Genomic DNA, 52,029 nt, shown 5'->3' with positions numbered 1-52,029 from the left:
ACTCTGGAGCAGGTTTTCATCAAGGATCTCTCTGTACTTTGCTCCGTTCATCTTTCCTTGGAGCATGACTACTCTCCCAGTCCCTGCCGCTGAAAAACATCCCGACAGCATGATGCTGCCACCACCATGCTTCCCCGTAGGGATGGTATTTGCCAGGTGATGAGCGGTGCCTGGTTTCTTCCAGACGTGACGCTTGGGATTCAGTTCAAAAGGTTAAATCTTGGTTTCATTAGACCAGAGAATCTTGTTTCTCATAGTCTGAGAGTCCTTTAGGAGCCTTTTTGCAAACTCCAAGCGGGCTTTCATGTGCCTTTTACCTTAGGAGTGGCTTCCGTTTGGCCACTCTACCATAAAGGCCTGATTGGTGGAGTGCACCAAAACTGACTACTTTCTGAATGCACTGTACAGTATGTGGCACCAGTTATGAACCCATTAGACATGGAGCTGTAGAAAACACCAATAATCTCCATTTGTGTACCTCCTTCCATCACACTTTGTCTTCTTTTCCTCTCACAGTCTCTCCCTCTCCATTTCTTATTTATTACTCTGGACCACATCCTCCCCCTCTTCTCATTTCTCAAAATGTTCTCTTTCTCACTCTCCCTCACTACCCCTGTCTCTCATTTCTCTCTCTTTCAATCTTTCTCACTCCCTCCTCCCTCTCTTATTTCTCTCTCTCTCTCTCCCTTCCTCCCTCTCTGTAAAAGCTTTATGGGTTGTTCACTCCACTACTGGGAGAATGAGATCCTCCATACTTTGTAATGATGCAGCTGTTGTTGGAACTCAGATGTCCCAGGGCCTGATCAAGACTCTGATGCATCTGCCTAGCACCTACGTACAATTTTCATCTGATCTGCAGGGCACAGCCTTGACGTCGACAAACACACGTTGAGAAGCAGACGTTTTTTGAAGACTGTGACTTTGAATTAATGAATTTTTTTCTCTGGGGACAAGAGCCAAGACCTGTAATCATATCTACAAATCATCCCAACAGTGAGAAGAGGAAAGAAAAAACAGCCCAATCTGTTTCAAAGTTATTGTGGCTTTGTCTGCTTTTGTCAAGAGAATCTGTCTTCCAATTGGATTATACTGAAGCACCTCCAGATGTTGTTTGTGTTGTTCCAAACTAAATTGGCGGATTTTCGATAACAAGGGCTGCAACAACCATGAAAAAATACCCTCTATTTAGAGAACAAACCCATTTGTACCGGCATACTATGAATAGAGATATATATTCAAATGAATCCACTTCTGAGTGATATTTGCAACCCACTTCACGCTTTGAAAGTTGTACGATGAGTGATTTTTCACCAAGTGTCAAGCTGCGCTATACAGATCCCAGTGATATAGCGTGGCAATTTGCTTTCCTGCATGAATAATTCTGTGTGAATAGCAGAAATGTTTCCTCATATCAATGAATCATCTGCTGCTAGACCTCTTTAGTACTTCATGTACAGTAGGAGCAGAAATGTATGTGATGGAACTGATGGATGCTTTTGACCTTTCCCCTGCTCTTTCAGTCCCTGGGTGACGGCAGAGTGGTGACTGAGTGTGAATGATGGCAGCATTGGCCCTGTCCTGGTATCTCTGCCTGGCCGTGGCTCTCCTCTGTGGCTCCCCCTGGCCCCAAGGACACTCAGCTCTGGCCCCTGAGAACGAGGTGTCACTCCGCCCCACCGCCTGGCTGTCTGATGGAAAGGTCACCTCCATACATCTGCCCAAAGGACGCACCCGGAGGTAGAGTATAGAGACCACATCAGGGGAGGTGGATAGTATTGCACACTAAATGTTTATGTTCTGTGTCCTGGACAAAGATTGAAATACTTAAGAGAGGCCCCTGTTTAAAATGCTGTCACTACAGTAGGCTATGTAATACAAGCTCCCTAAATGGTAATTTCAGTGGTAGAGCTCTAACACTGGGAGCTGTAAATTGGAATATGGGCATCACTGTGAGCTGCCCATCTGTCCATCGATGCAGTCGTGCATTACGAAACAGATTGTTTTTTAACTGAGAAAAACATCCGCTAATTATGATTGTAATTAATCAATCAGTTAAACTATGTATTGCCCTTGACAATGTTAGCACGGCACAGCTGTTGAGAAACAGCAGCATATCAGCAGTTGATCCAGAAAATACATGTAAAAGAATGATAATACTTTTCAACGGGCAGAGTAAATATTCAGGAGCCTATGACAACATAGAGGTCAATTGCATCTCAATATTGAATGTCTCACCTTGATGAGTTATGTTGGTGAAAGTACAAAGATGATCAAATAATGATGTCAGAGTCAGTCGGTGATTGATAATGATGTCTTGGTTAATTGGTGAGTTTAAATCTAATTATATTGTGAAGGAGATGAACAATAAGCTTGTAGAAGGAGACCAGAATGTCTAATCACAGAAATGTGGTGTTGGCTTGCCACATGTATAGTCTAACATTGTGTGTCCATAGTCTGCAGTTCTGTGGATTGTCATCCCACACGGTGAGGAGGGATATCTAATGTAGCAATCCAATGACAAATGTTTCCTGGTCCTATAATTGCCCAACATTCCAAAGCAACATTGCTGTCTTTATGCTAAGCACGATTTTAGACGGTTATAGCAAAGAGATATCCATCTGTACAGCGCAGGTCGATGGAAGCTTATCACAGATCGTTAGTTGACCTCTCCTTGTTTGCTTTACGAGCTTATCAGTGTCTGGGAGAAACAAAGGAGTAGACATTTTCTAAAAACGCTTGGAATGCTTTGACGGCTACAGTTTGATTTTACAGTACTTTTCTTAGTTATGTTATTACATTTGTAAGGGGGAAGAAAAATACATTAGAAATTCATAGACAATCCCTTTTTTGTGTGGTACCTATCTTCGTGCAGACTGTACTTCACACTGAAGAAGAAGGTTGTGATGATGTCTGTGACCGTCAGTCCCTGTGACCTCCCCATCGAATGGACCCTCGCAGCCCGAACCCTGAAGGACAAACCACCTAAGAGTCTACACTGTGAGTGGGAAACACTGATAGACAATAAAAGCAACTACACACAACACCCTATCACATGCAATTCCTATTCATATCAATTCAGATTCATTACACCACAATTCAATTCACATTGGAGCAATTTATTTTTGACATAGTGTCCATTAAAAGACTAACCCTGGTCATAAATGTCTACAAGATAGGAGAGACTTAATCAGTCCATTGGTCTTGATCTCTCTTTCCACCTCTCTCTCTCTTTCCTCTCTCCCTCTCTCTTACTCACACACACAGCACTGAGCCCAGGATACTGAATAAAACAGGTCTAGTATATCACTGGACAATCTGTCCAACCATTTTACCTTCAAAGCAAGAAAGACAGTAATATATCTAAATGTCACACTTTTTTCCTGAATGTAAGAGAGATTAGACTGACATTTGTATTAAAGTATGATTATAACTGGCTCACATACAGTATTGCCAATACTTGAGGATAAGAGTTTTTAAATTTTCCATTTAAAATAACATATACAGTGGGGAGAACAAGTATTTGATACACTGCCGATTTTGCAGGATTTCCTACTTACAAAGCATGTAGAGGTCTGTAATTTTTATCATAGGTACACTTCAACTGTGAGAGACAGAATATAAAACCAAAATCCAGAAAATCACATTGTATGATTTTTAAGTAAGTCATTTGCAGTGAGAATTCCGGCTCTCACAGACCTGTTCGTTTTTCTTTAAGAAGCCCTCCTGTTCTCCACTCATTACCTGTATTAACTGCACCTGTTTGAACTCGTTACCTGAATAAAAGACACCTGTCCACACACTCAATCAAACAGACTCCAACCTCTCCACAATGGCCAAGACCAGAGAGCTGTGTAAGGACATCAGGGATAAAATTGTAGACCTGCACAAGGCTGGGATGGGCTACAGGACAATAGGCAAGCAGCTTGGTGAGAGGGCAACAACTGTTGGCACAATTATTAGAAAATGGAAGAAGTTCAAGATGACGGTTAATCACCCTCGGTCTGGGGCTCCATGCAAGATCTCACCTCGTGGGGCATCAATGATCATGAGGAAGGTGAGGGATCAGCCCAGAACTACACGGCAGGACCTGGTCAATGACCTGAAGACCTGAAAATCATTAGTAACACACTACGCCGTCATGGATTAAAATCCTGCAGTGCACGCAAGGTCCCCCTGCTCAAGCCAGCGCATGTCCAGGCCCGTCTGAAGTTTGCCAATGACCATCTGGATGATCCAGAGGAGGAATGGGAGAAGGTCATGTGGTCTGATGAGACAAAAATTGAGCTTTTTGGTCTAAACTCCACTCACCGTGTTTGGAGGAAGAAGAAGGATGAGTACAACCCCAAAAAACCATCCCAACCGTGAAGCATGGAGGTGGAAACATTATTTGGGGATACTTTTCTGCAAAGGGGACAGGACGACTGCATCGTATTGAGGGGAGGATGGATGGGGCCATGTATCGCGAGATCTTGGCCAACAACCTCCTTCCCTCAGTAAGAGCATTGAAGATGGGTCGTGGCTGGGTCTTCCAGCATGACAACGACCCGAAACACACAGCCAGGGCAACTAAGGAGTGGCTCCGTAAGAAGCATCTCAAGGTCCTGGAGTGGCCTAGCCAGTCTCCAGACCTGAACCCAATAGAAAATCTTTGGAGGGAGCTGAAAGTCCGTATTGCCCAGCGACAGCCCCGAAACCTGAAAGATCTGAAGAAGGTCTGTATGGAGGAATGGGCCAAAATCCCTGCTGCAGTGTGTGCAAACCTGGTCAAGACCTACATGAAACGTATGATCTCTGTAATTGCAAACAAAGGTTTCTGTACCAAATATTAAGTTCTGCTTTTCTGATATATCAAATACTTACAGTGGGGAAAAAAAGTATTTAGTCAGCCACCAATTGTGCAAGTTCTCCCACTTAAAAAGATGAGAGAGGCCTGTAATTTTCATCATAGGTACACGTCAACTATGACAGACAAATTGAGATTTTTTTTCTCCAGAAAATCACATTGTAGGATTTTTAATGAATTTATTTGCAAATTATGGTGGAAAATAAGTATTTGGTCACCTACAAACAAGCAAGATTTCTGGCTCTCACAGACCTGTAACTTCTTCTTTAAGAGGCTCCTCTGTCCTCCACTCGTTACCTGTATTAATGGCACCTGTTTGAACTTGTTATCAGTATAAAAGACACCTGTCCACAACCTCAAACAGTCACACTCCAAACTCCACTATGGCCAAGACCAAAGAGCTGTCAAAGGACACCAGAAACAAAATTGTAGACCTGCACCAGGCTGGGAAGACTGAATCTGCAATAGGTAAGCAGCTTGGTTTGAAGACATCAACTGTGGGAGCAATTATTAGGAAATGGAAGACATACAAGACCACTGATAATCTCCCTCGATCTGGGGCTCCACGCAAGATCTCACCCCGTGGGGTCAAAATGATCACAAGAACGGTGAGCAAAAATCCCAGAACCACACGGGGGGACCTAGTGAATGACCTGCAGAGAGCTGGGACCAAAGTAACAAAGCCTACAATCAGTAACACACTACGCCGCCAGGGACTCAAATCCTGCAGTGCCAGACGTGTCCCCCTGCTTAAGCCAGTACATGTCCAGGCCCGTCTGAAGTTTGCTAGAGTGCATTTGGATGATCCAGAAGAGGATTGGGAGAATGTCATATGGTCAGATGAAACCAAAATAGAACTTTTTGGTAAAAACTCAACTCGTCGTGTTTGGAGGACAAAGAATGCTGAGTTGCATCCAAAGAACACCATACCTACTGTGAAGCATGGGGGTGGAAACATCATGCTTTGGGGCTGTTTTTCTGCAAAGGGACCAGGACGACTGATCCGTGTAAAGGAAAGAATGAATGGGGCCATGTATCGTGAGATTTTGAGTGAAAACCTCCTTCCATCAGCAAGGGCATTGAAGATGAAACGTGGCTGGGTCTTTCAGCATGACAATGATCCCAAACAAACCGCCCGGGCAACGAAGGAGTGGCTTCGTAAGAAGCATTTCAAGGTCCTGGAGTGGCCTAGCCAGTCTCCAGATCTCAACCCCATAGAAAATCTTTGGAGGGAGTTGAAAGTCCATGTTGCCCAGCGACAGCCCCAAAACATCACTGCTCTAGAGGAGATCTGCATGGAGGAATTGGCCAAAATACCAGCAACAGTGTGTGAAAACCTTGTGAAGACTTAGAAAACGTTTGACCTGTGTCATTGCCAACAAAGGGTATATAACAAATTATTGACAAAACTTTTGTTATTGACCAAATACTTATTTTCCACCATAATTTGCAAATAAATTCATAAAAAATCCTACAATGTGATTTTCTGGATTTCTTTTTCTCATTTTGTCTGTCATAGTTGACGTGTACCTATGATGAAAATTACAGGCCTCTCTCATCTTTTTAAGTGGGAGAACTTGCACAATTGGTGGCTGACTAAATACTTTTTTCCCCACTGTATGTCATGCAATAAAATGCAAATTAATTACTTAAAAATACAATGTGATTTTCTGGATTTTTATTTTAGATTCCGTCTGTGGTGTCTCGAAATATGTTGCTACTTATGCTGTGATGATAAGAAGTCCGCTTACACTGTACTTTGATTATAAAGGTTTATTGTATCAAAGATCACAGTATCAATTTACAGACATCTGCAGATATCTGGAGAACAACGGCCCAATCTGTTAATATGTTGTTTCTTTCCGTCCTTTGTTCAAAACATGGTATTTATCCTATGTAACATAAGATGGGTGGTTTTTGACAGTTTTCACATATCTCCAAATGTCCTATATTCCAAGAAGCCTATGTAGCAATGCTTTTCCAAATGCTTCAGCAAAGCAGAGTAAAGATCATCTATTACACCATTTGCAAATGTCAGGAAAATCAATAGACCTTCAGACACTACATATTTCCCCCCTTCGAGACTAATTAAGTCTCGAAAACAAAAAGAATAGGATTATGACAAATAACAATTTTTATTCTTGAGTAACTTCAGCAATAAACCATAATTTTTGGAGAGTAAACACATGTTTATATAGACACATTTTTGTATGGGGTGTAAATAAATTGTTATGGAGTGTAAGAGCGAAAAACCTGTCTGGCAGCTTTCATTCCAAATATCCATCAATCAATCAAGACAGGAAATTTCTCTCACGGCCCCTCTGCACCAGGCGACCACCTAAGTACTCCAGATCAATTCATAAATCTTTATCAATGCATTTTAAGCTATGATGCAATTGAATACACATGAAAACCTCAGCAAACAAAATACAATCAAAAATGTCCACATTCAGGCTGGTCGACCCATCGGACCCTCCTGTGGATTCTCTCTATCCCTGCCTAGATCCAATATCCCTAAGCTTCAACGAAATAAACAAAAACATCTGAGGTCCCCACATGTACCCAACAACAGAAAACATCATTCTTCAAAAATAATACAGAAAGAATATGACACAAATTATGTATTACACATGCAAATATGTCTATATATCATTGTAGACACTGGAATGTAGTCCACTACACTTCATCTCCTCAGTAGTGTTGACTTCCAATGAAACGTCGATGATGGAATCTGAACATTTCCACACCTTCCTTGTTCCACTTCCTCCAGTCCATTCATATTGTCCATGTTTGAGTATTTGAATCCCCTCTACACATTCCCCCATATGCTTCTGGAAGAAAAGAAAAGACCAAGCAGTATCTTTTGCAAAACAACACATTCAAATTAAAACGTCAATATCAACTAAAAATGATATATCAAATTATATATAAAATGAATCACATCCCATTTCCCCCTTTGATTCATAAGAAAATACTAAATATCACAATAATATGTAAAGACCTGAAAAATTATCACACAATCAGATATTGAACATTTCCTAGAGTTACTTCAACCCTAGTTTTCATAACATTTTAGTCTGACTTTTCTCCTAACTGGTCTAGGCCTACTTTGTCTAACCGAATCACCAGCTTCTCCTGTAACAGAGTTGCCCTTGGTGATCTCCGCGGTTTCACATTCCACTGAAATATTCCCTGTTGTTTCTGGGACGTATTGAAAATCAATGTCCCCAAATCTCCTTTCCTTTCCATCCATTGCAGAGTCATCTCTGGCATCATCAGAAGTGTACACATTATCATCAACGTTGTCCACAACATGGACAATCTCTCCTTCTGGGTTTTGACTCTGGATATTGTCATGCATCTCTCCTTCCGCCTGTTCTTCCCTATCTTCATCCTGCTCTCTTGAGCCTTCAACATCCTGTCTCTCTGTGCGTGGCACCACTTCTCCAGGCGCTTTAACACAATGTGACAAATGATACCACGTCGGAGACCCTTTAACCTGGACAGCTGTTCCAGTACTATGAACAACTTCAAATGGTCCTTCACGACGTGCGTTATACCACTTCCTTCTAAATACCTTCACGAACACCTTGTCCCCAGGTTGCACTGTACTCCTTTTAATTTTATTCAAGCCAAATACCCGTGTGCCCAGTGTTAATAATTCCTATAGACATTCCCCCCTGTTTGCGTTGTTCCCAACGCAAACAAATTTAGAAATTTAGAACGGACTCTCATCCCACAGCAAATAACAGCAAAGCGCACACACAAGTACTTTGACGGTACATCTCCTCAATGCACATACAGACACAAGCACACAAACTGACCAGCGCCCAAAACTGTGAGAAATCTCACCTTATCTGCCGGCATCTTGAGCGGGAGTCACCTCGCAGCCCATGAATGGAATGCTGTGAAAAGACGTAATACGTCCCAAAGGTTCCTCGTCGCCATTTTGTGGTGTCTCGAAAGATGTTGCTAATTATGCTGTGATGATAAGAAGTCCGCTTACACTGTACTTTGATTATAAAGGTTTATTGTATCAAAGATCACAGTATCAATTTACAGACATCTGCAGATATCTGGAGAACAACGGCCCAATCTGTTAATATGTTGTTTCTCTCCGTCCTTTGTTCAAAACATGGTATTTATCCTATGTAACATAAGATGGGTGGTTTTTGACAGACCAATCCCCGGCTTTCACATATCTCCAAATGTCCTCTATTCCAAGAAGCCTATGTAGCAATGCTTTTCCAAATGCTTCAGCAAAGCAGAGTAAAGTTCATCTATTACACCATTTGCAAATGTCAGCAAAATCAATAGACCTTCAGACACTACACGTCTCTCACAGTTGAAGTGTACCTATGATAAAAATTACAGACCTCTACATGCTTTGTAAGTAGGAAAACCTGAAAAATCGGCAGTGTATCAAATACTTGTTCTCCCCACTGTACAGAGGGTTCTGCTTTTTAAAATTACTTTTTTAAATAGATATATAGATAGATTTGTACAGAATGGCATGCAAGTACTAGCCTATACAGTATAAACTGAAATTCAGCTTAATTCTGACCTTTACCAAAATGTCTCATATTCATGCCCAATAGTTTTTATTTGCGCTTCTATGGGCTAAGTAAAACCCAAAATAGAGCAAATCTGGTGGAAACCTCTCCAAGAGTTGCAGAAATAAAACTTGAGGGACAAAATAGACAGCTACATAACTACATTAAATAAAAAAAATATTAAAAAATCTCTCGTTGCGCACAAAAAGGTCAGTTACCATCAATTAAACACAAAAGTAGCCTATTTAGGCTAGCAATGATGTCATGCAACATCCTCCATGGTCCTCACCAGCCTGCTTAGTTAAAATCAGTGGGTATTCTAGATGGACAAACGAACAGCTTTATGAAGTTATACTGTGACACATAAATCATTCAGTGTGAACCCTAGGTTCCCCAACGTCTGCCTAAATGATTCACTTTAATTGTGTAACATTTGGACTCCTTTTATTTCCCAAAGTAAGGAGAAATGATAAAGGATGATGGTGAAAAGGGGTTTACAGTGGGGGAAAAAAGTATTTAGTCAGCCACCAATTGTGCAAGTTCTCCCACTTAAAAAGATGAGAGAGGCCTGTAATTTTCATCATAGGTACACGTCAAATATGACAGACAAAATGAGGGAAAAAAATCCAGAAAATCCCATTGTAGGATTTTTTATGAATTTATTTGCAAATTATGGTGGACATTAAGTATTTGGTCAATAACAAAAGTTTCTCAATACTTTGTTATATACCCTTTGTTGGCAATGACACAGGTCAAACGTTTTCTGTAAGTCTTCACAAGGTTTTCACACACTGTTGCTGGTATTTTGGCCCATTCCTCCATGCAGATCTCCTCTAGAGCAGTGATGTTTTGGGGCTGTCGCTAGGCAACACGGACTTTCAACTCCCTCCAAAGATTTTCTATGGGGTTGAGATCTGGAGACTGGCTAGGCCACTCCAGGACCTTGAAATGCTTCTTACGAAGCCACTCCTTCGTTGCCCGGGCGGTGTGTTTGGGATCATTGTCATGCTGAAAGACCCAGCCACGTTTCATCTTCAATGCCCTTGCTGATGGAAGGAGGTTTTCACTCAAAATCTCACAATACATGGCCCCATTCGTTCTTTCCTTTACACGGATCAGTCGTCCTGGTCCCTTTGCAGAAAAACAGCCCCAAAGCATGATGTTTCCACCCCCATGCTTCACAGTAGGTATGGTGTTCTTTGGATGCAACTCAGCATTCTTTGTCCTCCAAACACGACGAGTTGAGTTTTTACCAAAAAGTTATATTTTGGTTTCATCTGACCATATGACATTCTCCCAATCCTCTTCTGGATCATCCAAATGCACTCTAGCAAACTTCAGACGGGCCTGGACATGTACTGGCTTAAGCAGGGGGACACATCTGGCACTGCAGGATTTGAGTCCCTGGCGGCGTAGTGTGTTACTGATGGTAGGCTTTGTTATTTTGGTCCCAGCTCTCTGCAGGTCATTCACTAGGTCCCCCCGTGTGGTTCTGGGATTTTTGTTCACCGTTCTTGTGATCATTTTGACCCCACGGGGTGAGATCTTGCGTGGAGCCCCAGATCGAGGGAGATTATCAGTGGTCTTGTATGTCTTCCATTTCCTAATCATTGTTCCCACAGTTGATTTCTTCAAACCAAGCTGCTTACCTATTGCAGATTCAGTCTTCCCAGCCTGGTGCAGGTCTACACATTTGTTTCTGGTGTCCTTTGACAGCTCTTTGGTCTTGGCCATAGTGGAGTTTGGAGTGTGACTGTTTGAGGTTGTGGACAGGTGTCTTTTATACTGATAACAAGTTCAAACAGGTGCCATTAATACAGGTAACAAGTGGAGGACAGAGGAGCCTCTTAAAGAATAAGTTACAGGTCTGTGAGAGCCAGAAATCTTGGTTGTTTGTAGGTGACCAAATACTTATTTTCCACCATAATTTGCAAATAAATTCATTAAAAATCCTACAATGTGATTTTCTGGATTTTTTTTCTCTCATTTTGTCTGTCATAGTTGACGTGTACCTATGATGAAAAATACAGGCCTCTCTCATCTTTTTAAGTGGGAGAACTTGCACAATTGGTGGCTGACTAAATACTTTTTTTCCCCACTGTATATGAATAAGGGAAAATCTTCTTTGCACTTCATTGATTATAGTTGACTACTGTATTCATTAAAAGTTATCAAGATATGTTTTGAACAGTAAGACTGTCTCTTCAATGAGTGTGAATGTATGTTCTGTCTAGTGAGTGTAAGTATGTGTGTGCATGTATGAGGCAGAATATTAATGACCTGTGGCTTAACAGTGTTTTCTGCACAGGGAGTACCAAGAAGAGTATGCCAGAGGTGTGGTGGAGAGGGCCTGGGACTGAGGCCAAGATACACACCAACACTGGCAACACCATGGACACCTACACAGGTCCTTCCTACGCCCCAGCATCTATCTATATCCTCAGGCTGCGCCCCAAGGACCAGGACACCAGGGCTACCGTGTACCTCCATCAGGGCTCTGGGCCCTCAGGGGCCTTCCCAGAGCTTCCCTCTGACCCCCGTGTCCACACCCTGGGTGTAGGAATGACCAGTGTCACCCTCAGCTGGGGCCCCAGTGCCTCCCTCACAAGGCTGCCGCACACCCAACGCAGCTATGACTACTGTGTCCTTGTCAACCGCAAACACAACTACCGCAACCTCTGTGCCGCCCGGGAGGGCATCAGGAAAGAGCGGGAGAAAGACAAGAAAAGGGAGAAGAAGAACAAACAGAGGAAAGTAACTGTGTGGCCGATTCTCAAAGACTGGTGGTGGCAGCAGTGGGATTCTGACACTGAGCTCCGGTCACCTGCTGCGGTCCGTGATGAGCATGATGATCTCCAATGTGTTTGTAAGGGAACAGAGAGCGTGTGCACTGTTTCAGAGCTTGTCCCTGACACGCAGTACTACTTTGACGTCTTTTTGATTGACAGGCTAAATGGAACCAGTGCAGCATACACTGGAACGTTCGCTCAAACACATGAGGAGGCCCGACCAGCTATCACACCACTCAGGGAAGGAGAGCTCCGGTGGGTGACCTTCCGGGATGGAGGCTCAACCTCTGTGGAGTTCTTTAGCTTCCGTCCCCGGGGTTGGCAGCAGAGTGGCCTGCTCACTCTCCAGAGCTGCGGAAGCAGTGAGAAGATCAAGGTAACAGTCTCCAGTAAGGGCCAAGAGCTGAGCTCCCAAGCTGTGGGAGAAGACCTGGCTCAGATCTGGCTCCAGGGCAGCCCCTCCTACCTCATACACCTGGAGAGAGAGGGAACTGCGCCCCCCAGACAAGCTTCTCCAGGGGCGCTGAAAGCCTCTGTTAAGATGCAGGCATCCTCTGCTTACCATCGTCAAGGGGTACCTTCGCTCCCCTCCAGCCTGCAGATTAAGTCTTTCAACAGGCTGAGGAGCTGTGAATCCGTCACCCTGGCCTGGATGGGAACAGAGGAGAGGAGCCTATACTGCGTGTACCGCCGGAGGCTGGGTAAGGGCAAGGGGGAGAAGGGAGGTACGGCACCCTGCCTGGGGCCTGAGTCACGGTCGGACACTGAGAGGGTCCTGTGTAAATACTTCCAGGAGCTCAACCCTCGGCGGGCTGTCACGACAGCCGTGATCGGGGGCCTGGAGCCTGGGGTGGCCTACATGTTTGATGTCTATCTAATGAGACGCTGGGGGATCCCCATAAAGTACAGCAGCAAGACAGTGAGAACCAGGAAGGAGTGCTGAGCTGCTGCCCGCTCCTAGTCTCATAGTCTGCAGCAGCATTGGACTCAACGAAGAGGTGATTTACAAAGACTTACCATGACAAAGCCATTCTACTATGAGGGAGACTGTTAAGAAATGTGGTACACCCTCCGAAGAGTGGTCACATTTGAACACTGGTAACCATGGATTGGGTAGAAGAAGCAGAAGGGGGACCGCACACCAGCAAAATTCCTTCCATTACAGTAACCTGCTGTGCTTTTTGTCTTTTTGTTTATAGTTGTGCCAGTTGTCCAAGTACTTATTCTGAGTCTGAGTACAAAGGAGGATAGAGGGTTTTGATGACAAAAAATGTCAGCAAAGACTGTGCCCAAAAATATGCAACAGAAACAGATGGAGCTTTGATCGTACTTTACAATGGGGAGAGAGAACTTATGGCAAGAACCTACAGTATATATTTAGTGCTGCATTGTTTTGTTCTATATTCTACAGGCTTAAAACACAGATGGGGTAATCTATTGACGCTTAGCGCAAAGTCAGTGTGTAGGCTATCTTGTGTTCTGCTTTCGCATGAAGCAGATAAAATGAGTTAGCGACTAGCTTCATTGTCTTTGATGTATTTTAATTGTGCTATGCTACAAATGCACCAATAAACACATTAGTATCTGTATCTCGGTATCAACATGTAATAAAACATCATATTTTGGTTGAATCTTTACTGACAGTTAGTTGAGAAAACAATTAAATTGAGAAATCAATGTGACCCTAATGTTAACACTTGCATTTATTTATCTCTACTTGGATGATTACTACAAAACTAAAGAGAAAGACTAAAGATCATGATGACCTAGCTGCTGTACCTACTTCAACAGACAGAATGGGTGGTCATCAGCCTGTGATATCAAAAAGTCCTGATTCCACAAAACACTTTAACATGCTAAAAAAGTAACCAATAGGAGTGCGTTTTTGCATTGACGTAACCATGTTTTCGTTAAGCCTGTCGCATGCTTCCCAGCCTATATTATGCCTAAATTACATTTTGTGATGTTTTTGTTCGTTTTGTGTTCAACAGGTTCTTTTTCGTCTGTTCACACACACAACATATTTTTTTCTAAATCTTGAGGCAAGTCGAAGTTCGGCAGCCGAAGTCTAAGCCCCTTCATCAGTGATTGGTCAACAGTAGGGGTGGGAACTATGGACAGTATTTTCCAATAATGTGTTTGCTGTCATTCAACGAGAGAGCGCACCAGCAACTAGTTTTCATGCAATTTTACTTGAGAAGTACTGCACCAAACATCTTAGCTAGATGTCAAATTGTGTGACTTAGACCTCCTCAACAAAAATGTTAAAATGAATGACAGATTTCTTGATTTATCTTAGTTAAATTCTGAATATAAAACGGGTTGTTTGGATCCTGGATGCTGATTGGTTGATATGCAGGAGTTGTGGGACACCATGACATGTTAATCTCATAATTCCACTGTCCCGCAGCCCAGGGAGGAAATTCATTAACTTCATCTCCCTCGGGAAAAAAGCACATTATTATTTTTCCATGCTACTATTTGGTTTGCAACAGTTGGGGGTTGTATAAACCTACCTGTCTGCCTCTACGACCTGTGCAACAATGTATCATTTTACAAACGCAATCTCTCCCATGCAAGTAGGCTAGCTAGCCCAAGAATAAACATGAAACTAATAATTCACCATGGAAACCGTAAATACTCAGAATTCCATTAATTCATTACCCAGCGCAGGGCGGCCTATGTAGGCCTATTGGATATTTTTCTTTGGATATGTTTAGTTTAGCAACATTGAATGAATATAATAATTATCATTAACGACTGGATCAAAACATGAGAGAAGAACTAAAGACCATTCCGCTTGGGAAGCAACTTCAGAATGCAAAAGTTATCCGATACGGGCCAGTAGGCAAGGGACATAATGGCTGTTAGATTTATTGGTAGCCCCTAACATGGAGAACAGAAAGCGCTGGAGTGCCATTTTAGCTGGCAACGATGTGAGTGGGACGTCCTATTCTCCACGTTGAATAAATAGAATGATTAGAATTAATGACTGGGTGAAAATATGAGAAATAACTAACAACCAGCCACTAAGGTAGCATCTTCAGAATGCAAAAACTAATTTACTCATTAAAATAATGTTTTTATGAAAACTTTTCATTCATATTTGTATAAAAATGTTGGCAATCATTTTGTAAAAGCAACAAGGCCCTCGATCCAAGGAAATATTGTGTGATACAGTGGGGAGAACAAGTATTTGATACACTGCCGATTTTGCAGGTTTTCCTACTTACAAAGCATGTAGAGGTCTGTAATTTTTATCATAGGTACACTTCAACTGTGAGAGACGGAATCTAAAACCAAAATCCAGAAAATCACATTGTATGATTTTTAAGTAATTAATTTGCAGACCTGTTCGTTTTTCTTTAAGAAGCCCTCCTGTTCTCCACTCATTACCTGTATTAACTGCACCTGTTTGAACTCGTTACCTTTATAAAATACACCTGTCCACACATTCAATCAAACAGACTCCAACCTCTCCACAATGGCCAAGACCAGAGAGCTGTGTAAGGACATCAGGGATAAAATTGTAGACCTGCACAAGGCTGGGATGGGCCACAGGACAATAGGCAAGCAGCTTGGTGAGAAGGCAACAACTGTTGGCGCAATTATTAGAAAATGGAAGAAGTTCAAGATGACGGTCAATCACCCTCGGTCTGGGGCTCCATGCAAGATCTCACCTCGTGGGGCATCAATGATCATGAGGAAGGTGAGATTTCAGCCCAGAACTACACGGCAGGACCTGGTCAATGACCTGAAGAGAGCTGGGACCACAGTCTCAAAGAAAACCATTAGTAACACACTACGCCGTCATGGATTAAAATCCTGCAGTGCACGCAAGGTCCCCCTGCTCAAGCCAGTGCATGTCCAGGCCCGTCTGAAGTTTGCCAATGACCATCTGGATGATCCAGAGGACGAATGGGAGAAGGTCATGTGGTCTGATGAGACAAAAATAGAGCTTTTTGGTCTAAACTCCACTCACCGTGTTTGGAGGAAGAAGAAGGATGAGTACAACCCCAAGAACACCATCCCAACCGTGAAGCATGGAGGTGGAAACAGCAGTGTGTGCAAACCTGGTCAAGACCTACAGGAAACGTATGAACTCTGTAATTGCAAACAAACCAAATATTAAGTTCTGCTTTTCTGATGTATCAAATACTTATGTCATGCAATAAAATGCAAATTCATTACTTAAAAATACAATGTGATTTTCTGGATTTTTATTTTAGATTCCGTCTCTCACAGTTGAAGTGTACCTATGATAAAAATTACAGACCTCTACATGCTTTGTAAGTAGGAAAACCTGCAAAATCGGCAGTGTATCAAATACTTGTTCTCCCCACTGTAACTCCCTTCTAAGGGCTGTTCTGCTTAACATCTTAGCTAGTATCAGGAAGTGTTATGGCTATGTTGTTGCTACGGTGGCTCAAGAGGGAAAAACAACAGTAATATTGCTGTTTTTTTCTCATTTTTAATGGAAGGTCTTTAGGGCAGGGTTTCCCAAACTCAGTCCTCGGGACCACAAGCGGTGTGAGTTTTGTTTTTTGCCCTAGCACTACACAGCTGATTCTAATAATCAAGCTTTGATCATTTGAATCAGCTGTGTAGTGTTAGGGCAAAAACAAAAACGTGCACCCCTTGGGGTCCCGAGGACCGAGTTTGGGAAACGCTGCTTTAGGGAGTATGCAAGCACAGAAGTTCACTTCACCTAGCTGATTTCTGCTATGAGCAAACCAAACCTATGTATGCTGACCCTTAACCTACACTCTGTTGACAGGACAGTGCGCCAAATTTTGTAAACAAAGCAAGTGAAGTTTAGCCAGCTAGCTACGTCGACAGTTTTGATAAAGAAGACTGGTAGGTTTTGATACGTTATTATAAATAACTTATACAGCCAATATCTGTTTTGAATTTCTTTGAACTACTTTGTGGTGCCCGACAACTAAGAAGCTAGTACTTCTGTAGTTCGCAACTACGCGTTAGCTAGCAGGTATGGCAAACTTTACGCTAGCTAGGTGAGTTGTGTGCATTCTTTTATAGCTCAATCAATGAATGGTTGTGTGCCGTTTGAGAGGTCTGAAACAATTTAAGGTTAAAGGGGCAATCTGCAGTTCAGACATATACTCCAAAAAGGGAGGAGATGCCAAAACAGGAAGGAAAGGAAAAAAGTGAAGACTTCAAACCCTTTAAAATAAAGGACACAAATATACCACTTTCATATTATTACACTGAACAAAAATATAAACACAACATGCAACAATTTCAAAGATTTTACTGAGTTACAGTTCATATAAGGAAATCAGTCAATTGATATAAATTCATTAGGCCCTAATCTATTGATTTCACATGACTGGGAATACAGATATGCATCTGTTGGTTACAGATACCTTTAAAAAAAGGTAGGGGGGTGGATCAGAAAACAAGTCAGTATCTGGTGCGACCACGATTTGCCTCATGCAGCGTGACACATCTCCTTCTCATAGAGAGTTGATCAAGCTGTTGATTGATTGATTGTGGCCTGTGGAATGTTGTGCCACTCTTCAATGGTTGTGCGAAGTTTCTGGATATTGGCGAGAACTGGAACACGCTGTCGTACACGTCGATCCAGAGCATCCCAAAACATCCTCCGTGGGGACATGTCTGGTGAGTCCATGGAAGAACAGACATTTTCAGCTTCCAGGAATTGTGTACAGATCCTTGCGACATGGGGCCGTGCATTATCATGCTGAAACATGAGGTGATAGCGGTGGATGAATGTCACGACAATGGGCCTCAGGATCTCGTCACGGTATCTCTGTCCATTCAAATTGCCATTGATAAAAATTAAATTGTGTTTGTTGTCCGTAGCTTATGCCTGCCCATACCATAATCCCACCGCCACCACGGGGCACTCTGTTCACAACGTTGACATCAGCAAACCGCTCGCCCACACGACACTATACATGCTGTCTGCCATCTGCCCGGTACAGTTGAAACTGGGATTCATCCTTGAAGAGAACACTTCTCCAGCATGCCAGTGGCCATCGAAGGTGAGAATTTGCCCACTGAAGTCGGTTACGACGCCGAACTGCAGTCAGGTCAAGACCCTGGTGAGGACGACGAGCACGCAGATGAGCTTCCCTGAGACGGTTTCTGACAGTTTGTGCAGAAGTTCTTTGGTTGTCCAAACCCAGACTTCAATTAGCTGTCCATGGGGCTGGTCTCAGATGGTCCCGCAGGTCAAGAAGCCGGATGTAGGCTGGCGTGGTAACACATGGTCTGTGGTTGTGAGGCCGGTTGGACATACTGCCAAATTCTCCAAAATGACATTGGTGGCGGCTTATGGTAGCGAAATGAACATTAAATTCTCTGGCAACGGCTCTGGTGGACATTCCTGCAGTCAGTATGCCAATTGCACGCTCCCTCATAACTTGAGACATGGGTGGCATTGTGTTGTGTGACAAAACTGCACATTTTAGAGTGGCCTTTTATTGTTCCCAGCACAAGGTGCACCTGTGTAATGATCATGCTGTTTAATCAGCTTCTTGATATGCTACACCTGTCAGGTGGATGGATTATCTTGGCAAAGGAGAAATGCTCACTAACAGGGAGATAAACAAATTTGTGCACAAAACTGGAGAGGAATAATCTTTTTGTGCATATGGAACATTTCTGGGATCTTTTATTTCAGCTCATGAAACATGGGACCAACACTTTACATGTTGTGTTTATATCTTTGTTTAGTATTGTAAGTCATTTTAGATAGATGTATGTTGGCGGCAACTTGTGTATTCCATATGTATGCACATTTCTATTCTGTTATACTGTAGGTTGAATTTATAGTATCTTTATACACTAGTACTTTATAACTATCACATGTCAAACATAGCATTTTGTATTTGATGTGTTGTATGTTATGGTGTATAATCCAAGAGCCCTGAGAAGCAATTAAATTAATCTAAATCTGAATAGTATTTGTACACATCTTTATTATTTTATATAAAATACAGGGATAAACTTAAAAAGGAATCCATACAGAACTATGCTGCATTTCAAGCTTTATTAATGCCATCTACCAGGGAGACCATCCAGTGCAACCTAACTCTATAAAGAAGTCAAATACCTCCATGTTAGTTAGTGCTCCTGACTGTGTTCTATAATGTACACAAGGAGAGCTGAAGCCATAGAAATAGAAGGGGACCTGCAGTTCTGTTTTGTAGGATATACAGGGAGCGCCAATATTTATTGTGTTTAGCACACAAGGGACTAGAAACATAAATGTGCTTATAAAACCCTATTACATTAAGCAGAAAACGTATACGTTTCCCTGCACAAAACCTTGAAGTTAAGACAAGGTAGAAGTTAAGGTCAAATTTGGATTAAAACTTGTTACCTGCATACCCTCTAGTCACACATCTATCACGTATTTATATAGAAATTGCCTGACTGATCTAGGCTCAGCTAGTCCCTCTGCTGAAAGCAGCATATGGCTTCTACTGCAGTGAGGTGAATTGTCCCAGTACTAATACAGCCCCTCTATTCCCTCACATGTCTCCTGTGGCTTACACTAAGCTCTCATCACAAAAAGGCTTGTGAGGAAAACACCAAATACCTACCCATTTAGTTTGCGTCTAAGGCTTGTCTTGTCTCTTCCTGTTAAGGTATGCTATTTGAAACCCAGAGGTTTTGTGCTTGTCTTTTTTACATGGGAAAATAAAAAGTAATGTCCTTAGAAAAGTACAAAGCAGCCTGACGAAGCATGTCAGTGTGCAAAATGCTTTTGTTTCTCCCTGTCTGGTTTGACTTCCCATTCCCTGCATAGAATCACTTAAGAGATAGATCAGAGAAAATAACAGACAATATACATTCACACAGATACATCCAAACCATAGATACAGTACATACATACCAACATACAGGTGGTAAATGAGACAGCATACTGTCTTTGGCAGCCAGGTAAGCTGAGAGTTCCAAAATACAAAAATAGGGTTCTAGAAAAAAAAAAGCATCAACAAATCACCAAACAGTACATTGTACAAAAGATCTGCTGCTGTATAAAGTGTCGTTTGAGGGCACCGTTGGGATTGGAAGCAGGGCCTTGCACCCTGCTGTGCTGAGGAGAGTGTGGTTTGAGAAGGTGGAGGAGGGCGAGGTCGAAGGAGCTACAACCCAGGTCTGCTACTGCGGGACATGAAGCCACCCCGGCTGTGAGAGCTTGCTGGGACTGAAACAGGCACCAGTAGAGCTGAGAAGAGAGGTGAGCAGGACAAAGAAGACAAGTGTTAATGAGCATTGATAGTTAATATTAAAATGTGCCTCTGTTTGAAGATAACGACTTTCCTCATAACCGGAGGCTACGACCGAACTCTCTCATAAACATACTTAATTACCGAATGCAACCCAGCGACATGTTTTATTAACGGAGTGGCTGCGGATCTTTTTTTCACGGACTAAAGGTCCCGAAGCTTCTGGGCATGTGCAGATCACCGTCCGTTCTGCGTATGTGCTTCTTTACCTCTACTTTATGCACACATTTTTGAGGTCTCCTTCCCTTCACATTTCTCACTGTCAATCGTGAATGATAATTTCAAATTTTACCAACCATTTGATCTCAATTCAGTTTCATGGGGATATGCATTTAGATCTTCTTGAGTTATACAGTGTTGTTTCGAAGTAGCCTACAGTGGTGTTTTGAATGATGTTCCGTGAGCAAATTTTAGAGCAGATGGTGCAAACTGTAGCATAGCCTAACTGTGTATTTTGCCTAGTGGCGAACGCTGTTGAGTTTTAGCCACATGAAAGAAAAATGCAGTGGTGTTTTTGTCTTAAAGTAATGTTATACTATGATATTATATTCGGTTCTGTTATGTAGAATACTATCATTATGTGATCTTGCAGACATTGATTCAGCTTTGATCTAACTTTATTAAACGAGGACTGTTCGCCAGAGTAGACTGTTCTCTACGAGTAGAGCAGAGACTGCATAAACTAGAGAATAAATACATGCGCAGAAGCTTCGGGACCTTTAGGTCAGTGAAAAGTCAGATCCGCAGCCACAGCCTTTTATAAATGAGGAGGACCACTGGAGGCGCCTACTGACCTGGGGGAGGGGCTTGTGTGTCAGGCTCCTCCTCATCTTCGATGGGGGAGTGGCCCAGGGGGTGGTGGGTGAAGGAGTCCAGGAAGGAGGAGCTGCTGATGCCCAGACTGATGCCCGTCACTCCGATGCCCAGAGAGTCTGCCAGGATACCAGACCAAGACTCAATCAGTCGGTCACAAAAGAAATGTGTAGAAAATGTGTACAGTATGCAATGTAAAACGAGGTGCCCACCTGTACCCACAGATGCCCTGCCAGGACGTCCCTGTCCAATGTTGTCCAGCACCGTGAAGGAGCGGCGGTAAGGGGTGTCCGACTGCAACAGAACCCAGAGTTAAATCTCACTGACTGGGACGCAGGCAAACATATTCCACATTCATCCTTTACAATATAAACCTACAAAATATGCCTAAATCATGCTGTAGTGGTAATAATTTCTACCGTGTGTGACTATAGCCATACCCTGTAGGTGTGGGTGGTGTTGGGACGGGAGAATACGTCCAATTGATGAAGCCGATCCCGAGGAAGCAAACTACCAGCTTCGTCTGTAACAGCACTGTGGGCACGACTGGACGAGTCTCTATGCCGCTACACACAAAACAAAATTGTGATGATAGTATTAAGTGTTTTGTCAAGTCAGTGCAAGATGTACAACTAGTATGCAGAGTTTTACTCATCCAATACCTGAGTAGGTCTGAAGTGCTGTCCAGAGTGCATGGGCTCAGCTTCTCCTGTGCCGATGGGAGGAAGGAGTGTGTTCCTGCTCAGAGGCATCGGAGGAGAGGCCAGGCGGTCACTGGCTGTGGGTCTGGAGAGAGTAACAACTCTGTTCACCTTCCACGCTTTCTATAAAGTTACACAAGTCCCTTTAACATGGAGCAGACTGAAATCACACTCCACACGAGGGTAAATTATATGCTCCACACAGATATTCTTCCACTCAAGGTTCATGACAAGTTCATCTGTTAGGGTACTTAGTCAGTCACACACACAATTCCTCACATCCCTTCCCCTCCATTCTGCTGAACAGAACGCCACAAGGCACGAGTTAAAAGGAAAACCGCTTTCAAAGTAATCTCTCTGCACAGACGGTTCTCCAGCTTCAGAGCGATAGAAGAAGAAGAGAGAAGAGGGAGGGGTGTACACGGAGGAGTACAGGGAGAGATGGAGATTGCGTAACCCCCTTTACGTTAACTCACAGGCGTGTCCCACGGATGACCTCATCCATGGTCCCGGTGGCACTGGACTGCGTCAGGCTGGGAACCAAGGGCAAGAGGGTGCGTGGAGGCAGGTTACGGCGTCGCGCCGACTGGGCAGGGCGGGACAGGGAGGAGGAGCTCTGCTCTAGCACCCGGCGAGGACGGGGCTTGCTAGACGGAATCACTGTGGACCCTGGTCGATTGATCACCAACCTCTCCTCAGGGTACCTAAGAAGGAAAAGGAAGCAATTAACCTATACTCAAAGTAAGATATGCATATACACCTACATATCCATAGCTAGTAACAGTCTCTTCCCCTCTTATTTAATAAGATGATAAGAGGCGATGAGTGGTTGACCCCTACAGTTAGCTCCTAATGCTACACTCTACTAATAAAGATTATTGTACTAAATAATAATACTAATAAAGATTCTTATAGTATCAGCATGAGTATGATCAGTACTTATGGTCTCCATACTGGGCTCTCTCCATCACTCCCAGGTTCCTCTGCTGCAGGGGGATGCCATGGATGACTATGAGTTCGTTGAGGTTGTGATGTGTCACCGCTGCCTCTACTGGGAGCCGACTGGACTGTAGGAGGGAGGGAGGCAGAAGGAGACACAGAGAAAGTCATTCACCTAAAGTGGTCATTCACTAAAAAAACTACAGCCACCTCATTATCACTACGGACACTTGCACGTCACCTTAGTCAGCTACAACTCTGCTTTTCTACATGCAACCAAGTGGAGAGGCCCTACAACCACCCACTTGAGACCAAACAGACAATTAAACAAAAAAATCAATTAAAGCAAGAAGTAAGTAAAAGCATTCCAAAATGGTCATTAATGAATTAAAAAAGACAGAGACGGGTATAAAGAAAACTCAACAGTTGGTTAAGAAGTAAGGTATGGTTTGAGTTATTCAACAGGCACAAGCACATTCAGTCTAAGAATGAATAATAACATGCCGCTGTGGATGGCGTAGATCGGCAACATTTTGCCTCTAGGTGAGAGTTGCATACAGTGGATGGCTTTTTCTGCATTTTGGATTTCCGTCTGGGCTTGTACTTTGAGCCCCTTGATTTTGTGGTCTTTGGGGGAAAAACGGATGACCAAAAAGAGAGAGAGAGAGAGAGAGAACATTGAGAAAGAGAAAAGGAGGGAGTAAGGAAGGACAGATTGGTGGTTAGAAGGGTGTGGAACAGACCAAGGAACAAGACAGAGTAGGGGACAAAAATAAGGAAGGGAAGAAAAAAGGATTCAAGTTAATGAACTGATAGCCTTGAAACAGCTTGTGAGAAGAACTACTGACAGCAGGGGAAAACAATTCAGCATCAGTGTGTGACTGTGTTTCCAGTTTTGAGAATTAAGCCTAAACGCTCAAACTAATCTGAAGGTTATTATAGAGTCCATTCACAGTGCTTAGTAACATATCCTATTGATCTAAATCCTACATCCTAACAGTAGGATGTTACACTCTGCGGGGAGGTAGACCCATTGGTGGTTCTTCTCCACCCTCTCAGGGAACTGACCTGGGTTTGCAGGCTTCCTGTTAGCTGGGGCACCATGCTCTGGCCCAGCCTGGGGAGCAGGGTGGGCAGTGTGGACAGGAGCAGGAAAGGGTTCTGAGCATCTGACTGGGATGGGCTGAAGTTCACTGCATTTTTCTCATCATCTGTCAAAAAGAGGGTGCAGAATACTGTCAACACAGGCTCAAGCAACAAATTATGCTGTGGGGATGGCATAAAATGGCAATGATGGATTTGTTGGTTTAAAAGTAAATGGCAAGTCTCTTTGTTGAGTAACAGAACACTAATGTATGACCCAGCGTTGCCTATAAGACATTGCCCTGTGTTTCTACCTGAGACACAGCCCTCCCAGTGCCTGCGGACCAGCTCCTCCATCCAGCCAAACAGCTCTCGCCACACATCGTCAAACAGCAGGTCAAGGACCGCCTGTTTGCGACAGCGGTAGGGAGACACAGGAGGCAGGCAGTTCCCCCGCCGAGCAGCCCCCACCCACCCCCGCTCCCACTCGTCATCCCTGTAAAGGTAAAACCACAGATTAAACCATCAACACAACAGACCTGGGCAAAGTTATGTAAATTACTTTCAAATACTGAGCTTGGTTTTTAGATTACTTGGTACCCTTGGGGTAATCCCAAAAGTAGGCTACAAGCTCAATCAAGTGCACCATACTGTAAAGTATTTGAAATGCCCCTATAGATATACTGTAGGGTCCTAAACAGGTGACCCACAGATCCCTGCAGTCAAAGGCCAGGTACTCCTCCATCAGGCCTTCAGCCTCGATTACCCTGGGCCTGTCATGACCTCTGCATCCACTGGGAGTACCAGGGGGGTGGTCAACATCCGCACTGGGCCTGGACAGCATAGCCTTCCTACCCTGCACACACAGACTGGACACACAAACAACAAGGTTCACCCTGACATCGGTTTCTAAAAAGCATCAGTCCTAACTTTTTGGCTAGCCAAAGTAGCCTAGCCAGTTGCGCCATGATTTGCTCAGTGTTCTGTCACTCATGGGGACACTACGTCACCGCCAAATCTAAGGGTAGAGCTCGAAAATTCACGCCCATTAGGTGCTGCCATAGAGTTACAGTTGAAGTCGGAAGTTTACATACACTTAGGTTGGAGTCATTAAAACTCGTTTTTCAACCACTCCACAAATTTCTTGTTAACAAATTATAGTTTTGGCAAATCGGTTAGGACATCTACTTTGTGCATGAAATAAGTAATTTTTCCAACAATTGTTTACAGACAGATTATTTCACTTATAATTCACTGTATCACAATTCCAGTGGGTCAGAAGTTTACATACACTAAGTTGACTGTGTCTTTAAACAGCTTGGAAAATTCCAGAAAAGGATGCTATGGCTTTAGAAGGTTCTGATAGGCTAATTGACATCATTTGAGTCAATTGGAGGTGTACCTGTGGATGTATTTCAAGGCCTACCTTCAAACTGTGCCTCTTTGCTTGACATCATGAGAAAATCAAAAGAAATCAGCCAAGACCTAGATTGTAGACCTCCACAAGTCTGGTTCATCCTTGGGAGCAATTTCCAAACACCTGAAGGTACCACGTTCATCTGTACAAACAATAGTACGCAAGTATAAACACCATGGGACCACGCAGCCGTCATACCGCTCAGGAAGGAGACACGTTCTGTCTCCTACAGATGAACGTACTTTAGTGCGAAAAGTGCAAATCAATCCCAGAACAACAGCAAAAGACCTTGTGAAGATGCTGGAGGAAACAGGTACAAAAGTATCTATATCCACAGTAAAACTAGTCCTATATCAACATAACCTGAAAGGCCACTCAGCAAGGAGGAAGCCACTGCTCCAAAACCGCCATAAAAAAGCCAGACTACGGTTTGCAAATGCACATGGGGACAAAAATCGTACTTTTTTGAGAAATGTCCTCTGGTCTGATGAAACAAAAATAGAACTGTTTGGCCATAATGACCATCGTTATGTTTGGAGGAAAAAGGGGGTTGCTTGCAAGCCGAAGAACACCATCCCAACCATGAAGCACGGGGGTGGCAGCATCATGCTGTGGGGGTGCTTTGCTGCAGGAGGGACTGGTGCACTTCACAAAATACATGGCATCATGAGGAAGGAAAATTATGTGGAAATATTGAAGCAACATCTCAAGACATCAGTCAGGAAGTTAAAGCTTGGTCGCAAATGGGTCTTCCAAATGGACAATGACCCTAAGCATACTTCCAAAGTTGTGGCAAAATGGCTTAAGGACAACAAAGTCAAGGTATTGGAGTGGCCATTACAAAGCCCTGACCTCAATCCTATAGAAAATGTGTGGGCAGAACTGAAAAAGCGTGTGCAAGCAAGGAGGCCTACAAACCTGACTCAGTTACACCAGCTCTGTCAGGAAGAATGGGCCAAAATTCACCCAATTTATTGTGGGAAGCTTGTGGAAGGCTACCCAAAATGTTTGACCCAAGTTAAACAATTTAAAGGCAATGCCCACTGGGAATGTGATGAAATAAATAATTATCTCTACTATTATTCTGACATTTCACATTCTTAAAATAAAGTGGTGATCCTAACTGACCTAAAACAGGGAATTTTTCCTAGGATTAAATGTCATGAATTGTGAAAAACTGAGTTTAAATGTATTTGGCTAAGGTGTATGTAAACTTCCGACTTCAACTGTACATTAGAAGTGCCCATCCAAGAAGGCTCAAGGTCATTGCTCACCGATAGAATGACGTAAAATCACGTTATATCTACAGCAGCTGATCATGTCAACATTGGACTCATCATTCATTGGACTGATCATGTCAACATCATACTTTTAAAATCTTAGCTAGCAGTCATCATCATGAATCAAGTCGACAATCTACTGGCAAATCTTTTTAAATCCTTGTCATATGAAGAGAAATAATGAAGAGAAATTATAGATAAAACATATCGGTGCTCATCAGTCATTGGACATAAACATTACACAACAAGTTGGAAATTACAAATTCAACAATGAGTGGTTTGGAAGGAATCAGTGGCTAACTGCAAGCACTGCAAAGCAATCACTTGCCTGCTATTCAGTGGAGTGGCTGTGTGGTCCCAAGTCTGGGTTTAAGGGTCTCTTTTCCAAGCTTAAAAGGATAAACATTCAACATTGGCCATGGTGTCAATCCAGCATGACTTTTGCCTCGCTCAAAACAACTGGAAACTCAGAACATGGAAATCTGATTGCAATGAGTTCAAGACAACTGGGAACTCTGAAAAGAATTAGCAAAAAAATATATGTTTTGAACGGTCATCCAACTCGGAATTGCAAGTCGGGAACTCGGCCTCTTTCTAGAGCTCCGACCTGAAGATCACTGACGTCATCATGATTCGACTTTGTTTTCTTCAGAGTTCCCAGTTGACTTGAAAGCACCATAAATCCAGAGAATGACAGACTTTGAGGACAAAGTTTGATGACAAAATTTGCCCAAGCAGGACTGCCGCGCCATCTTCCTGTTCAAGTGAGCACAACAGTCCAAAAATGTATTGTATGCTGCTGCATAAATGATGTAATATGCCAAGGAGATATGTATACTTTAGCTAAGAAAGTAATTGTAAGTGTATTTTGTGTAGTAAGCTGTTAGTAGCCCATGTGCCTCACCCAAATAATTTGGTCACATTTCCCCTCCTAATTTCACCTACTGTTCTGACTTGGTGGTGCACATGTAGCCTATAGCCTGTTTTAGAGAAATGTAATCATCAAATATTGTAAGAGCTTTCATTGTCTGCCCCCTTTATTTATCCTACGGTTCTGTCTTGGTGTACAGGGAGAATACTGTAAGAACGGCCCATGTTCTGAATTATGTCGCTGTACATTTCAAAAGTGCTGAACAAATAGTTATATTGACTACGTCTGTCCTAGCTCGCTAATTAATGTCTTAATCGAAATTATGGATTGCCTCTTATCCGCTCGTCGTCCCCTTATGCCATAGTTAGTACATCTCAATTGTTAGTAGAAACCACATTTGTTTAAGGAAGTCAGCCATATCAGCTATGCTTTTTTTAAAGGCAGTAAATTAAGTTGAATTAACTGTTTCGCTGCCAGACAAGGCTCCGCAGATAGCCAGGTGTAGCAGTGGTAAGGTGTTGGGACTGCTGTTGAGACTGCTGTTGGGACAGCTTTATGTAGGCCCTAACAGTGTGTGGGCACCGTTTGTCACCGTTATAGTGCAATTAATGTATTGTGTTGTGTAGTGGGTTTGCTGGCATTCATAAAACATTTTTTTTAATGTTGGTTTGCCCCACCAGGATTGACATGCTAAAATTGCCACTGACGCCTTGCAACTTGCACACGCTGACTTACTTAGTTGACTTTCTGTTTGACAAGCCACAGTATGTAGGTCACAAAACCACAAAGCAAACGAACATCCATAATTGATTGGTTAACAGCATCAGTAGTCAGTGCTCACTCTTTGCTCGTGCTGGGCTTGTCCTTGTCCTGGGGCTTGCTACTGATGCTGTCATTTTGTCCAGCTGAACTGCTGCTGGCTGTACTGGTCCCCTTCCCTGAGGTGGCGTACCACTGGAAGCCCTCGTCACTGGGACACACCAGCTGACTACCCAGAATCCTGTGGGTTCACATAGCAGGGTGGAGGGGGTCAAACAGTGATTACAACCTAAATGAATCCAACCGATAGGAAAATTAATTAACCCCCCCCCCGCACACACACTGAGCCAATGGTCTATGATACATTATCTTATTGGGAATGGGGCCCAAGAGTTTTGAGCCTATAATTATATGGCAAGTAGTTTCTTCTCGGGTTTGAAAACAAATCTAAGGGGGGGGGGGGTAGGGTGAGGACCCACCGTAGGTGAGGGAACCTGAATGCCCACTGATGACACTCATCTTGCAGCCCCCGTAGATGTGCCCCACCCCGCCCCTCATAAAGCTTGTCGTCAATCTCCTCAAACATCTGCTGCACCTGTCGCGACGCCGCCTTGTCAAACTCCTGAGGGATGGAGAGAGAGAGAGTGAGAGGAGCCCCTGCAGAAAAACACTAAGACAGAAGGCAGTCGCTTTTCAAGCTACTCATCAAATATTAGCAGCACATCGCTGAGAGTTGTTTATTACACAGCAGGCTACAGTGTGCATGGCGATGGGCTCCTAGAGCTCCCAGGGAACTGTGTGTGTGGCAGTGTATGAGTGATCGTGCTGGAGCAAATAGTATAATGTGCATATGTTTGTGAGAGACTGTGTGTGCCTGCACAGGCGAGTGTGTGTATACTGTCCAATATAAATTAGGACTATAGGGGTATGAGTCCTATGAGGCATTCTGAGGACATGGCTGTGTGTAAATAAATCATAGAGTTTTTATAAAGTTTCTGAGGGCAAGCTATAGAAAGCTAAGAATCACCATGAAGTGAAACCATGAGGGAACTGACCTCTACAGACAGAGCAGACTGTAAGTCATTACAATAAGGCTAATTTAATGGAAATCTGTATAAAAGACTGTTGTAGCATTCAGCATGGCTAGGCCTAGCTACAGTGCCTTCAGAAAGTATTCAAACCCCTTGACTTTTTCCACATTTTGTTGTGTTACAGCCTGAATTTAAAACAGATTAAACTGAGATTGTGTCACTGGCCTACACACAATCCCCCATAATGTAAATGTGGATTATTTTTATTTATTCTTTACTAGGTTACATGCAGGGGAGCAAGTGCCTTCAGAAAGTATTCACACCCCTTGACTTTTTCCACATTTTGTTTTGTTACTGGCCTACACACAATACCCCATAACGTTTTTCGAAATGTTTACAAATTAAATAAAGATTAAAAGCTGAAATGTCGAGTCAATAAGTATTCAACCCCTTTGTTATGGCAAGCCTAAATAAGTTCAGGAGTAAAAATTTGTGCAATAATAGTGTTTAACATGATTTTTGAATGACTACCTCATCTCTTTACCCCACACATATAATTATATGTAAGGTCCTTCAGTTGAGCAGTGAATTTCAAAAACATATTCAACCACAAAGACCAGGGAGGTCTTCCAATGCCTCGCAAAGAAGGGCACCTTTTGGTAGATCGGTAAAACATTTTAAAAAGCAGACATTGAACATCCCTTTGAGCATGATGAAGTTATTCATTACACTTTGGATGGTGTATCAATACACCCAGTCACTACAAAGATACAGGTGTCCTTCCTAACTCAGTTGCTGGAGAGGAAGGAATCCTCTCAGGGATTTCGCCATGAGGCCAATGGTGATTTACAGAGTTTAATGGCTGTGATAGGAGAAAACTGAAGATGGATCAACAACACTGTGGTTGCTCCACAATACTAACCTAAATGACAGAGTTAAAAGAAGGAAGCCTGTACAGAATACAAATATTCCAAAACATGCACCCTGTATGCAATAAGGCACTAAAGTAAAACTGTAAAAAATGTGGCAAGGAAATTAACTTTATGTCCTGAATACAAAGCGTTATGATTACACAACACATCACTGAGTACCACTCTTCATATTTTCAAGCATGGCGGTGGCTGCATCATGTTATGGGTATGCTTGTCATCAGCAAGGATAAGGGAGTTTTTTACGATAAAAATAAACATAATAGAGCTAAGCACAGGCAAAATCCTACAGAAAAACCTGGTTCAGTCTGTTTTCCAACAGACACTGGGAGACAAAGCCACCTTTCAGCAGCGCAAAAACCTAAAACACAAGGACAAATATACACTGGAGTTGCTTACCAAGATGAAATTGAATGTCCCCGAGTGGCCTAGTTACAGTTTTGACTTAAATCGGCTTGAAAATCTATGGCAAGACTTGAAAATGGCTGTCTAACAATGATCAACAACCAACTTGACATGAATAATGTGCAAATATTGTACAATCCAGGTGTGCAAAGCTCTTAGAGACTTACCCAGAAAGACTCACAGCTGTAATCGCTGCCTGTTTTCACTTTGCCATAATGGGGTATTGTGTGTAGATGGCTGAGAAAAAACATCTATTTAATCCATTTTGAATTCTGGCTGTAACACAACAAAATGTGGAATAAGTCAAGGGGTATGAATACTTTCTGAAGGCACTGTAAGCACATGAAAATACTCAGAACATAGGGCACTTCATTGGTAAGATTCAGACAGCCAGCTGAGAAGGTGAGGTGAGACTCACATCATAGCCCCAGGAGAAGACAGAGCTCCTCTCTGTAGAGATGCCCGTCCCTGTGTAGCTGTGGATCCCAGACCAGGACCGCGTCGTGTCTCCAGTAGTAGCCGTTGGACAGTCTGACCGGCGAGAGGCTGCAGATGTCGTCTCTGAGCTGCAGAAGACAGACATTGTTTACATGCTGTACATTACAGTGTTGTGTGTTGTCGAGTGTGCGAGGGAATAATTTAGACCAGATTATGTAACTGACTGGCTACCTTCCTCTTTTTTGTCTCCTTGCCTTCACGCATCTAAACAGGATATGTGAAAGCAAAATGGCTGCTCCCGACAATTGTACTTGGTATCCCCCGTCCGATTCTTTGAGAACAGGTCATACCTGTTGTAAGTGGAGACGGCTTCCTGAAGGTCATGGAGGAGGCGCTGGGGGAGGAAGTCATCGTCTACCTCCTCTGGGAGAGGGTGATGGTCAAGGCTGCTTCGGGATAAGCCACGACTGCAGAGAAGGGAAAATATAGCTTTATTAAACATGAATAAGCAATAGCATTGATAGATACATAGATATAACATTATTATACCATAGTAGGTTGATATTTATTGTTGTAAAAAGACACTGATCCCAAACAAACAAGGAGTGAAATACGAGGTGGGCCTTTACATAATCAATTTAAAGCATTAAACATCATCCTATCCCAACACTTTGTGTAAGGGAGGCAACTGACCTTGATGTGACAGATGGGCTGTCAAAAATGTGATCTGATCAATACATTCTCCTTTTACATTGTCATATGATCATGGCCTGTGCATTAGCTAACGTTAGCTATTATCTTACCAACAATGTAACGTTAGTCAATCTAGGTTAGCTAGCTACCATATCAGTATCTCGAATGACAGAAATGACTGTTAGCAAAGTATTATAAGCTTGGTCATTAGCAAACAAGCTTACATCTCAAGATTGTGCGATACGGGTCTCCTACTGTATCGCGAAATCATTATCCTTTTCTCCGTTTTTATCCGCTCATGCCCTCCTTAGTGTCCTCTTTCATCGTGCATCGCTCTGATTCCTGGCCCCACTTGGTCTTTTGGCAGAGGTTTGCCATTTTGCTAGCTAGCTAACTTAGTTACTCTAGCTATCTGAGAGAGAGAAGTATTAATCTACAATATAATACTTCAAACAAACCGTGGCCTAAAAATAAAGTAGATTATGTTTGAAGTGTAATAATATATACCAATATTACCGCATCCATTACCACTAAAGAGGATTATCACCACAACAACAATAACAAGGCTGTTATGGATACCCAATACCTAGGCCTGATGGGAAATGTATTTATATCTCATCTATATGACGTTTCTCGAGAATGTAAAAGACTACAAACCCCTGCGCTCTGTGCGATTTTCCTATTGCGCTCCTAAATTCTGTCCGTCTCTCACCGGGGAACTTTGGCTACGCATAATTAATAACATGTTTTTTGTAATTCCACATTTGATGTACATTTTACAAATGTTCTATTGATTCATTATACGTTTTTATTAATGTTGATTTTAAAGCACATTTTCACAGTAATAAATTATTATTTCTGGGATAAATCCGTTCCATATAGGAACCATAGCAAAACTATAGCTTCATAACCGAGATGTATTAATGGTAGGGCTAAAACAGTGTCTCAAAAACAGCATGAGAACGACAGAACTTGACAACTAATTACATTTTTATGGGACTCCTTGAAGACCAACGTTACAATATATACATAATAAACAAGGCAAGGTAAGACCTCTCTCAGAACGGTCACTAACGTTAATTTATCATGGAAAAGACACTTTGACTAGAATGGTAACGCGTTAGCTGGCTAGCTATCAGTCCAGTTAGCGTAATTTTATTGTCATGACATGACTTCATTAGCAAATATCCTGTAATTTTTAGGGTAGGCCTATACATTGAAGACTTCGAGAGATCAAGTTGTCGTGATCAATTGCAGTTACATATAAACAGTTAGCTATCTACCCAAATTACATCAGACTGTGATAGCAAGCTATCCTGAGGCATGTCCACACTCGAACCGTAGAGGTTAACAGTTAGCTAGCGAATCAGTATATTTATCGATATAAGACAAACTGTTTGTCTGAAAAGTTTTTTTGTTTTCCTATAATTCAATTAGCTATCATTCAGATGTCATTGTACATACAGTGCATTCGGAAAGTATTCAGACCCCTTGACTTTTTCCACATTTTGTTACGGTACAGCGTTATTCTAAAATTGATTAAATTGTTTATTTTTTTCTCATCAATCTACACACAACACCCCATAATGACAAAGCGAAAACAGGTTTTTTTAAGACATTTTTGCTAAAAAAAAACAACAACAAAAAACTGAAATATTACATTTACATAAATATTCAGACGCTTCACTCAGTACTTTGTTGAAGCACCTTTGCCAGCGATTACAGCCTCTAGTCTTGGGTATGACGCTACAAGTTTGGCACGCCTGTATTTGGGGAGTTTCTCCCATTCTTCTCTGCAAATCCTCTCAACCTCTGTCAGGTTGGATGGGGAGCGTCGCTGCACAGCTATTTTCAGGTCTCTCCAGAGATGTTCGATCGGGTTAAAGTCCAGGCTCTGGCTGGGCCACTCAAGGACATTCAGAGACTTGTCCCAAAGCCCTTCCTGCGTTGTCTTGGCTATGTGTTTAGGGTCGTTGTCCTGTTGGAAGGTGAACCTTTGCCCCAGTCTGAGGTCCTGAGCGCTCTGGAGCAGGTTTTCATCAAGCATCTCTCTGTACTTTGCATCCCCACAGCATGATGCTGCCACCACCATGCTTCACCGTAGGTATGGTGACAGTGGCATTCAGGCCAACGAGTTCAACCTTGGTTTCATCAGACCAGAGAATCTTGTTTCTCATGGTCTGGGAGTCTTTAGGTTCCTTTTGGCAAACTCCAAGCGGGCTGTCATGTGCCTTTTACTGAGTGGCTTCCATCTGTCCACTCTACCATAAAGGCCTGATTGGTAGAGTGCTGCAGAGATGGTTGTCCTTCTGGAAGGTTTCCCATCTCCACAGCGGAACTCTAGAGCTCTGTCAGTGACCATCAGGTTTTTGGTCACTTCCCTGACCAAGGCCCTTCTCCCCCGATTGCTCAGTTTGGCCAGGCGGACAGCTCTCGGAAGAGTCTTGGTGGTTCCAAACTTTTTCCATTTAAGAATGATGGTGGCCACTGTGTTCGTAGGTACCTTCTATGCTGCAGACATTTTTTGGTACCCCTCCCCAGATCTGTGACTCGACACAATCCTGTCTCGGAGCTCAATGGACAATTCCTTCGACCTCATGGCTTGGGTTTTGCTCTGACATGCACTGTCAACTGTGGGACCTTTATATAGACAGGTGTGTGCTTTTGCAAATCATGTCCAATCAATTGAATTTACCACAGGTGGACTCTAATCAAGTTGTAGAAACATCTCAAGGATGATCAATGGAAAAAGGATGCACCTAAGCTCAATTTTGAGTCTCATAGCAAAGGGTCTGAATACTTATGTAAATAAGGTATTTCAGTTTTCGCTTTGTCATTATGGGGTATTGTGTGTAGATTGAGTAATTTTTATTTATTTAATCAATTTTAGAATAAGGCTGTAATGTAACAAAATGTGGAAAAAGTCAAGTGGTCTGAATACTTTCGGAATGTGCTGTATGTCGTATTGTCCTGACCTACAGCAGTCTCAGCTGATAACAAAGTCAAGGAACATCACTTCTCTTGTTATTGCTCATATCATAGGTTCATCAAGCCATCCCCACTATGGACCCACTTAGGAGAACAGCCGTGCAAGAGGACATGGTCCAGTACTATCTCTTCTTGGTTCAGCCCAACCTCTCAGACACACAGGCTGACGAACTGTGTCTGCAACACCTAGTGGAGGAGATTTTGGCCAAGGTTGCCCCTCTCCTTATGCAGTATATCTGGCAACAGCAGCCATTCAACCTCAAGTACCACACTGAGAAAGGTACAGTACTGGTCCTGATCTGGATACAAATGTTCTTTGAGGATTGAAGTATTTGTTATATGAATGCATTTCAAGCTTTGACTGATTGAATGGTGATGTCTTGATTGTACCTGCAGGGGGAGTTCCTGCACACATTGGAGGTAGCACTGTGTTTGGGGACAGTGTGGAAGATGAGTGGTTCATCGTATACCTCCTCCTCCAAATCACACAAGCCTTCCCTGAACTTGCTGCCAGGTAGAGTGGAACACACAGTCTGTAAAGCCCTGTAATACTTCCAGTTGGTTTCAATTCTTCTTTTGTGTGTTCTTTCCTACTGATATTTACTTTAACTTGAAACAGGTTAGAGGACAATGATGGGGAGTTCCTTCTGATTGAAGCAGCAGACTATCTTCCCAAGTGGTTGAATCCAGAGAGCAGTGAAAACAGAGTAAGATATCTACGTGTGATGATGACTACAATCTGTTTATCACTCTGTCTGTACATCGCTTCACATACCTGATTATCCCTTGGTTTGTTGTCTCTGTAGGCGCACATCAGGTCTCACTCACTCAGGTCTCTCTCTCTGTAGGTCTCTCACTCAATCTGTGTGTTTCTCTCCCCCTGGTTCTGGTCGGCTAGGTGTTCCTCCACAGAGGTGAGCTGTACATCCTGCCCTGTCCCTCCCGCTCTAGCGATGTTGGCCTGCCCAGGGACGTGGTGCCCAGTATGACCCAGGCTCTGGCACTGCTCTCATCCCACACACAGGCCTGTCTAGCCAGCCCCAAGATCCGCACTGCCCTGAGGAAAAGACTGGAGGGGTGAGTGAAGCAGCAGAAACAACACTATGACTTGAAGTGATTGTAAGGTATCTGTTTAAGGGTCGATTTGGGCCTTATGATTGCTCAGAAATACATATTTACGGGTATATAGATTTGTGTAGGTCAAGCCACAAATTCAAGCCTACTGTCATAATGACCATGAGTGGGTGTATCTGTCTTCACAGATATCCAGAGAAGATCCAGGCAAACCTTCACCATGCTCACTGCTTCCTGCCCGCGGGCATCGCTACAGTGTTGGCACAGCGACCAGACCTGGTTGCCCCGGCAGTGTCAGCTTTCTACCTGAGGGACCCAGTAGATCTCCAGGCCTGTCGGACATTCCAGACCTTTTCCGCCGACACACGAGTCCTAACCTCGGTACACACAAGTTGCCTTTGACTGGTTGACGGGTGTATGCATTGTAGAGTTGTCACGAGACCAGATTTTATTTGGCAAAAAAGAACACGACGCAGACTAAACTCTATGGTCCTTTAAAACCTACTTTTGTAAAATATTATGTGCTATAGTTTGCTAAATAAACATGTGACTCTGGGTGAAAACACAAGGCTGTTTTTTCCAACAGTAGGACTGTTTTCCTCAAGAAATGAAGTCTACTTCATGTTTTGTTTCCTTTGCTTCCTTACTTCCTAGTATCGTGATACTGGTATCATGACAACACTAATGCATTGTGTGTTATGCAGTTTAGTTTAGTTTTGGTATGTTAGTGCTGTATTTACATGTTGTCTATATGTATTTCCAGGTGACGTTCACCCGTTGCCTGTACGCCCAATTGCTGCAGCAGCATTTCACCCCCGACCGGAGGAGTGGGTTCACCCTGCCTGCCCGGTCCCACCCCCTGTACCGTGCCCACGAGCTGGGCATGAAACTGGTGAGTTCACCCCCACCCACTAACATTTATCTATATTGACAATTCTCATAGACTTCTTGGGATAATTATTTATTGTATAGTTCTGTTAGTTATTCTTGTCTCTGACCCTCCCAGGCCCATGGCTTTGAAATCCTGTGCTCCAAATGCAGACAGCCATCATCTGTGCCTGATGCTCCCATCAGCTGTAACCCCTTGTGGAAAGGATTCCTGAACAGTCTGAAGAAGAATGGTTATTTCAGAGTGAGTCATTACTCTGCCTCTGACAAAGGGTGAATGGCTCAAGGCTTGCAGTGTCTACTTTGCTTGCACATATTTGGTCGATTTAATATGTTGATAGATATTTTATGTATGTCACATTTAATGTAATATTTATTTTATACGATATAAAATTTAGCAGACACTGTAGCTCATCGGTTTTGTACCAATGACTTGAGTAGCACTTGCTGTAGCCTAATGGTTATTAAACAGCTTTAATCTTGACAGCATGGATAATTGCTTCTCTGATGGTTAACCCAGTGAACTGATTACACATGTTCAAGAGTATCGATTTTTCTATTATTGGTTAGCAACAGAGACAAAAAAGATAAACAATCTTGCAAACAAATGTCAATAATTATTTTATAATGGTTTAGATTGCGAGACTGCTAATCTCTGTTGCTAGCTAACCAGTAAGAAAAAAAAAAAGAACTCCTGAACAGTAATATTTCCTAGATTACTCATAACAGCCCTCTATTTCACGTTTCAGTGAGGATAGCAGTGTCGTGCTGTTAGCATTGCAATTGTCAGTGATTCATAGCGTTATCCCCTTTGGTGACATAGTATTATTGTAATTGTGGTTGTTGTCTGTGGCAGGGGGAGCTGGAGGGCTCTGCACATTACAGAAAACTGATGACCTCAGCAGAGAACTTCTTTAAGCAGTCAATCACCCCAACACACAGGTGAGTGCTCTCAGCTTCACTGTAGGAACACTGGTGTGTCAGTACGTGTGCCCGCATATGTGTGTTCACTGTGGTATTGTCAATGGCGTGGTTTTAGAGGCCCTCCTCTTTGCCGTAGAGACAAATGTTGCTGTTTTAAAGCTAATTTCATGCAATTCTACACATTTTACCATGGGGCAGAGAGAGAAATTGCAGTTTCAAAGATCATTTATTGCAATTCTACACATTTTGTCATGGGGCTGAGATAATTTTCAGTTGTAAAGCTAATTTCCTACAATTGTGCAGATTTTGACATGGCTTATGCCTTGTTCTTATGCTATCTGAGTAACTCAAACATTATAACAAAATGCCATGACATTTTGGGAATTTCAGATTCTCCCTGACTGTCTAGTTTTTATTTTGATGATTGATTGTTAGTTCTCAAAGAGGATCTTATTGAAATATTTTTCTCCGTTATCTTTTCTACATACTTTATATCTGGTTTTAGTTATTTAAGTGTACACTGAAAATGTTTTAGCAATGCGCCACTGCTAAATGCATATAGGTGAAACACTGTGTGAATACACTATCCTGTGTGTGTGTGTTTGTAGCTCAGGTGGCAGGGCCCCAGGTGAGGAGGTCCTTCAGCTGCTACAGAGCTGTGCTCCCTACAACCTGGATGAGCTGAGTAAACGGGAGGCCCATCTACCTCCAGAGGATAGTGAGTACAACCCCTCACTTTACTATAGTACAACAGTCAGTCTTGTACCAGCTCAGGTGCATTGAGTGAAGTTCCTTTTTATTTTATCTCACTCACCGAAATGATATGTTCACACCACAAAGTAGCATGCTGGCTTTCATGTTAGATAAAACCACACAGTCATAAGGACTGCTGATTAGAGGAAGGGTTCAGCCTGTACTGAACATACTCATGTAGTAAACTGGGCAAATAAGCTGTTTCCATAAAGATGAGCTCATGAAGGTTGATGAAAACACTGATTTTCTCTTTCATCTTTACCCCATCTCCAGGTGAAAGTTGGCTGGATATTTCAGCCCAGGAGCTGGAGCGTCTGTTGGAGGAAAGAGTGGGGAGTGGAGTGGGGTTGGGTGGCTCAAAGCCCAGCCTGAGCAAACATACGCAGGGGGGAAGGAGTGAGAAAGAGGCTAATGAGAAAGAGGAGGGGGAGGAGGAGGGCAGCTACAGCCTGGTGGCTGTGACCCAGGGCATGAAGAACTTCATCAACGCCATGTCTTCACACGAGGGGGCCGAACTACCCTGGTGAGACTGACTGACTGGCTGATTCACTGTCTGTCCACACTGTTCTACTTAGCCCTTTATGTGGGAAGCTAACTGCTATGAGATAATACTGTGTAGAACGTTAATGTATGCTGGCTGACTGACTGTAACAGGTATTAATGTAATTTGCCTTTGTTTACATTACATTACATTACATTTTTGACATGCGTTTTTCTGGATTGTTTGTTACAGGTCCCATTCAAATGAGCCATTCAGGTTTGATCCAGACTCCATGGCCAGTGCACTGGACAGACTACTGGGTATGTACTTGAATAAGTGCTACAGTGAGGGAAAAAAGTATTTGATCCCCTGCTGATTTTGTACGTTTGCCCACTGACAAAGAAATGATCAGTCTATAATTTTAATGGTAGGTTTATTTGAACAGTGGGAGACAGAATAACAACAAAAAAATCCAGAAAAACGCATGTCAAAAATGTTATAAATTGATTTGCATTTTAATGAGGGAAATAAGTATTTGACCCCCTCTCAATCAGAAAGATTTCTGGCTCCCAGGTGTCTTTTATACAGGTAATGAGCTGAGATTAGGAGCACACTCTTAAAGGGAGTGCTCCTAATCTCAGTTTGTTACCTGTATAAAAGACACCTGTCCACAGAAGCAATCAATCAATCAGATTCCAAACTCTCCACCATGGCCAAGACCAAAGAGCTCTCCAAGGATGTCAGGGACAAGACTGTAGATCTACACAAGGCTGGAATGGGCTACAAGACCATCGCCAAGCAGCTTGGTGAGAAGGTGACAACAGTTGGTGCGATTATTCACAAATGGAAGAAACACAAAAAAACTGTCAATCTCCCTCGGCCTGGGGCTCCATGCAAGATCTCACCTCGTGGAGTTGCAATGATCATGAGAACGGTGAGGAATCAGCCCAGAACTACACAGGAGGATCTTGTCAATGATCTCAAGGCAGCTGGGACCATAGTCACCAAGAAAACAATTGGTAACACACTACGCCGTGAAGGACTGAAATCCTGCAGCGCCCGCAAGGTCCCCCTGCTCAAGAAAGCACATATACAGGGCCGTCTGAAGTTTGCCAATGATCATCTGAATGATTCAGAGGAGAACTGGGTGAAAGTGTTGTGGTCAGATGAGACCAAAATCGAGCTCTTTGGCATCAACTCAACTCGCCGTGTTTGGAGGAGGATGAATGCTGCCTATGACCCCAAGAACACCATCCCCACCGTCAAACATGGAGGTGGAAACATTATGCTTTGGGGGTGTTTTTCTGCTAAGGGGACAGGACAACTTCACCGCATCAAAGGGACGATGGACGGGGCAATGTACCATCAAATCTTGGGTGAGAACCTCCTTCCCTCAGCCAGGGCATTGAAAATGCGTTGTGGATGGGTATTCCAGCATGACAATGACCCAAAACACACGGCCAAGGCAACAAAGGAGTGGCTCAAGAAGAAGCACATTAAGGTCCTGGAGTGGCCTAGCCAGTCTCCAGACCTTAATCCCATAGAAAATCTGTGGAGGGAGCTGAAAGTTCGAGTTGCCAAACGTCAGCCTGGAAACCTTAATGACTTGGAGAAGATCTGCAAAGAGGAGTGGGACAAAATCCCTCCTGAGATGTGTGCAAACCTGGTGGCCAACTACAAGAAACGTCTGACCTCTGTGATTGCCAACAAGGGTTTTGCCACCAAGTACTAAGTCACGTTTTGCAGAGGGGTCAAATACTTATTTCACTCATTTAAAATGCAAATCAATTCATAACATTTTTGACATGCATTTTTCTGGATTTTTGTTGTTGTTATTCTGTCTCTCACTGTTCAAATAAACCTCCTCGCTGTCTGTCACTCGCTCCCTGCGTGCAGCCTCTTCTGCGCTGAGTAGCCATAGCAACGGCTCAACTTGTGCTGCTCTGGTCAATGAAGAGACGAGAGAGCAGTTGGCTAATTCTCGTCACTCTAAACTCAAGGAACAATTATTTTCTGTGAAATAATCTCTCCTGTTTTATATTGGACGAGAATGAAGCAATTCTGACATTATGTTATGATCTTAGTCAGATATGATTGTACTGCGCAGCAGGTTACGCGCAAATGGCTCCGCTTCAAAATAATAGTGATCAATTTAGTGATGCCCTGCCCGTACCCTAGTTATTGTGACGAGATTTTTTTAAAAATAGGCCCTACCCGGCCCTAACCCGATGTATGATGTCGGGGCCCATCTAGTCTGCGTACTTTTCAACTATGTGCTATGTAAATATTTCAGGGGCTAAGGACGAGGAGTTGGACTCAGACGACCTAGATGATGATGATGGCGATGATGATGATGATGATGAAGATGATGAGGGAGTGAAGGGTCCTGCTGGACTGCCAGGGGAGGAAGGGGCAGAGGCTTTGGAAGGTCTTAGGAAGTACATGGATGAGATGGATCATGAGCTTATGGGCACAAACATCGGACAGAGCTTCAACCAGCAGGCAAGTCAGAGATGTGGTGGATATTTATCGCTTCTTGTTGCAGTGTGCAAATTCTGTAAAGAGTTATTTGGAGAGAGGAAGGTTTGGGATGCATAAGTTGCATTAGTTGCATAGAAATATGTTAAGTAACAATTGTATTCTATGGTTCAAGCAGGACACCAGTAAAGCAGGCCCAACAGCCAACGGCTGCCCTTGTTCCCCCGGCGGGGAGGATCTGCTGGGTGAGGATGAAGAGGAGATCCAGCCCCTGAACATAGACCTTAACCTGGTCACTAACCTCCTGGAGTCTCTGAGCTCCCAGGCTGGCCTGGCCGGGCCTGCCTCTAACCTGCTGCAGAGTCTGGGCATCCACCTGCCCCCCAATACTGACCGTTCATGATGAACACCTGCCCCCAATCACTGACCTTTCATGATGAACACCTGACCTTTCATTATGACCTAGCAAAGAACACCGCCCATATCTTACTGAACAGCCAAGATACACTGGACTTTAAACTCCTGGCTCACATGGAGTACACCATGGACCACACCAGCCAGAATCAATATTGATAATCAGGATAGTGGTTTGACAACTGGATGATGTTTGTCATTCTAAAAGTGAACTGTAACCATAAAACTTTGTGATCCTAACATAGCACTTGTATTGCTGTTGGATATATTAATCTGATTCTGACCGTCCTAAATATGTGTATTTTCAAATGTTTTTTTACAGCACTTAGTCAAATAATAAAGACATTATTTTGGGGGGACAAAATGTGTAACCATTTTCTAAATTAATGATGTTAAATGTGGTTTCAAGGCAGTGAAAATAACTTTTTCTTCACTCACCTTGTGCCTTTTTATTATTGGAATCACATAGTTATTCAATATTAACCAAAGCCCAGCCATTTTCAGTAATACATTTGAGATCAGCTTGTGGACTTGCTCACTGACCAGGTTTCCATCCAACCTTTTTATCTGAGTTAAGTACATGTGGGATAAAAAAAAATGTCAATACAGGCTTGATGGAAACAGCAAATTTGTCATTAAACTTTCCAAATGTCGACAAAACAATATTCTAGACAATTTTTGTCGGTAAAATGAATTATGCGAAAAATGGCGGTGGAAGCTCCTTTATGCGCAAATATTCAAATGCGCATATCAAAGTAAACTTGGATTTACGCGATATGTTGTGTGGTCGTCCCACTACGACACGGGAAAGTTTGCAGTTTATTAGGCTACAGATGAAATATGTTATTATGAACTTCATAGAGTGGTGAAAGTGCACGGTGATGAGTGTGATGCGTCTTTACAATAAATATAGATGGATTTATTCTGGTGACATGATGATCGATCCTTGGCTGCTATTTGACAAATACAAATGATCTCGCTCTTATCCATAATAAATTAATCGTTTAGGTTAGCCTACCCGCACTGTATATGTGAGCTGTTCGCTAGATCGCACATGCCAAGACCATAGTGGGTATATTTGCTATTTAATGCAGCAGTTTTTGTTACAAAACAATCCGTAGAGTTGAAAATGCGATGAAAACACATTGATTTATATTCACTATGTGTTCACCATAGATATCCTATTAAATTACTAGAGGGGCTATGTCATAAACCCTCAAAGTTCCAGAATGGAGTGAAAGGGCAGCCATATTGGTCAGTCTAATTGTAATGAATGGCAGTAGAGGCATAATCCTGATTCTACTTAAACAGTAAGGCATGCGATATATCAGAATTGATGTAATATAATTATTGTCAACCTAAAATATTGTAATGTAGACCTAATTATAAATACACATGACTGTAAGTCGCTTTGAATAAAAGCGACTGCTAAATGGCATTTATTATTATTATTATTATATTATCCCCAACAAGTTCGTTTGGTGGAAACACACCACTGGTGGGAAAATTTGCTGAATTTCTTTGAGCGGATTTTAGAATATTCACATGAAAATCTGTCCAATTGGATGTTAACTTTTATTGTTGCATGTGGGGATTTGAAAAACCTTGAGGTAGACATAGTGTATCTTTATAGGTTAACGAACACTTGAAGTGGATTGCTTATTATCATTTAGCTTGTCAATGACACCACTCTAAAGTAGCAGCCTTATGACATCTTCCCAGTCACATTCTGATAATTTCTGTATGGTGGAAGTGCATAATCTAGCGCAAAGGCTAGGTTTAATCCAGTCTCCCTACAGATTGAGTGCCTTTTCAAACCATTTATATAGGTTCAGTAGTAAGTATGATATAAAGTATAAGAAGGAACACAAGCGCTGGTAATAAAAGTACCAAGCGCTGCACCTAGGGAGTTGAAAGTCTTTGTACTACAGAGAGGGAATAATACTGCTCTGTAGTACAACTATTTATCCTGCTCCTGGTAGAAGTTGACCATATAGGCACAGATCTAGGATCAGATTATTCTAGCCAAATCCTCCCTTTAACCATTAGGAGGGACGCAAAACTGACTTCAGACAATTATCTAGGGTCAACTTCATCCTCCTCCATGTTGGATCTTCTACAACAGGCTGTACAAGGGTCTTGTTAATCCACGTGCTGTGTGGAGTAGCGCTGCAGCCAGCGGTGAGAAGGTCAGAGTGGCCATGTCCACCAAGAGGTGCTGTAGAGCTCCCTACAGCAGTATTGCCAGCAGGTAGTCCACGAAGAGCAGGCTGTGCCAGCTACCCTCACCCAGTGCCTGGGGGCCCTCTGGGTGCAGCAGGCACAGGAAGCCCAGCACCAGGCTCTGGTTCACCATCAGGGTGAAGTACAGGTCAAAGGGCGAGGTGTGGGAGCTGCTGTGGCGCCGGGACTCGTTCTCAGCCACCTTGGCCAGCCAGGTCAGAGAAAAGCTGTGGAGAAGGAGGGCCAGCGGGGCGTAGAGACACTCCAGAACCTCCACTGACGGGAGACCCTGAGACGCTGCAGGGAGAAGGGGTAAGTTAGTGTACTGACACAACAGATGATTGACACCTCAAAACATTTGATTTTATAGAGTCTGTTATTAACTGGTAAATGGAGAGCAGTTCCCTTTGAAGCCTTAAGAATTCCCACATATCTTCCCCACCTACTTTCTCCTCAAGCTAAACACTGTAAATTCATTTACTTGTGATAGTGACAGAGGTGAAAGTGTTGACCGTGATAAGGTCTGTTAGGTGGACTGAAGGTGGTACTACCAGTCGCAAGCCATGGCTCCAGCCCACACAGAGCAGGGGCAGCAGGCGCATGGTGAGGGGGTACATGCCAGAGTGGGCACTGGCCTCTGCCCTCACACCCACCACAGCTTGGGCACTGCCACAGATAGAAGGCACCAGCAGGCGTTCACCCAGAGACAGAGAGTAGGGCTTCGGTGGTGCCAGGCCCACAGCATGGAGGAACAGCAAGTATAGCAGACTCACCAGCACCTGGGAAAGACATGCCATAAACACAGGCAAACATTAGCCATCATTAGCCATTTTAAAGAGTAACTGCTCGTAAAAACCAACTTCTCCTTTTGAAAACGGCCTATTTGGCATCGATATGAGTCAGAAACATTTATTCTAGTGTCAAAATTGACTACAAATTGTTAATAAGTGGTCATAAAGTCAGTCTCGTCCAAAACTGATATTTGCGAAATGATAGGAAAAAATTGTACAGTATGTCACATAATGAGGGTTCTGTAACAGTTTTCCTTGGGTTGGGTTTATTTCAATCCTGCCCACATGCCCAAAGCGGGCAGCACCCAAGTAATCATCAATTCGAAACGCAGCTGCATGCGACCAGATTGTAATGCCCATTGTCAATTTGGTTTGACATTTCATATCCCTATGGGGCTAATTAGGGACCATCAGTAAATTACATAATGTACATGGGACAATATTAAAATGTCAATAGCTCCCAATTTCAATCACTTAAAAAAAAACAAAAATAAATTGTAGAAATTCATATGCAAATATTGAACGCATTTAATGAGACAACTAAAAGGTCTGCAACATGAAAATATTGTCCCATTTACATTATGTAATTTATTGACAGTCCATAATTAGCCCCGTAGATAGGCTATCCAAAGTCAAACCAACTTTGCCACGGTAGCACACCAGCTGGCTGAAGATAATTTGCAATAATACTAGTCATTATTATTTCTAAAAGATACCACATAGCAAAGGCCTGATGATGATAAGAAACATTGATGATGGCTCATGTAAAATCATAATAACACAACTCAAAACCCGACACAGACTACTCTTATAATATCCCTGAGCAAATGGTGACCTACCTGGACAAATGTGATTGGTACAGCAAACGGGTAGTGGTACTGGGAATGAAGATATCAGCTACAAAGCCGCGGAGCTGATCTGCCAGGGCATACAACACCATGACCACTAGGGTGGCACTAAAACTGAGTAATGGCACCAGAGGCTTCTATACATCAGGCAAAAACCTCCTCAGTGTACAAGCACTCCTCCTCCATCTCATCCACCAAGCACTGTTCAGGAAACAGGGAACACAATGGTACAAAGAGTAATACAGAAGGAGTGTACTTCAGGAGACTATTGATAGAAACTAATTGGAATTCACTGCAATGAACTGCATATCTCTCAAGTGTCTACAATTAAGTACTATTAAACTATTGTCAACTATTATAGAAAACAGGTGAATACCATTCTGTCAGGAGACAGCCCCTGGTAGTGGGGTGAGTGTCGCTGGGGTCCATCCTCATATTTCAACTGCCTCTCATCAACCCCCCTACTGCAGCAGGTAATGGAGGTAGAGAGCCATCGTTCCTCCACTCTCTATAAAATGGGCGCTCACCAATCCCTTCCATGGCACATATCACAATGCCATCTTTATTTCTTTATTAATTTACTTCACCATTCTCTTGGGCACTCTGAGGCACTGTCTTGTAACTGCCAAAACACTATGCCAAAACAAGAGTTTCATTCCAAAACGCTGTATATACATTTTCAGAAATGTTGGTAAATTAGCTTTGATTGTTTAAAGAAATTATGAAAGCGTTTGGTGGGTTTTTTTCACTATCTAATGGCATGGGGTGGTTCAATGACAGACATGTATTTGTTAAAAATCTATCACTTTGTCACGCCCTGGCTCTGGGGACTATTAAATGTTGAGCCAGGGTGTAGATTTTCTATTGTTTAGTTTTCTAGGTTTGTGTTCTAGTTCATGTATATCTATGTTGGCCAGGGTGGTTCCAAATCAGAGGCAGCTGTAGCTTGTTGTCTCTGATTGGGGACCATACTTAGGCAGCCTGTTTGGCACTGTTATTTTGTGGGATCTTGTTCCGTTAAGGTTTGTGTTATTAACCTAGGACTTCACGTATCGTTTGTTTAGGTTCGTGTTGTGTATGAATGTACGCCTATCACGCTGCGCCTTGGTCTGCTTCATCTATCGACGATCGTGACAGAAGATCCCACCTTGACTGGATCAAGCAGCGTGACGAGGAGAGAGGATGGACCTGGGAGGAGATGAGTGAGAGTCTGGCCTGAGGGATGGAGGCCATGAGCACGGGGGAGAGACAAGCCCCCAAAAAATGTAGGGGGGGGCTCACGCCGTGGAAGACGAGGCAGCGGGAGGCCGCGATAGAGCGGTTCAGCAGGTTGGCAGTGGAGGCCGCCAGGTTACGGGGGCCACTGGTCACGAGGGAGAAGGATAGTGTGGAGGCACGGCGAGAGGAACTGAGTAGGCAGCAGAGGGAGCGGAGGTTTATGAGGAAACCCAGTCCCGCTCCTCGCACCAAGCAAGTGGTGTGTGTCACCAGTCCGGTCCGGCCCGTTCCTGATTCCCGCACAAGGCCAGTGGTGTGTGTTCCCAGTACGGTCAGGCTCGTTCCTGCTCCCCGCACTAAGCCTGTGGTGCACGTCGCCAGCCCGGTCCGGCCTGTTCCTGCTCCCCGCACCAAGCCAGTGGTGCGCGTCGTCAGCCCGGTCCGGCCTGTTCCTGCTCCCCGCACCAAGCCAATGGTGCGCGTCGTCAGTCCGGTCCGGCCCGTTCCTGCTCCCCGCACCAAGCCAGTGGTGCGCGTCGTCAGCCCGGTCCGGCCCGTTCCTGCTCCCCGCACCAAGCCAGTGGTGCGCGTCGCCAGCCCGGTCCGGCCTGTTCCTGCTCCCCGCACCAAGCCAATGGTGCGCGTCGTCAGCCTGGTCCGGTCCGTTCCTGCTCCCCGCACCAAGCCAGTGGTGCGCGTCGTCAGCCCGGTCCGGCCCGTTCCTGCTCCCCGCACCAAGCCAGTGGTGCGCGTCGTCAGCCCGGTCCGGCCCGTTCCTGCTCCCCGCACCAAGCCAATGGTGCGCGTCGTCAGCCCGGTCCGGCCCGTTCCTGCTCCCCGCACCAAGCCAGGGGTGCGCGTCGTCAGTCCGGCACGGTCCGTACCTGTTCCACCGGTGCCTGGTCCGGCACCGGTCAGCTGCTCCACGCCGGAGCCAGAGCAATCCGCTCCACCGGAGCTGGTGATGTGGATATACTCGGAATACATATCCCAAAGGAAATAAATGATCTCACTTCAATAAATTTTAATAGAAAGTTAGCAAAAATAGATAAGATCTTACTACCATGGAAAGGAAAATACCTGTCAATTTGTGGAAAAATCACCCTGATTAACTCTTTAGTATTATCCCAGTTTACCTATTTGCTTATGGTCTTGCCTACGCCTAGCAAACAGTTTCTTAAATTATATGAGAAAAAAATATTCAATTTTATTTGGAACGGCAAGCCAGACAAAATTAAAAGAGCATATTTATATAATGAATATGAATTCGGAGGACAGAAATTATTAAATATTAAAGCATTAGACCTATCACTAAAATCTTCAGTCATCCAAAAGTTATACTTAAATCCGAACTGGTTCTCAAGCAAATTAGTAAGATTGTCTCACCCACTGTTCAAGAAAGGCCTTTTTCCCTTTATTCAGATTACAACCTCTCACTTTCAGTTATTTGAAAAGGAAATAATCTCCCAAATGTCACTATTTCTAAAACAAGCCGTAGAAAGTTGGTTGCAATTTCAATTTAATCCTCCAGAAACGACAGAACAAATAATGCAACAAATATTGTGGTTAAATTCAAATATACTAATTGACAAAAAACCTTTATTTTTTGACAGAATGTTTAAAAAAGGTATAATCTTCGTAAATGATATAATCTGTAGGACTGGTGGAGTTATGTCGCACATGCAGCTAACAAAAACATATGGAAATGTCTGCTCTACCCAAAATTACAACCGAATAATTGCAGCCTTACCGCAAAAGTGGAAGAGGAAAGTTGAAGGGGGAGAAAGTAAGGAACTTGTCTGTCGGCCTTACATTAAACAACATAATTGGTTAAGGAAAACTGTGATAAATAAAAAAGTATATCAGTTTCACTTAAGGACCAAAGGATTGACAGCCGTCCCATATAGATTGCAAAATAGTTGGGAAGAGATCTTTGACGTACCGATCCCATGGCATAGTGTTTATGAACTGACACGCAAAACGACACCGGATTCAAAAATTAGAATCTTTCAATTTAAATTATTATATAAAATTCTTGCTACCAATAGAATGTTATTTATATGGGGGATACAATCTTCCCAGCTCTGCAGATTTTGCTGTGAAGAGATAGAATCATTAGATCATTTGTTTTGGTTCTGTCCATTTGTAGCTTGTTTTTGGACACAGGTCCAGGAATGGCTAAAGGATTGCAATATTTACCTGGAACTAACCTTGCAGATAGCATTACTGGGTGATCTGAAAAGTCATAGTCAATCAATCAATAATATAATAATACTTTTAGCAAAAATGTTTATTTTTAATTCACAATCTGTAGAAGCAATGAGAATAGAAAGGTTCAGAACTTTTGTAAAACATCACAGTACGGTTGAAATATATATGGCAAATAGAAATCCTATATGGATGGTGTTAAGAGATAGATGGGAGGTATTGAATAGAGTTGAAGGATGGGACTAATAACAAATAACAACAAATAATAACAAAGATAGCTAATAATGTAAGCATACTGTGTCCATAATAAGTATATAGGTTGTATGTTGGGAGCTTTTGGGAAAGAGCACAGTTAGAAAGATATGGCATTTAGAAGCAAACCGGATGGACATCATGAAAATGATCGGAGAGGTTGAGAGTAGAAGAAGTTCAGGAGCAAAAAAATAAATAAATATATATATATATATATATATATATATATATATATATATATATATATATATATATATATATAGAATTATTGTAAAATTAACTCTGTCCATAAGGTGTAGATAGTAAGTATAGACCGGAAGTAGAGGCCTGGGCGTTGTTGTTCACTAATTTACTCCAAGTAGGGAAAGGATGGTGGGGTTGAAAAGTAATAAAGGGGAATATATATATAAAAAATAAAAAAAACATGGGGGATTGGAAGTGATGCAGACAATTACATTAATAGAAGATACAATCTATCTGCAATATTAAGCTGATCCATCCCCCCCCAAAAAAAAAAAAAAAAAAAAAAAAAAAAAATCCGCTCCACCGGTGTTCAGTCCAGCTCCGGCCAGCGGGGCCGGTCCAGACCAGGGGCGCTACGGGGGGGTAGAGATAGAGAGGTGGTCACGCCCGGAGCCGGATACGCCGCCGAGGCGGAATGCCCACCCGGCCCCTACCCTCTTGTGTTTGGTTGGCGCGGTCGCAGTCCCCGCCTTTGGGGGGGGGGGGGGTACTGTCACGCCCTGGCTCTGGGGACTATTAAATGTTTAGCCAGGGTGTGGATTTTCTATTGTTTAGTTTTCTAGGTTTGTGTTCTAGTTCATGCATATCTATGTTGGCCAGGGTGGTTCCCAATCAGAGGCAGCTGTAGCTTGTTGTCTCTGATTGGGGTCCATACTTAGGCAGCCTGTTTGGCACTGTTATTTTGTGGGATCTTGTTCCGTTAAGGTTTGTGTTATTAACCTAGGACTTCACGTATCGTTTGTTTATTGTTTTGGTTCGTGTTGTGTACGAAATAAAGTATGTACGCCTATCACGCTGCGCCTTGGTCCGCTTCATCTATCGACGATCGTGACACACTTGATGATTTCATTTTAGAGACAAGTAATAATATAGTTTTTTTGCTAAATGTTATATATCCACCTCACTCTCTGAGAAATAAGAAGTACTGCTAGGTTTCAAACAGCCAAATGTAACAAATAACTACATTTTTTATCAAGAACTGTACAAATGATACATTTGTGACAGATATTGAAATACAATTTTAATAAAGATAAATAAGAATTCAATACAGTAATATGAGATCTGTATGTAAAACATTTACCTTTGACATTTTAGTAAAATAGTAGATGCACTTATCCAGAGGGACTTTCAGTAAGTGCATTCATCAAAATAGCTAGGTGAGACAACCACATATCACAGTCAAATATACAGGATACGAACATTCCATTCCAGCTAAAAGATGGATATATAGCGTTGAGCAAAAATAAAGAAACATTTTCATGCACATCTAAAATATATGAATAAAAAATCTGAGAACAGTAATATTTTAGACACACATGAAGGTACTCATAAGCAATCATTTCTGATGAAAACATTGGTGGATATAACGTTTTGAAAATGAACTCTTCAAATGGACTATACTATACCCTATATTTACTCAGCCACTACTCCATAAGAAAAATGTTGTTTCTTAGACATTTCATATCCACCTTTCTATCTGTGGTCTATAATATAGAGTGGAAACATTGGTTTGTTTTTACGAAAGGGCATGCTCGTAGTAACTATATCGGATTGAAAAAGTCATTATGTAAATAAGCCTTTTATATTGTACTTATTTGACATCTTCATAAACTGAACTTACTGAAGGGACGATGATACTGTACAATGATACTGTCCATCGCAAGTCATCATGTAGCCTCTAACACATAAGAATCATGAACATGCATATGACATAAGCACCATATAAAACACAAATAGACCTATACCAAGCATAATGTTTTCAAAAGAAACAGAAAATCTAACATTGCTACACTTAATAAAATATATATAGTTTTACCATGTAAAACTGATGGACTTACCATTGAGTCTGAATTGTTCCATCATAGTGTTTTTACATTAGGTGTTTATTCCACTTATTTCATATTCCACAATCTCTTCCACTGTCCCTCGTCTCCTTTTACTCTCCAAGCAATATCCACAGATGAAACAGGTTGGTTTGGGTATCTTGACCACAGATGCATGTTCCTTATCAAACAGGTTTAAAACAGTGCCCTTTCTCTGTTCTCAGTATGGCAGCGATGGAGTGTGTGATGGCTAATGGCCTGAGCGCAATGCATTTTCCATGAAAACCTTCATGAACACTAGGCACTCAGGTATTGACACCTAGATGGACTTTAACCTCACCTGTATGATTATAGAATCCATAGGGGGACAATAAAGTGTCTCTGTTGGTGGGCAAAACCACTAGCAAAGACAGTATGTATCTACAGTTGAAGTTGGAAGTTTACATACACTTAGGTTGGAGTCATTAAAACTCATTTTTCAACCACTCCACACATTTCTTGTTAACAAACTATAGTTTTGGCATCTACTTTGTGCATGACACAAGTAATTTTTCCAACAATTGTTTACAGACATATTATTTCACTTATAATTCA

The 52,029-nt window shown here is 42.8% G+C and overlaps 3 protein-coding genes across 4 annotated transcripts; 2 read left to right on the top strand and 1 right to left on the bottom strand.

Annotated features, from left to right (window-relative positions):
* Positions 1-1,555: 1,555 nt before the first annotated feature.
* On the top strand, positions 1,556-13,128 carry LOC311140176 (protein NDNF-like; the record flags this gene model as incomplete). Its single annotated transcript, XM_084175123.1, has 3 exons — positions 1,556-1,737; positions 2,873-2,997; positions 11,705-13,128. The coding sequence occupies 3 exons, from the start codon at positions 1,556-1,558 to the stop codon at positions 13,126-13,128; spliced, it is 1,731 nt and encodes a 576-aa protein (XP_084031249.1).
* A 6,005-nt stretch (positions 13,129-19,133) lies between these two features.
* LOC311135323 (protein FAM149B1-like) lies at positions 19,134-32,389 on the bottom strand. The gene is given in 16 exon segments (XM_084169269.1): positions 19,134-20,409; positions 21,265-21,402; positions 21,496-21,577; positions 21,724-21,849; positions 21,946-22,069; positions 22,461-22,688; positions 22,939-23,051; positions 23,992-24,134; positions 24,321-24,502; positions 24,717-24,875; positions 28,416-28,574; positions 28,813-28,955; positions 31,117-31,264; positions 31,487-31,603; positions 32,054-32,136; positions 32,140-32,389. Coding segments are annotated over 16 exon segments (2,049 nt in total). The 5' UTR covers positions 32,161-32,389; the 3' UTR covers positions 19,134-20,326.
* A 150-nt stretch (positions 32,390-32,539) lies between these two features.
* On the top strand, positions 32,540-43,265 carry LOC311127843 (protein ecdysoneless homolog). Of its 2 annotated transcripts, none has more exons than XM_084159730.1 (14): positions 32,540-32,875; positions 34,872-35,097; positions 35,214-35,331; positions 35,437-35,524; positions 35,716-35,894; positions 36,080-36,272; positions 36,655-36,783; positions 36,898-37,023; positions 37,636-37,721; positions 38,312-38,421; positions 38,730-38,979; positions 39,190-39,257; positions 41,231-41,439; positions 41,594-43,265. In XM_084159730.1, exons 2-14 carry the CDS (start codon positions 34,893-34,895, stop codon positions 41,816-41,818), a joined length of 1,986 nt encoding a protein of 661 aa, XP_084015856.1. In that variant the 5' UTR covers positions 32,540-32,875; positions 34,872-34,892; the 3' UTR covers positions 41,819-43,265. The 2 variants fall into 2 exon arrangements, with proteins under 2 accessions (XP_084015856.1, XP_084015855.1); XM_084159729.1 differs by having other exon boundaries at positions 32,744-32,875; positions 41,591-42,189.
* The last annotated feature ends 8,764 nt before the right edge of the window (positions 43,266-52,029 follow it).

This window comes from Coregonus lavaretus (assembly GCF_964263955.1).
Source record: "Coregonus lavaretus genome assembly, chromosome: 1".
In the NCBI taxonomy this organism is placed as follows: domain Eukaryota; kingdom Metazoa; phylum Chordata; class Actinopteri; order Salmoniformes; family Salmonidae; genus Coregonus; species Coregonus lavaretus.
The sequence above is the reverse complement of the archived record's forward strand: the minus strand, read 5'-3'. Positions and strand labels throughout refer to the sequence as shown.

What these genes read in the sequence shown, in the direction of transcription:
- LOC311127843 (XM_084159729.1), top strand. Translation starts at nt 34,893, where the DNA reads ATGGACCCACTTAGGAGAACAGCCGTGCAAGAGGACATGGTCCAGTAC. An exon ending in ACGAGCTGGGCATGAAACTG is followed by an intron (nt 36,784 to 36,897) that starts GTGAGTTCACCC and finishes TGACCCTCCCAG; the next exon opens with GCCCATGGCTTTGAAATCCT. An exon ending in TGCACTGGACAGACTACTGG is followed by an intron (nt 39,258 to 41,230) that starts GTATGTACTTGA and finishes TAAATATTTCAG; the next exon opens with GGGCTAAGGACGAGGAGTTG.